Consider the following 69,348-nt stretch of genomic DNA (forward strand, 5'->3'; position numbering starts at 1 on the left):
GTGCGCTCCTCTCTGAATCTGCTCTGTTTGCTTCCCGTCTCTAAGCCGCCACATCGACAGCTTACAACAGAACAAAAGGCCCCTCGGTTCACCTGTTCACCTGTGCTGTTGTGTTGTGCTGTTGTGTTGTTGTGTTGTGCTGTGTTGTGCTGTTGTGTTGTGCTGTTGTGTGGTGTTCAACCTGAACCTCAGCTCAGACATTTTTGTGCACAAACCAATGTGGTGCTTTACGGAGCTCAGGGTCATGACCTTTAACTTTTCCTAAAACACCTCAATGCTTATTGTTTATTACTAAAATCAGTGGTGGATTCTAACCAGAACCAGAACCGGAACACACAATGATTGATGTGATGTGTGTGTGTGTGTGTGTGTGCGCGTGTAAGACGGACCGATGAGCTGTTTATCAGAATCAAAGTATTTCTGCGACCTGGGTGACGGACAGCTGTGTGGGAGAAGAAGCTGATTGGAGGACACAGAGCAGCGCTGCCTCTGCATTCCCAGCTGCCTCCACCCGAACTCACTGTCAACAGCACATCAGCAACCCCCCCCCCCCCCCCTCCAGAGGGGCGACACACATCCAGTGCAGGCCTAGGTGTAGCAGGTTAAAAATAGCAGATATTCATTGCAGACTATTTAAACTACGGTACAAGTTGGCGGCTCCTTTGGCTTCTTTGATGCAGAATTCTTTCTCCCTGCGGTCGGCGTTCAGGTGGAATTACGCACCGGGTTTTATCTGCAGATCAGGAAGTGAAGAACGTCTCATTCTCGGGAGGCGCAGACATCGGGGGGGGGGGGGGGGGGGGGACAACTGGACGTGTTGATGTGTGTTTATCAGCTGTTGCGTGTTATTTTGTTGCATTCGGGTTGATTAGAGGTTTAACTTTCAATAACTTTTCCCTCTTGCCATTAGCAGTTGTGTCCTTGCCGAACATAAAATAGACCCTTTTTTTAAATCAGAGTTACTGGATCTACTTTCTGGTGTCTCCACTCGCTGCCTAGCAACCTCAAGGCTCGTCCGGATCGCGCTTTCCAAAAGTACCATTTTCCTTTTTAGTTGTTCATCAATCATCAATAGTTTTCTTTTAAGGTGGAGAAACAAACTGGATCCAAAGTGACATGCAGAGTATTTTACACACTCCGTCCTGCTAATCTGACAACTTTATTGTCCATTACAGGGACGGCATGTGGTCCTCTGTCCCTGGCCTCACAACGTGGGCTGGATAAGAATAGAGTTAAAGGCAGCGACAGATTTACAGTACCGGACCTAAATAACATCAGAACCCTCCACCCCGACACACACGACCCGGCAGGTGTCCACTCCGTCCCTTTTTGTCTCCTGCTCACGTGTCCATCTTAAGGGGGCGTGCAGAGCTAAACAGAAATGTTGTTATTCATTCTCTACAAATACTGGATAAAATACCTCTGATGGTTTCAGTGCCCGTTACAACGCAATAAAGATCCACTTCACAGCTGAACCCTGAAAGGCATAAAAACAAACAATCCTGTTTGACGTGGCGTTTTGTCGGATCCTTTCATACGAGGAATCCTTATTAAACTCAGGAAGTCAGTGTTTGTGTTTCATCTCCATCTCTTTCTGACAACGTTGGGATCGTGGCGAGTCAACACCAGAACCACCGGCCGCATCGTAGAAGTGGACCACGTCGTCGCGGGCCTCACCCGACGCCATGTTGGCTTCCTGCAACCAGTGGACCGTGGAATGTGTTCACGCAGGTCTCACAGGCGAACTGCACACCCGGCAACAGCCCCTAGCAACCAGCGGTCCCGTGGCAGCGTCACGGTAACCGTCTCCGTTGCTTGTTAAGGGTCCAAAGATCATGAAACTCATTTGCATCAAACAAAAGTGTGATGTGCCCCCATGATGCAAAGGGAATGAAATGAAGTGATGAATGTGTGTTTCTCCTGACTGACCCCTGACGCGTCTCCTCCTGTGTCTGTCCATCAAGAAGCTGCAGCTTGGAACCCTTGGAGGAAAGAAAAAGTCTCTTCACGTTGGTTAAAAACCTGCAAACGCGTAAATGCAGGCCCGAGAAGGACAAACGTGCACATAACATCCGTGCACGCAAACGTCTGCACACACACACACACACACACACACACACACACTGTGCAGAGAGCTCCCCTCTGACGCCGGCTGAGAATAGCTGCATCTCGTGGCTGTGTGAAGTGTCCGCGCTCCCACAGCTGACTTGTTGGAGAGAAACGGCGTGAGTCTGTGGGATGTGACAAGAGCGCCGCCGTGGGTGGAAACTTCTCTTAAAGGAACATTCCGCCCACTAATCCTCTCCGATGTGATGCAGCGATGAAGCTCTCTGTCTCTGAGCTGTGGGCCGTACGTGGGCAAAGTGCATCATGTGACCTTCCCTCGGCTCGCTGCACATTTTGCTTTAATAGACACTGCATTGCGTCAAAGTGTTTTCTGCATAACTCTAGATATCTATTCTTTAACAATAATAATAATTACTATTATTTAATTTACATTTTCATTGCCGTAATTATAAGTAATTAGTTATTATTTTTAAAACTGTGTATTGTGTTTTTTTAAGTGGCAATGACAATAAACTATTGTCGGACTTCCATAGCTCCAGTTGTGTGTGTGTGTCTGTGTGTGTGTGTGTTTTGCATATCCATCACATGAACTACTACTACATCCCTGAAGAAGAAGCCAGCGTCACACAGCAGCATCATCACTTTAGCAGCTGCAGTTAGCGGCGCTATGATTAGCATTGTTGCCATAGCGTGAAGTATCCCACCGGTGTGTGTGTGTGTGTGTGTGTGTGTTTTATCTCCCTGTTCTCACGCCTGTCTGAACCTCCTGTCCACGCCCAGCTGGCCACGCCCCCTATGTGGCTGAGAGCCCGCCTCCTCGCTGTCCCTTTAATCGCAACGGCCCCTTCCATTGGTCTGTGTCTGTGACGTCTCACTCTTTCACTGTGAAAGGCGGAGCTGTTGAGTGTTAAACGTGTCACCGGACACTCATAACCAACTCTACCTGTTTTCCCATAATGCTTCAGTGCAAAGACCTCGGGCCGTCTCACCTTGTCTCCTCTGACGTCCTCCTGTGAGAATCGTGATGAGTCACGGCTGTGAGAAGATGAGCGAGCGATGACTCTGCGTTGCAGTTTGGGCGTCTTTCAATGCGGCCTCTGTCGCCCCTCTGTGTGACCCTGGTGGGTGGGGAGGGGAGCGGGGGGGGGGGGGGGGCTGTGACTCTGCAGCCAGCTGGTCCTCCACTCCCTCATTTGCAGCCAGCTGGTCCTCCACTCCCTCATTAGCTCCGGTCCACCTCGTCTCCAGTTTACCTGCTGTTAGCGACCTCCTCTTATCGCTAACACCACGTAAGCTGCCCCCCCCCCCCACCCCCACCGCTACCTTAATCTGTCTAATGTGTGTGTAAATAATGCTTGCGTGGTCCAGATAGCTTTTGTTTTACCACCAAACAAGCCCCAGCCATGGGAACCTGCTCATTAATTACCACGTGATTCATGGTTGCGGCTCCGTGTCTCGTCTCGCCACCGGTCTGTCATTAAGACTTTCCCAGACTTCCCATCCCGCCCTCTCCCAGTTAACGGCTCATCCAACTGGAGGCTGGAGGCCCCGCGGCTCCGATTTTAAGGATCCGGGGGCCCATGTTTCACAGAGCAAAGCACTTCACATGAACAAAACATTATTTTTATGAACAATCTGAGGATTTATAGATGGAACTGCAGGTATGAAGAGGTGGAGAAACGCACATGTCGGTGTGGTTGATTTAATTTAGATTGATTCAGAATACTAGAACATGAACAATTCACCCCGCGGTGAAATGGAAGGGAAAGTAAAGCTTGTGTTAAAGCATCATTCTGTGTAGTGACCAGCAGGGGGCGACTCCTCTGCTCCCATAGACGACTATGAGGAAATGACTCTACTTCTGTGTAGTGACCAGCAGGGGGCGACTCCTCTGCTCCCATAGACGTCTATGAGGAAATGACTCTACTTCTGTGTAGTGACCAGCAGGGGGCGACTCCTCTGCTCCCATAGACGTCTATGAGGAAATGACTACTTCTGTGTAGTGACCAGCAGGGGGCGACTCCTCTGCTCCCATAGACGTCTATGAGGAAATGACTCTACTTCTGTGTAGTGACCAGCAGGGGGCGACTCCTCTGCTCCCATAGACGTTTATGAGGAAATGACTCTACTTCTGTGTAGTGACCAGCAGGGGGCGACTCCTCTGCTCCCATAGACGTCTATGAGGAAATGACTCTACTTCTGTGTAGTGACCAGCAGGGGGCGACTCCTCTGCTCCCATAGACGTCTATGAGGAAATGACTCTACTTCTATGTAGTGACCAGCAGGGGGCGACTCCTCTGCTCCCATAGACGTCTATGAGGAAATGACTCTACTTCTCTCTTGATTTATTCCCTCAGTAAACATTGTAAACATGAGTTTATGGTCTCAGTCTCTAGTTTCAAGTCTCACTGACTTGTTGACTGTCAGAGCGCAGATCAACACACCTTAAAAAAGGGATTTATGTGATCACACGTTTTATTTCCTCTGTCCATAGTTGCTTTAACTTTTGACGTTCCCCTTTACGTTGATAAAAGTTTAAATGAGCCCTGTTTCCTCCTCCTTTCAGCGCGTTTAGACGTTTCTTCGTTGTGATCCACCGGAGTCCGTCTCCCGTTTGTTGTTGTTATTTCCTGCCCTCAGTCGGCTGTCCGTCGCTACGTTCAGTTTGAGGTTTAGTAACAGGCCGACGGGGGGTAATCTAACCCCCCCCCCCTCAGTGGATGTGTTTCTGCTGCGTGTGTTCTATGGAGGCTCAATGATGACACAGGCAGCTGGGGAGAGGGGTGAAGTGCACTCACTCAAGACCCAATCCCCATGTCACACTCATTTAGGGCGCTGGTCAACGTGAAGCAGGACGAGGACCGAGGTCCAGACCCGGACCAAACTGAGACGGGTTCACATAGATTTGTAGATATTAAAAATACGAGTCTAAAGAAGCTTTGTGTTCATTTGTTGGCACTGAAAGCTCTCTGTACTCTGTGTGTGTGTGTTTGTCTTTTCTTTCTGCGTGGGTGTTTCTCCAGCTGCCCCAGACTATAACTTACACACACACACACACACACACACACACACACACACACACACTACTTGACCGCCTCAGTCCAAACAGTTGCTCACGTCACTTCACTGGAGGGCCAAGCAGCACAATCACACCACATCGGCTAATAAGTGCACGTCTCACTTTGCACAGTTTGGGAGCTCCTGTGTGTGTGTGTGTGTGTGTGTGTGTGTGTGTGAGTGTGTGTGTGTGTGTGTGTGTGTGTGTGCGTGTGTGTGTCAGCATGCACTTTGAACCTTGGCATCCATTCACACAGAGACATTAGCACACAGATTTTTACCTGTTTTTGATTTGAAGAATGAAAGTTTAAATGTTGTAAACGTGGTTTGTGCAGTTTGAGCAGTTTTAATGTTCACATCCTGCAGGTAGATGTTAGAAAATAAAAAAACAAACCACAACTAACTATAAATACAAAACTATTTAAAAAGAAGTGAAAGAGGGAAACCTTAAGTGATGCACATTCAGGAGAGCACTGCAAGTATGTCAACACACACTGTGATACACACACACACTGTGATACACACACACACACACACACACTCAGCAGGCTCCCCTGATCCTTTATGGGCTTCCTCTATTTTTAGCCACTCATTAAACTGGTGCTGATGATTCTTAGGCGTGTAAATGGTGCGATAAGCTAATTATTGGAGGAGGAAAACCTATCCGCCCCCCCCCCCCCCCATGAAGGCCCCTCTGCATGGCTGCCCTCTCACTGTGATTAATAGCAGAGCCGTGTGTGCTTCTTATTACCACGGAAACACTGAGGATCAGTTTCCTCTGCTTCCTTCTTCTCTCGTTCAGACGACTCCATGTTGGAGAGTTTGGTGATGGCGCCGGGCCTCAGATTGAGGCTCCGCCCCCAACGTCCTCTCACGCTGGAGAACTCGGGAAGAATTTGGTCTCTTTGTTGGTTTTGAGTCATTTTGTATGTATGAGGGGGGGGGGGGGGGGCTCCCCCTGTAGACCAGTCGGTGGTCCATCCCGTCCCAATAAGTCACTTAAAGGTGCACTGGTAAGTTTGAGAGAACCTCGCTGTGATTATCATCATCGTCTCCGCTCCCCCCATGTAACTGGACATCAGGATGCCCCCCCCCCATGCGGACCCCCTCTTCCCGCCTGCACCTGCTGACGCCGTTTCCCTCCTCGCTAATCACAACCTCTGGTGAGCGAGCGTAAACAGACATTAAACCTGCCACTCCTCCAGCGTGCACTTAAGAGATTGAGCCAGGACGCCCCCCCCCCCTCCAGTTATTAGAGATCAGCTGACAGTGGTGTGAAGTTGCTGTCTGCAGCGCCCCCCGGATGGAAAAGCGCGTCATTTAAATCATGCAGAATCTCTGATTGAGAAGCAACTTTTAATCCCCTCTCTGATTTTACTCTGGAGAGAAGCTGGGACGGTGCCCCCCTCCCTCGGTCAGAACGCCGCCAGCACCTGGCCTCACGTGGGGGTCAGGGGTCAAGGGGTCGCCGGCATTTGACTGAGACGTCGTCGGGCGGCAGACAGCCAGCTTCACCTCTTGTTGCTCCAGGCTGACGTGTGAAGTGTGTCTGTGGGGAGGGTGAGGGGGGGTTGGGGGGGGGGGACAACTGCTAGAATACTCTGCTCAGTGCATTCTTCTTTTTAATGGATCCTCTGCGCATCACTTCCTTTATTTGTTCGTCTCCTTGCTGCCGCAGAGAAGATTCACAGCAGGTTCAGGGCTCAAAAACGCAGTGCATGCGACAAATGCATCGTGTCTCGCATGCATTTCACCATGCGGCAGAGACAGCATGAAAAGTCACAACGTGAAGTCAAGCAGTCGGCCTTCTTTCCCCTTGAGCTGATTGTTGTTTGTTCGCACCTGAAAGGGTGAAATCAGGTGAGTTCTGTGTGATGGAGGAAATGAGGCCGATCCGCTCGACAGGAAGTCTTCCTTTTTGTTTCCTGTTGGACGAGTTCTTCCTTTTGGTTTCCTGTTGGATGAGTTCTTCCTTTTGATTTCCTGTTGGAGGAAGTCTTCCTTTTGGTTTCCTGTTGGACAAGTTCTTCCTTTTGATTTCCTGTTGGCGGAAGTCTTCCTTTTGGTTTCCTGTTGGAGGAAGTCTTCCTTTTGATTTCCTGTTGGCGGAAGTCTTCCTTTTGGTTTCCTGTTGGAGGAAGTCTTCCTTTTGATTTCCTGTTGGCGGAAGTCTTCCTTTTGATTTCCTGTTGGAGGAAGTCTTCCTTTTGGTTTCCTGTCGGAAGAAGTCTTCCTTTTGGTTTCCTGTCGGAAGAAGTCTTCCTTTTGATTTCCTGTTGGAGGAAGTCTTCCTTTTGGTTTCCTGTTGGAGGAAGTCTTCCTTTTGGTTTCCTGTCGGAAGAAGTCTTCCTTTTGATTTCCTGTTGGCGGAAGTCTTCCTTTTGATTTCCTGTTGGAGGAAGTCTTCCTTTTGGTTTCCTGTCGGAAGAAGTCTTCCTTTTCCGATGTGAGGTTTTCGGACGAATCGATCTTAGTCCACGGAGACCCAGCAGGAGGAATCAGTCGCTTAAGTGACCCAGTGATGGAAGATGCGTCCGTCGTCTTTGAACTTCGCCCCGACAGGGAGGCGGGCCGCACGTTGGATCGGCTTCCATCAGAGTCCTGTGGCCCCCGAGTGGGCGACCTGAGGGCCCCCAGTGTGTTTAGCTGCCCTTTAAGTGCTCCTTAATGGAAATGTCTGGTGTGTGTGTGTGTCTGTGGGGGGGGGGGGGTGATGAATGGCTTGTCTCCCTGCCCTCCCCCCTTTCACCCATTTGCAGCTGATCACCTGTTCTTTGGTCACAGGGAGGGGGGTCTGTGGGTTTGGAGGTGTGTGTGTGTTGGGGCACAAGTGGTAGTTATTGATTGTCTGTTGAAGTGTTGCTGGTAGCTTGTTGCAGGCAGCTCTGTGTGTGTGTGTGTGTGTGTGTGTGTGTGTGTTTACGAGGATCAGACTTTGACAGCGAGGACTTTCCCAACTTCATCAAACTGCTTTCTGAAGCTTAATGTTGGGTTTAAGTGTAGCAGTAAATGTTGGTTTGTGGAATGCATGACGTCACTGAGGGTCCTCCCAAATGTACACAACCTCAAAAGTCTGTGTGTGTGTGTGTTACAGTGACTGTTGTCTTTAGTGAGGACTTCACATTCCTGCATGTGGTTTTTGTCTCGGGGAGAGGGGGGGGGGGTTAGCAGAATCGACAGTTGTGTTCACAGGAATCTATTAGAAGCAACAGCTTATTTTGTGAAGTGGATGTGAGTCTTTTCATTTTGCGTTGCCAGCTGCAGGAGGGTCTGTAGCAAAGCAAAGTAGTTTCTGGTTCCTCTGAAGGTTCCTGATCACAAGCTGGAGGATCATCATTACGCCTGCAGATCACAGGACTGATGTTGGTGACGCCTGCTACCAGTGCCCCCCCCCCTGTCTGATCCTCCTGAGGGAAACAGCTGTAGCTCTCTAATCCCTCTCTGATCCATGTTCACCATCTTTACTTCCAGTATGGCAGCTTCCCCGTAGCTCGGCGGGGGGGTGGGTTCACAAGTAAAATCCAACCTCGTGTCCAGACCTCGTATTGAAAGAACCTCCAGGAGACGACACGCGACACCACGTCGCCGTTGTTCCGCTGAGCGAAGCCCTTCTGCTTGTCGACAAAAAGCTGGCAGTTGCCTTCTGTGCGGCTGATGAGTGTCGTCATTCAACGCTCTAGAGACGGGAGTCCACGGACCCGTGTCCCCCCCCCCCCCCCTCGCCCCCCACCCTGTGAGACCAGGGGTCCGTTTCAAGAAGCAAGTTTAGTAAAAACTCAAGAAACCAAGAAACTAATAATAGTAACTAATACAGTAGCTTTATTACTATTCTCCATCATGTTGTAAAGTAAACTGACGTTTCTACAACACAAAGAATGTGCTGTGATGTGAGAGCGTGTCCACGATGGGGGACGTGAAGACAAAACGATACCTTTCAAACAAATATTTTTTCTGGAAAATCTGGCAATATATCCAATCAGGCCTCAATATTCTCTCCCGACCATGTGAAGTAAAACCGTAAAACAGGAACTTATTTTGTTCATATGTGGAAACTGATTCAGAGTATGAATGAATGAGGAAGTGAAAGAGCGCTGTGTCATTCGCTGGCTGCAGTCAGAGGGAGGAGCTTGTAAAATAAGAACACCTGGTCCCGACCAGGTGAGGTTCACATGCTCAGTTACTATAGCGACTGACCCTAAGCATTGATTACCTCCCTTTCTGAAACAGAAAACCTTTTCCTTCATCTCAGGGTGAACAAACTTTGAGTTTCCACTAAAAAGAAGGACAGGGCGGCCTTGAGGCTGAGGGGGCGTTACCTATGAACGATAAACAAACACCTGTCCTCATACAGTGCTGAGGGTGCGTTACCTATGAACGATAAACAAACACCTGTCCTCATACAGTGCTGAGGGTGCGTTACCTATGAACGATAAACAAACACCTGTCCTCATATAGTGCTGAGGGTGCGTTACCTATGAACGATAAACAAACACCTGTCCTCATATAGTGCTGAGGGGGCGTTACCTATGAATGATAAACAAACACCTGTCCTCATATAGTGCTGAGGGGGCGTTACCTATGAATGATAAACAAACACCTGTCCTCATATAGTGCTGAGGGGGCGTTACCTATGAACGATAAACAAACACCTGTCCTCATATAGTGCTGAGGGGGCGTTACCTATGAATGATAAACAAACACCTGTCCTCATATAGTGCTGAGGGGGCGTTACCTATGAATGATAAACAAACACCTGTCCTCATATAGTGCTGAGGGGGCGTTACCTATGCATGATAAACAAACACCTGTCCTCATATAGTGCTGAGGGGGCGTTACCTATGAATGATAAACAAACACCTGTCCTCATATGGTGCTGAGGGGGCGTTACCTATGAATGATAAACAAACACCTGTCCTCATATGGTGCTGAGGGGGCGTTACCTATGAATGATAAACAAACACCTGTCCTCATATAGTGCTGAGGGGGCGTTAACTATGAATGATAAACAAACACCTGTCCTCATATAGTCCTGAGGGGCGTTACCTATGAACGATAAACAAACACCTGTCCTCATATAGTGCTGAGGGGGCGTTACCTATGCATGATAAACAAACACCTGTCCTCATATAGTGCTGAGGGGGCGTTACCTATGATTGATAAACAAACACCTGTCCTCATATGGTGCTGAGGGGGCGTTACCTATGAATGATAAACAAACACCTGTCCTCATATGGTGCTGAGGGGGCGTTACCTATGAATGATAAACAAACACCTGTCCTCATATGGTGCTGAGGGGGCATTACCTATGAACGATAAACAAACACCTGTCCTCATATAGTGCTGAGGGGGCGTTAACTATGAATGATAAACAAACACCTGTCCTCATATAGTGCTGAGGGGGCGTTACCTATGAACGATAAACAAACACCTGTCCTCATATAGTGCTGAGGGGGCGTTACCTATGAATGATAAACAAACACCTGTCCTCATATAGTGCTGAGGGGGCGTTACCTATGAACGATAAACAAACACCTGTCCTCATATAGTGCTGAGGGGGCGTTACCTATGAACGATAAACAAACACCTGTCCTCATATAGTGCTGAGGGTGCGTTACCTATGAACGATAAACAAACACCTGTCCTCATATAGTGCTGAGGGTGCGTTACCTATGAACGATAAACAAACACCTGTCCTCATATAGTGCTGAGGGGGCGTTACCTATGAACGATAAACAAACACCTGTCCTCATATAGTGCTGAGGGGGCGTTACCTATGAATGATAAACAAACACCTGTCCTCATATAGTGCTGAGGGGGCGTTACCTATGAACGATAAACAAACACCTGTCCTCATATAGTGCTGAGGGGGCGTTACCTATGAACGATAAACAAACACCTGTCCTCATATAGTGCTGAGGGGGCGTTACCTATGAATGATTAACAAACACCTGTCCTTATTTAGTGCTGAGGGGGCGTTACCTATGAATGATAAACAAACACCTGTCCTCATATAGTGCTGAGGGGGCGTTACCTATGAATGATAAACAAACACCTGTCCTCATATAGTGCTGAGGGGGCGTTACCTATGAACGATAAACAAACACCTGTCCTCATATAGTGCTGAGGGGGCGTTACCTATGAACGATAAACAAACACCTGTCCTCATATAGTGCTGAGGGGGCGTTACCTATGAACGATAAACAAACACCTGTCCTCATATAGTGCTGAGGGTGCGTTACCTATGAACGATAAACAAACACCTGTCCTCATATAGTGCTGAGGGTGCGTTACCTATGAACGATAAACAAACACCTGTCCTCATATAGTGCTGAGGGGGCGTTACCTATGAACGATAAACAAACACCTGTCCTCATATAGTGCTGAGGGGGCGTTACCTATGAATGATAAACAAACACCTGTCCTCATATAGTGCTGAGGGGGCGTTACCTATGAACGATAAACAAACACCTGTCCTCATATAGTGCTGAGGGGGCGTTACCTATGAACGATAAACAAACACCTGTCCTCATATAGTGCTGAGGGGGCGTTACCTATGAATGATAAACAAACACCTGTCCTTATTTAGTGCTGAGGGGGCGTTACCTATGAATGATAAACAAACACCTGTCCTCATATAGTGCTGAGGGGGCGTTACCTATGAGAATGATAGTTCAGATTAAAACGTGGTATCCTTTGAAGTGTAGCGTAATAAAGATACTTTTCCTCTCAGTTTCTCCTCCTCTTTCTCGACCTTCTCCTCCTCCTCCTTTTCCTTTGTGTCTTTCGTTTCCTTTTCTTCTCCTCTTTCATTATTTTCTTCGTCCACAGCTCTCGTTTCTTTCTCTCCTTCTCTTCTCTGTTTGTCTGTCATCCACCTGTCCTCGTTTTCTTCCTCCCTCCCCACCCTTTTATCACGTTGATCGTATACTCGCATGTCACCTCCTTGTTTCTAACCTCCTCCCCCCCCCCCCGCTCTCCCTATCCCTTACAGTGTCTCAGAGAGAGAGAGAGAGAGAGAGAGAGAGTTTATTTTACATGTAATTTAGTAACAATAAAGTGCATTTCAACCATAATGATACAAACTCGGTTGAAAAATAAATCCCACAAATCAATACATGACGATTATTGATTGATTGCTTTTGTCATCACACGACTGATTTCAGCTCGATTTGATTATTTGTCGCCACATCACGACCGCACAACAAAAACGGCTTTTTTGTCCATCCACCGGTGTAACGGGGTCCTTGGACAATGTGTGTGTCTGTCTGAGAGGTGTGTGTGTGTGTGTGTGTGTGTGTGTGTGTGTGTGTGTGTGTGTGAAGACCAGTGGGTGGAAAGTTAGCGTGTCTGTGACTGAAGTGCAGTCAATGTAGTTGAGCTATATATATATGTGTGTGTGTGTGTGTGTGTGTGTTTAGTCTGACTGATGACATGACAGCCGTCTGACGTACAGCACAGACTCCCAGAGTGTGTGTGTGTGTGCGCTGGGGGGGGGGGGGGTCTAGAGGCCTCTGAAAGACGATCCCATTGTCTCCTCTTCATTCTCCTTGAATATATTGCACACACACGTCCTGCATATTCAGTTGTCCTATATGGGGGGGGGGGTTGTTCCACAGTTGTTCTTCTCCTGGTGACCTCGGCGTCAGCTTAGGGTCAAAGGTCAGGGCATCCCGATTGTGAGGTTTCAAGCTGTCATTCACATGGAGCATGTCAACGGAGAACTAGCTGTACTTTGAACGTGTCTTCAGACCCGATGATTCTAAAATGCAGCGCACCCCCCTGCCTTTAAATCACCTTTTCACAAATAAGCTCCCCCACATCTGGTGTCTTCGGGTGAGGGGGGACGTTAGCGTTCTGAAAGTAGAAACAGTGAGTTGTTTCTCTGCTTTGAATCCTGGCCGTTAACACGTTTGATTCCTCCACATAACTGCTGTTTAACAAGAAGCTGGTTCTTCATCCACCGCTTCGCTGATCGGGGAGGAACTTTGTAGCTTGTGTCGCCCCCTGTGGACTGAAGAGCTAATGTCTCCGACCACCAGACTCTCAGTCCTGGTTCTTCTGGGTCTGTCCTCGGTTGACTGGTCTCTGACGGGGTCTAAATGAAGGGGGCACTGGTGGACCTGCATGATGTCATCTGGTTTCCCCAGAACCTGATGACATCATTAAGTAGAACTCTGTAGAAACAGAGCATCTCCTCTCTGGTGGTCTCGTTTACTGACGGAGGTCTAGAGAGGCTTCATTATGAAATGGATTTCACAAACAGTGAAAAACTCTTTTTTTACTAAATAGGAATTCGTCATTTCTTTAGAAATGAAATTTCCCAACAAGTAGTTAAAGAGGCCTTTGTGAGGAAAGATCTACAGCAGATCCTCTGCAGCTCTTTGTCTTCATGCTCTCTGTGGGACACATCGGGTTGCTCCACGAAGGCTGTCGCCACGCAGCCCTCATGCAGCTTTTCACCCACACACACACACACACACACACACGCACACGCACGCACACACACACACACACACGCACACACACACACGCACACACACACACACGCACACACACACACACACACACACGCACACGCACGCACACACACACCAGCCAGCCCCTCACCTATCCCGTGTCTCCATTGGTCGGTGGTCAGCGCTCAGTGATGCTTCTAAACAACTGCTCCTGTCAGAGGAAGACGACAGCTCAATGTTCTCATGACACACACACACACACACACACACACACACACATTAATGTGAGCACACACACACACACACACACACAGGAACAACAGGTTGGTTTCCTCACAGCTTCTGATGCTCTGAGAGGCCGTGATGTTGTTGTTGTTGATGTTGTTTGTTCAGAGCCTCACGTTGGGGGCGGGGCCTAACAGTCTTTCAATGTCGTCCACGTGGTCGTACGGAGACCAGAGGTCTGTGAGTTCACGGGGGGGGGGGGGGGGGGGGGGTCCGACACCGCTCGCTCTGTTTGTGTGGTGGGTTGTGTCAACGCTGTCAGAGTGACACGGCACAGGGGAGAGTGTGTGTGTGTGTGCTCACATTAATGTGTGTGTGTGTGTGCGCTCTCATTAATGTGTGTGTGTGTGTGCGCTCTCATTAATGTGTGTGTGTGTGTGTGCGCTCTCATTAATGTGTGTGTGTGTGTGTGTGTGCGCTCACATTAATGTGTGTGTGGCTCTGTTCTAAAACACCAAAAAATAACATGACCACAGCCCCCCTCCCCCCTCTTTTGTCCCTAGTTGTCGCATGTCCCTCTGTGCAGTTAAAGTGGCTGTTAAGAGAGCTCTACTGAGAGTATATGTACCCCCCCCCCCTCCATGATGCCTGCCCCCGCCATGGCAACAAAACATGGAAATGTAAAAACAATGTGTGCGTGAGCAGCCACAATGAGCCGTGCAATTAGCCATATCCAGAAAGAGGAAGGGGGGCCGGGGGGCGGGGGGGGGGGGGGGGGTGCACTTATTGGATTTGAGAGGGCTGTTTTGTGGGTGGGGGGGGTCTACTCCAGGGACGCTGGGTGACAACTGCTGGTGCAGGAGCTGGTCCTGGATCTGGTGTTTGAGTGTCTCTACCTCCAGCTCCGAAGCCAATTAGCCTAATGGAGCTCTCAGCTGGGGGGGGTGGGGGGGGCGGGGGGCACTTCTCCACACAAACACCTCCCTGTGTGTCCCATCATGCTCTGCGGTGTGATGGGACACCGTCCACTGACCTAATCAGAACTCATATTTTAATCACATCTGGTCACATCTGTTTCCTCTTCCTCGGGTGTTTTCATTGAACTGGTCCTGTTGCCGTGGTAATTATGTCACTTTATTCAGTGTGACAGACAACACACATTAGTGAGAAAATAAAGACACAGAAGAGAAAAGCATTTTATTCTCAATCCCACACAAAGATACATATTCAAGTCCAGGTGCTCTATTGGAGCAGGATGTGGGAGGAGGAGGAGGAGGAGGAGGAGAAAGAGGAAGATGAGGGGGATGGAGTGGAAGAGGAGGACATGATGTCATAGATGTAGAACATGGTGAAAGTGAAATGTGTCACATCAGCATCCTGTCGTAAGAGTCTCTGTGCTGAAGGTCCTCCGGGGGGGGGTCGATGCTGTAAATGCCCCCCAGCTGGATGGACTTCGGTGTAGCAAGTGATCAGATTCGTAATGTGTAAGCGTAACAGGAGGACTTGTTATTAGGTCCTTGGAGACCCCCCCCCCCCCCACAGATGATCTCCACTGAGCTCCCTGTGTGGGGACTCACTGCCATCTAGTGGCCTTTGCTGATCACTGCATGTGGCTCAGTGTCCATCTGACGGAGAAGAATCTCTTTGTTCTGGGTTTAAATGGACCAGTTATATAGAACGCTGACTCCTCATTAAATATAATAACACACAAAGGACTGCAAATACACACAAAACAAAGAGTATTTACAGGATTTAACAATGAAGTTTATGTCATTTTAAATGTTGCCAAACAGTAAAAATCCCAAAATGGAGTCACTCTGTTATAATTTCTAGAAAATATCATCATTGCCATTAAAATGATACAAAGTACTGTTTTGGTCCAATGAAATGATGCCAACGCAGCACAATGCACATTCATACATCGAGGATTCAAGAGGAAGGTGACGGACCTGAACAGAGTTTTTCCTCCTGAACGAGCTGGCTGCTTCAATACGGTTTAATTCACCTGCCACTTTATTACATTTATAATGAAGTTCATAAAAAGACAAAGTTCAAATGAGAAATAGATTTGTGTTTGGTTTGATCTGATTGCTCAGAATGATTAAAAGCTCCTAACGAGGAGGGAGGGAAGGTCGCGTTGAGTTTGGCTTCTAATGATGAACCAAATCCTTAAACCAACAGAAGGAGGGGACTCTCTCCATGAAGGGGCCTCCTGGGGAGACGCTGCCGTGTCCCTGCAGGACAGACAGAGGAGACATCCCGCTACTCCTTCTGGCACCCTCCTCCAGGCTGTCAATCATCTCCCAGGAGGCTGAACGCAGCCGACTGCGTAACTGCCGACTGCAGAATAGAAAAAAAAACACTCTGAAGCTCTTTGTTTCATTCAAGAACATTTAAGATAAAAAACATGAATCTGTGTTTGTATCACAGGTCAAACAAAGAATAAAGCTGCTCATTTGAGGAATAGTTCATTCATGGAGTTTATAATTATTATTCATTTACAAACCAACTGCAGGAAGTGAACAAAGTCAAAGGTAAATGTTTTTAAAGGTCAGGTCGTGCTAAACCAAATATACTTAAATCCACTTCCTTCAATGAACACAATATGGCGCTCTGAGTCGGTTCTATTAGTCATTTATTTATTTAGTATTATGTGCTTTGGTTCAGTTTCTGTTTTTCAGGAAGATACAGTTTTAGTTCTTTAAAAGTTTACGTTTTGTTTTAGTCAGATTTAATTGGGAACTAAAAAAGTTCCCAATTAAATCCGAGTAGTATTTCTTTATATTATCAATTTTTTATATTATCAATTCATCAATTTTAAGTTTTGCTTCAAGAACAGTATTTGATTTAGGTTCAGTTTAATAACCTGAAAGGCATAGTTTTATCTTTATATAAATATCTATCTCGATATAGACACGTATCCACTCTCAATGTCCACTATTGATATCTCCACGTACAGTTTCCTCCACCAGGAGATGTTTTCAGCTTAAAATGAAGCAGGTAGATCATCACCTGTTGTCTTCTCCTCGTCTGCGGCACAAAGAAGGAGCGGGACTCGTCCTGATTGAATGTCCTCCTCCTTTGTTCTGCTCACTATTCCCTGATTTTACTCTGGATTCCAATTTCCATCACACCCTGAAAGGCGCTTTTTGTGCACAAAGAGGAGGCAGAAAGGACGGAGAGCGAGGCAAGAAGAGGAGCTCCAACCTCCTCCCCGTGTGCTTTTCCTCCCCCCAAACTTCCATTAACCTCCCCCGGGTCCATTGTGGGAGATAGTGGCGTGCCAGCAGGGGGGGGGGGGGGGAGGGAGGAGGGGGGAGGGGGGGGGGGGGGTCAGAGCTGAACAGCATCGTGGCTTCAGAGCGCAGAAGCTTCACATCCAAGACGCCCTTTAGGAGTGAGAAGGAGAAATGTCTAATAAAAGGGCCGATGGATGTGCAGAGGAAACTTTATCCTTCAGCAGCGGAGCCGCAGTCAAATGAGGGGAATTAGATCTGCCCCCCCCACCACCACCACCCCCCCCCCCCCCCATAAAGCCCTCAGGATCTTTAAGAGAGCGTTTATTAAAAGTGAGCAAACACTCCTCTCCGGTTCCCCAATAAACCGTGTTTACCAGATCAGCTCCGGGATTAATGCCACTAAACGGCAGGCTGGGTCTGATGGGGATGAAGCGGGATGAAGCGGGATGAAGCGGGATGAAGCAGGATGAAGCGCAGGATGAAGCTGGACGAAGCGGGACGAAGCGGGACGAAGCGGGACGAAGCGGGATGAAGCGGGATGAAGCGGGATGAAGCTGGATGAAGCTGGATGAAGCTGGATGAAGCGGGATGAAGCGGGATGAAGCTGGATGAAGCTGGATGAAGCTGGATGAAGCGGGATGAAGCTGGATGAAGCTGGATGAAGCTGGACGAAGCAGGATGAAGCTGGACGAAGCGGGACGAAGCGGGACGAAGCGGGACGAAGCGGGACGAAGCGGGACGAAGCGGGACGAAGCGGGACGAAGCGGGATGAAGCGGGATGAAGCGGGATGAAGCTGGATGAAGCTGGATGAAGCTGGATGAAGCGGGATGAAGCGGGATGAAGCAGGACGAAGCTGGACGAAGCGGGACGAAGCGGGACGAAGCGGGACGAAGCGGGACGAAGCGGGACGAAGCGGGATGAAGCGGGATGAAGCTGGATGAAGCTGGATGAAGCTGGATGAAGCGGGATGAAGCGGGATGAAGCAGAATGAAGCGGGATGAAGCTGGATGAAGCGGGATAAAGCAGGATGAAGCAGGATAAAGCGGGATGAAGCGGGATGAAGCTGGATGATGCGGGATGATGCGGGATGAAGCGGATAAGAATTTCAAAGTTCCTGCAGAAGAGTTAAAAAGACATAAAAGTTCAACGACCTCGTCAAAGGGGGGAGGAGACATCAAAAAGGGAAGGAAAAGGCTCTTTCGAGCCCCTGAAGGCAGTCAGGCCCCCGAAAAGCTCAAATAATTTTACGTGTAATGAGTTCTATTAATGATACTATTAATTAACCGGATCACACAGCTAACAAGGTTAGTGTGTCCATGTGTGTGTGTCCATGTGTGTGTGTGTGTGTGTGTCAGCACTAGAGGGGACCTTCAGACTAAGAGCCACAACCCCCCCAGCAGTGCACCTGAGATGAAAGAACTTGAGTTCCTCTTGAAGCTGAAGTGGCTCAGGGAGAAGAAGTGTGTACGTTGCTTACATTGAAGTGTCACTCTGAGGAGGTGATGGACAGGTGAAACATGGGGGGGGGGGGGGTGCTTCATGGGGGCATGCTCCTGGTAAGTGGCCATCAGCTCCAAGATGTTTTGTTTGTTTAGAACCACGACTTTGATGAAGAGAAAGGGAAGCTGCAGGCTGATTGATGAGACGTGATGAGATGATTCAGGTTAAGCTGCCTTCACTGACTTCATCACCACTTAATGAACCCGTCTGCATCCGCTGAGGTGGAAGAAATAAACGCTCCTCACAATGTGTACCGAGACGCAGCCTGGATTAAACCACAAACATGGATCCCTTTTTCATTTTGTACCTGGGAATCCAAAACACACACACACACACACACACACAGACAGACTCACACACACACGTGTGTGTGAGTCTGTCTGTGTGTGTGTGTGTGTGTGTGCGTATTAGATACATCTGCGCAATGACTGTAGAACTTTTCCACACTGAGTTTCAGAGTGAACATCTCCTCGAGTTGGATTTCTGTTTATTCTCATTCAGAAGTTGATGCTTTTAATTAAAGAGACGAAGGTCAAATAACTTCCTCCAATTCATTTACAAACCGTTTTTCATGTGGATATCGTTCAGCTTTTAATGGCTGGAGGGTTATTCTTTATATTCTAATACCGCACGAATGCAGAATCCTGCAGACGCGCGGCGGATTCATTTGGTGCTTTTAGGGGGAAGAGTTTGCTGTTTATCAAGAATATCCCCCCCCCCCCCCCCCCCCCCCTTTCCCTCTGGGCTGCATTTACTTAACGTTATTTCGCGCGTGAGCTTCACGGTCCTCTGGTGCTACGGATCACTTGGGGCGTCAGGGCCTCGGTGCCTCGTGGTCAAGGACCGATCGCAGCTCGTGTCCTGCCAGAGAATTCAAGAGACGAAAAAAAAAAGCCCTAAATTTCCCAGACAAGAGAAGGATTTCCAGCAGACTGAAGGTACAAGAGTTCAAGGTAACCTCTCCTCCTCACTCCCACACGGCTCCACATCACAATTAAAAGCTCAAAGACGCTTTGTTGGGAACCAGTTGTGAGGGAAGGAGGTGATGTCATCCGGATACTTGTACAGTGTGCTCCTCGTGGGGGGGGGGGGGGGGGGGGAGAAGATGATGGACAGCTCAGAGGCTGAAGCTGATTCTCTACATGTGTCTTCATGCATGTGTTCATGTAAGTTTTGTTTGACGGGGAACGCCGACCTGACGTCATCAAGGAACTCCAAATGTGCAGAATACACCACAGGCTGCAGACGGCCACGTCCCCACTAGATGTCCCCAGGGTGGACACAGCCAACCTTTGACCTGCTCTCCTTGAACCTGTGAGATCATTGAAATGATTACAGCTGTAGATCATGGCCTCCGTTTGTCAGTGGACCAGGTCAGCCACATTTATGACATCATTTAACAGCACTTAGCACCCGGTGGTTCATCTGGAGTCAAACAGACCATAAAGGCGGGGCTACGCGCTGATTGACAGGTCACTGACGCCAACCAGAGACGTGCGCGCCGTCTCTACGTCAGTCCTCCACCTTTAAAATATGGGAACTTTCCTCCATCCATTCTGGACAACAACAACAGCTGTAATCCAAGATGGCGGACCGGAGGCTTCATGGCGTTACCATGACAACGCCCCCCTCTTAAATAACCTGTAGTCCACAGTCCTTTCACTCATGTCAAAGTAGAAAGGCACAGAGGAGACCTGAGAATCTGGGTTCCACTTCAATGAAGTACCTTCATCTTACTTTAATCCCTTAAAACTATTTTATAAATGTAAAATACAGAATTTAATCAGGAACCAATTCACTTCAGACTGGAAACTCTGAGCTTCCGCCTCCTCCCCGACGAGATCAGACATTTGCTCTTTTTTCCTCGATACCTGCGCTCCTGCCCCCCCCCCCCCCCTCTCCCCCCCCTCTCTGTCTCTGTCTCTCTCCTCTCAGAAGATACTGAGCCCTTTGTTGATGCTAATAACCCACCCGACTTAACCTGGGATTCACCTCGGAGGGCGCAGCAAACTATTCGCTCTATTACGGAGCCCCCCCCCCCCCCCCCCAGCACCGGGGGCCACAGGGCCAATTCACCCATGATGATTCAGGGAGGAGAAGAGGATGCTAAGAATTCGGACTCCATGGCAGCAGATACCCACCATGCACACACACACACTGAGATTAACAGACCTCCCACACACACATTTCCCAGTCTGAGGGAGGGGGGGGGGGGGGGCATTTCTCCCCCCCTCTGGTCTACTGGAGCAAAGGCTAAAGGAGTGGGGAGGACACCAGAGGGAACACACAGTTCCTCCCTTCACTCAGGGCTGTTTTTTCAGAGAGGAAATGGTTCTCTGCTGCTTCCTGTTACACGTCATCGTGCTGCAGTGTGTGCGTGGCGTGTGCAGTGTGTGTGTGTGTGTGTGTGTATGTGCAGTGTGTGTATGTTCACTGTGTGGTGTGCAGAGCAGAATTACTTCTTTCTCAGAGTATTTTGTTCAACGCGTCACGTTTGAAGTATTCAAACACTCCTCACAACAAGCTTGCAGCTGCCCAAAGGTTCTGTGTTTATTTAACAAAGATCTCCGCCCGGCAACCAGAGCAGCAGCAGGGTGTTGAGCAACTGAAGCACCTGGTGGAAGGTGCTGGGACCAGGAGCATGTCCCCGTGGCTAAAGGCTCGAAGAGAGTCTCTTTGCAGTGTTTATTTTATCAGTGTACTTTGGGTAAGGGTTAGCTCCTTGTAGCTGTAGTGTGTCTCTTTGTGGTCGTTTAGTGTCTCTTTGTGGTGGTTTAGTGTGTCCTTGTAGTTGTTTAGTGTGTCTTTGTGGTTGTTTAGTGTCTCTTTGTGGTGGTTTAGTGTGTCTTTGTGGTCGTTTAGTGTCTCTTTGTGGTTGTTTAGTGTGTCTTTGTGGTTGTTTAGTGTGTCCTTGTAGTTGTTTAGTGTGTCTTTGTGGTTGTTTAGTGTCTCTTTGTGGTGGTTTAGTGTGTCTTTGTGGTCGTTTAGTGTCTCTTTGTGGTTGTTTAGTGTGTCTTTGTGGTGGTTTAGTGTGTCCTTGTAGTTGTTTAGTGTGTCTTTGTGGTTGTTTAGTGTCTCTTTGTGGTGGTTTATTGTGTCTTTGTGGTCGTTTAGTGTCTCTTTGTGGTTGTTTAGTGTCTCTTTGTGGTGGTTTAGTGTGTCTTTGTGGTGGTTTAGTGTGTCTTTGTATTCTAGTGTAGTTACCGTGTGTCTCATTACTTTCTAGTCTCTTTGTGGTCATGTTCTTTTTCTCGGTGGTCATTGTGTGTCTCTTTTGGCTGCTTTGTATCTTCTCGAGTGAATCTCTTTGTTGTCCCTTTTTGTTTTCAAATGTGTTTGTGTCTCGTTGAGGGACATTTTGTAGGTGAAGCCCCGGGGGGGGAGGGGGGGGGCCCTGGTCGTCCCGTTCGCAGGTCCTTCCAGAAACGTGCGGCAGAGAGGCCGATGGGAGCGCAGGGAGGACACACTGCGCTAATCTTCTGAATGTGGAACACGGCTCCTCACACATCAGTCCGTATAATAAGGAGAAATCCATTTGCTTAGTGTGGGGGAGCGTAATTACCCAGATTCCAGCACCACCTGTTTTGAAAGCAAATACTTTTCTGTGATCCATCATCCGACTGAAAGGTGAGCGCAGAATGAATTCATTAAATAATCTGCACCTGTTACATACACGGTCGACTTTAAACAAAAGGGAAGATATCCGTCCGCCCGAGCCTTTTGTCACTTACAAACTATTTTAAAAATGTCAAACAGGCTTTGCGATTCACCTCCGTTAAGTGACCCCATTTCATCCGTGAAATGTGCGAACGTACAACCCTGAGCAGCATGTGGATTACGGCTGAAATAAAACAGGATGACCTCAAAGCGCCAGGAGGAGTTTAGAAAATATACATCAACGGTGGAATCGTGACCAATGGGGCATGTGGGCTGTTTTCTTTGTCATCGCCAAAAGGTCTAAGCAGAGAACTCTGAGAAGGACGCAGCCTCTGGAGGTCGGTCGGTTCGCCGGTAAAACAAAGTTATGATGTTTTTATTCTTAATAGTTAAATCAATGGATAAAGAAACTCCTCACAAACTTTCTCAGGAGTCAATTCAGGGGAATGTGCGCTGACATTGTGTCTCTGCAGCAACTCACAATGCAACATACTGGGCCCCTGTTTGTTGTATCTCACGCAGTGCGGATCAGATCCTGTGCATGGTCCCAATGCACCAGAGGCCCACGTGGCCAACTAACCAAACAATAGAAAACAGATAGTAGTCGTTATGTAATAGATAATAGTTTTGATTTTTTTTATTGTGACTGCTCAATGTTAATTTAAGTCATCCAGATGAACTACAGTGACTCAGATGTTCTAATAAACCGTAAGTGAAGAAAAGTCTTTGAAAGGAGTCCGAACCGAAGAGGCAGCAGCTGGACACACTTTGATGTTTTTTATTTCACTTTCATCCAGATTGGCTCTTTTCTCTTCGTTGTAAATCTACTGCAGTTTAATGAGTACATAAATATCCAAGTCTGATTCAGATCGTGCTCTGAGGCACTTTTGGACCCGAGTTGTTTTGGTCTGGTTCCACCTCTTTTAATCATTAACTCCGTGCGGATGAAGGAGTCCGATCGGTCTTTTCTGAATTGTGATTTTTAAAATATAACAATTTGTTATAATATAACTACTGTGGGGTTGTAATAAATACACACCATGTTTATTCTCAGGGTGTTAACAACATATTTCAGTAAAAGTTTCTAACCCTCCTTTCGTGCGCACCACAGCTGGGCACCTCTCCAAAAAGGGCGGTGCCAGTGACGTCTCCAAAAAAATCAGCCCAAATGTTAGACCTGGCACTCTGATAGACGGAGAGAGCCCGAGGGGACCTACTAATGACGAGCCGGGAATGGAGACGCTCCCGGAGGAATAACGCGCAGGAACACGATGCCCGGTCCTAGTTCCGCTTTTACGCGTCACGGCTTCTGCTCCTCCGCTCCGTCGGTGACCGGGTTCCGCGGCGGAGAGAAAGTCCACCGACAGCCGATCTTTTCCTGCGGTGGCCGCCGGCAGCTGAGACCCAGGTTTGTGCCACGATGGAACACTTTTTTTCATTTGTCACGTGTGCGTTCGGAGGCGCGCGGCAGAAGTGTGACCCGCGGCGCGTGTCGGAGGCTCCGACAGGTGCTCGGTCCACGAGGGCTTCAAGTCTGCAGAATCAGCGTCCACCTCTTCATCTGGCTGTTGCTGTTGGTGAGATGCAACACGCAGAAGGTCGCGTGGATGTTTTATACAACAGCCGCGTGTCGAACCTTCCCAAAAAACTCAATGAACAACTTAAAGCTTTTCTTATTTTGTAGAGTATTCCTCCACTAATAGGAAACTACTTGTGCATGATAGTCTGGGGAAAGACCAAAATAAATGTGATAGGTGTGGATCCTTTAGTTGTTCCACACAATAAGATGATGAGAAGTGTCCATATTCACAAAATATTTATTTATCTTACAGTGAAAACCAGTTCTCAAAGGGACGGATGTCAGACTGGAGCCCAGAAAAATAGAAGTTTTTATTTCAGTTTTTGTTGCACATTCAAATGTATTGAAAAAATAATAATTTCTGACAAAATCATACTTGTGAAAAAAAATGTAATTGACATTTAATGTGGATCTTTTTTAAAGAACGCAGTTGTAGTTCATCTAGATATTTGTGTGCAGCCACTTTGTCACTAAATCGCCTCTCTCTGCCGCTCACCAGCATCCGAGAGATCAAAAAGTGACCAAAAACCACCAAACAGCAGCTTAAATCCATCCGACCATCACTGGTCAACCAGTTATTGAGATTATTAAGATTAAAGGCCCGTTTCGTTCTGTCTGCAGAACAAAACGTGCCTTTAATCTTTGCATTTTTAAACTGTCACAAACTGCCTTTTTTAAAGGGAGCGGGTGTTGTAATCATTGCACCTCGTCAACAAAAGGTGCCCCTCGCCGCCGGGCTGCTGCTCCTGGGGGGGGGGGCGGGGGGGCGTCAGCCTTGACACCACTCTGCGAGCTGCAATCACAATCTGCCTGTTGGTGTAAATACCAGATTCCTTATTCCACGGCGCTGAGGGGGAGTCGATGTGTGGGGGGGGACGGGGAGGGGGGGGGCAGAGGACGGAGGGAAGTCCTGCCGTTACCACAAATAAGAAGCCGGAGTCCAAGCACATCCCCTTCCGTGCTGCGGGTCTCGCCCACGCCGAGGAGCATTCCGACCGCCCGGCGCCGGCAAAGAGGAGACGGGGAAAGGAAAAGACCTCGTGAAGGTCACGGCGCCTCCTCCTCCGCTCCAACCTCAGGTCGCCCGGAGGGTGCAACCTCCACGCGGACCGCCCCCCTCCTCGGCAGGGGGGGGAGGTGGTGGGGCAGCGGGTGGGGTGTCCATTCAGCGGAGGCCTCGTGAGGCTCCTTGGGGGACCGATGGGGACCCGTGGGGACTGATGGGGACTGATGGGGACCGGTGGGGACCCGTGGGGACGCGTGGGGACTGATGGGGACTGATGGGGACTGATGGGGACCGATGGGGACTGATGGGGACCGGTGGGGACGCGTGAGGACTGATGGGGACCGATGGGGACCCGTGGGGACGCGTGAGGACTGATGGGGACTGATGGGGACCGGTGGGGACTGATGGGGACCGATGGGGACCGGTGGGGACCCGTGGGGACGCGTGAGGACTGATGGGGACTGATGGGGACCGGTGGGGACTGATGGGGACCGGTGGGGACTGATGGGGACCGGTGGGGACCCGTGGGGACTGATGGGGACTGATGGGGACCGGTGGGGACCCTGTAGTAGCATTTCCCTCACCGCAAACCTTCTCTGCTGCCTCACAGAAGAACGACACATTCATTTCAGCTCTTTATTTGTAACGTGTTTTGTTTTGTTGGATGAACTGAAAATGACAAGCTGAAACTGTCACTGTTCTTCATAACAAAAACGACTTTGTTTTGTGTGAGAAACAAATGAATTAAATCATCTTCTGTTCCTGGTGTTTTTAGATCTTCAAACTTTCAAAGTGAGCCTCTATATTCTGTATTTAGACCCAACCTGTTGCTGCAGCCTCTCTGCTGGAGTTGGGCCGGGCTGATGGATATGCAGTGTGTGTGTGTGGGAGGAGGGGTTGGGGGGGAGGGGGGGGTTCTTTGTTTCGGTATGTGCCGCTGGCTCGAAGCCGGACCATTCCTCTCGTTTTTTGTACACAAGGAATAAACAGGCTTTGAATATAGGTGCTTTATCCGCTGAGGCGTATTGATGCTTTGTCCTGTTCTCTCGTGGTATTCCGTGTTGCTGGATTCGTTGGCTTTGTTGGAGCCTGAAGGCATCACGTGCCCTCTGGAGCGGTTCCCGATGTGTTGGAACCGATGTGTTCAGCAGCTCCCCCCAAAAAATTTTGTGTTTATCTTCTATCATCCGAAGGTTGGCGACCTGAGCCACACTTTGGGTCGGAAACGGCATCAGCAGAGAGTTTTTTTCTTTATAGATTTCCCATTATGAGAAGATGAAAAAGCCGGATATCTTGTCAGGGTCAACAGGGTCTCAGATGGACTCGCTGTTCGTTGTTGTTCATTTTTGAATCTAACAGTGCTGTTTTTTTACAACATATTTGGACTCAACTATGAAATAAATGTACTACAATATACAAAAAACAGATTTAGATTTTAAATGGAGTAGAAAACCTTCTTATTTTAGTATTAACATAAGCAGCATTATTTTTATCTTCACATGAGATACTTTTTTTAGGAAGGGTTACATGATTGGTGACCAGTCGGGTTTCACTGTTGCCATTTATTGATTTGGAGTTTTGTACCTTGTTTTCAGTAGAAACCTCAATATAGAAAATAAAGCGTCAAAAAATGGTTTGCGAAGATGCTTTAACTGGTCCTTTTTAGTATCTAAACTCTGTTTATCTCATGAGAGCTTTGAATAAAAGAAATGCCCGTTTTAAGGTGATTGGCGGTAGTTTAATAGACATCGCGGCACTAAGGAGGATCGTGTCGCTTGCTGCTGCTACGACGATTGACACGATCATCGAAAACGAGCCAAAGGAGCCGCGTACATCCGCGTTCAAAGCCTTTTGAAGTCTGGGTTTTGTTCGATGCGACACGTGAATGAATGCGAGTTGCATTAAAAGGCCGTGCCCTTTGACCCCGGCCCGGCCGCTGGTTTGTCATGGACGGCTGCCATGAGCGCCGCGCTGTCCAAAGCTCAAACTTCGCTGAAACCTTCTGACAAAACAGTTTTTTTTAGTGAAGCAGTGAAAGCGTCGCGCAGCAGAAGCAGGTGAGGCGTTTAAATCTCTTTGACTTTGACGTGTTGTGCGATGTTGTGCGACGTGTGTTAGCGTTGGGATCTGAATGTTTGTCTAAATGTCTGTTAGTCACAGACTGTAGAGCAACTGACACCAATCCACACGGCTTTTTATTTATTTATATATGGTTTTACCATAATCACCTCTGTCACTGTCATCTGGTTAATCTCGGTTTAATTAAAAAACATTAAAAGCCAGTTGCCCCCCCCCCCGTGCCCCCCCGTCCCCAGTTAAGTTGCACCATTTATGAACCTTGATTTTGTTGGTTTAAAAAAAGTTCAACTCTCATGGTCACATTAAAATGTCCATTTGTCGAACCTTAAACTTCAACCACACGACCTTAAAAGGATCAAAACCAACAGTGAGCTCAAAGCTGCTCTGAAATGTGCCAACAGTGAAATGTTGCACCATGTTTACAGTACAAGATGTGATGTTTAATATCAACACGTCGCGATGATGGACGTCTAAATGTATGCTGCTGCAGCGCACACCAGGACATGTGGCCTTTGTGCTACAAAAGGAGGTCAAAGATGCCTCCAGGTGGGTTGGTGGGAGACTTTGGTTTTTTTTAAATGGGACTAAAAATGGCATTTTCAGATGTACCTTGAAGAAAGCCGACGTTCAGGTTGAACCAGGAGGTGAGTGCATTGTCTTGTGTGAGGCCGCTCTGACCTGACATGTGTGATGCACATGTTGACTGTTGATGCCATCGACCACTGTTTGGCAGGCGGCCTCCTCCACAGGTATCGGCGGTACTGAAGCTTTGTTTCTGTGGGATGGATCTGCTCCTCCGTGGATTCACTTTAATTTAAGTGTTGTTGTCAACCTGGGCTTCGTAGAGAGGGAGCTTTATACTTTTCTCGGGATTTTGGTAAAAGTGGACCGCGACTTTTGTTGCTGATGGCCGTGGGGGGGGCGACTATGAGTCAATGAGAAAGTGACTCTACTTGATTTATTCCCTCAGTAAACATTGTAAACATGAGTTTATGGTCTCAGTCTCTAGTTTCAAGTCTTTTTCAATACAGCGTGATGTTCATTTAGTGGATGATGGTCCATTTAGAGTTAAACACAAGGTATTTTTTAGGGTGGGGCTTACTGTGATTGACAGGTCTCATACAGAGTGGTAAACTGGGTCTCTACCTCATCTCACTTTTACTCACTGGATGCATTAAAACAACATGGCAGCGGCCCAAAACTGGTAAAACCGGCAAGAAAAGGCAAGATTTTTTTCAAAGATATCACAAAGTCAATGGTCCTTGTGCAAGAACACCTTTTGTATTCCTCGCCTAAATCGCTCTCTCTTTTTGTACAAGAGGTTCAAGTTGGTTTCATCATACCTTTTATAAATGCACTAATGTCATAAATTTCTCATTTAAGCTTTAAAAAAAAAAAAAACCTCATCCATGATAAAGTGTCCGTTCATGATATCGGGGAGGTGGTCAAGGCCAACTGGTAGTCATGGAGACCACCTGCGAATTTTAGTTTAGGCTCAAAGAGCAAATTGTAAATATGAGAACAATTGTGATTTTTAATTTTTAATAAACCACTGAAAAGATCAGTGCTTCTTCCTTTGTTGTGTGCTTTAATGTGTAACTGCATTGAATCCTCTAATGACGTAGGGTTTCAGGTTGAATCGTAGATGGTGTCACGGTGAAGCGCCTCAAACACCACCCGAAGCACCGGCTCCAGCCTTCTGTGGGGCACAAGCAGCAAACCACCGAGATTACATTTGCCCCCCCGCCCGCCCCCCCGGTTCTTTCCGTTTAAACTCAGGTGAAGTTCCTGAGTTCCCAGAAAAATCCCTGAAATAGCTCCTTCGGGGGAAATTGGGCTCATAAATGTGTTCTGCTGAAGGTCCGGTGCCTCGGCTGACCCACTGACCCCGAGGCACTCGGCACAGAGAGCATCCCATAATATGTGTCACCTCCCGATGAACCGAGCCTCACCGAGGCAGCGGCGTCCGATCTGTGATTCATTAGAAGCCTTCCGTGACGTTGTGTTTTGTTGACAAAGTCAGCGTCCACTCCAACAGGAAGTCACGTGATCCGTGTTTATGCCTCACGTTTCCAAATGAGTGTTTCATCACGAACGAATCCAACCGGCTGCAACAACACTGCAGAAGAGTTAAATTATACAGAAACTGTTTTCATGGCTTTGAAACCTTTTCCCCTTGTTTCAAACAGCAAGGGTTTTATTTTAAAATGGGTTTAATATGTGTGGTCCCCCCCCCCCCCTCTACCACAGGTCTTGCCTTCACTACAACATGCACTAGAGGAACCAGTTCCCCCCTGCCCCCCCCCACATCCAGCGTCCCTCTGAAGAGCAGATCCCCCCCCCCCCCCGACATGGCCTCCTCCCCGAGGCTGGACGCTAACCCGTTACCGCTGCTTCAGCTCCAGGAGGTGGACTCCAGCAGACCCTCAGAGGGGCCCGGCCCCCGCGGACCCCCGCCCGACGTGTACAGCCCCCCCCGGGGCATGGACGGCCAGGCCGTCTGCATCCCCTCCCCGTACACGGACAGCGGCCACGAGTACAACCACGGCCCGCTGACCTACTACAGCCCGTCCGTGCTGAGCTACGCACGGCCGCCCGTCACCGACAGCCCGTCGTCCCTGTGCCCCCCCCTCAGCCCGTCGGCCTTCTGGCCCTCCAGCGGCCACCCCGGCATGCCCTCGGTGACTCTGCGCTGCCCCCAGCCCCTCCTCTACAGCGAGCCCGGCCCCCACGCGCCGTGGCTGGAGGCCAAACCCCACGGCCTGGCCGGCAGGTAGGAGACACGTGGACTAAGTACTGTAAGCGCCGTGAATGGAGATGAATGGTTGGGTGAGTGCCAGGTGGGCAGTCCGGGGGGGGGGGGGGGGAAACCTGCTATTACCTTTGTCTAAATGGAACTGCAGGAGCCGAGGAGCTTCGTCATAGGGCACATCATAGGGACTGCGGATGATTCATTGCACGACACCCGCAGTGTCTTTAAAGAACCTGTTTAACCTTCTGAGCAGCAATACAGCACCAAACAATCCTTCGCTGTCTCTAAACAACGTCTCCATGAGCAGAGAATGAAGTATTTCTCCCTGTGTGTGTCGTTGCCAGACCTCCTCCTCCTCCCCCCCCCCCCCCCCCCCTTTTGCTTTGTTGACATAGCCGGGCCGACAGCGCATGCTTTTAGTGCACGTGAGCGCGTCCCATGGGCTCTGCACCGCAGCCTCCGGTTCCCCCCTCAGGTAACGGACTCTTGTCGGACCTCTGGATGTAGTTAGCGCTGTTTGAGCCGTTAGCGCTGGTAGCTGGTGGCTGGTGGCTGGTAGCTGGTGGCTGGTGGCTGTCGGCATGTTGAGAGGCGACGCCTCCCATCTCACAGCTGAGTCTCCGTAGACGTAACAACAAGTGGACGATGGTTAATTAACGTCAAAGGCAAGGTCACAAATACCTAAATCAAGAGCCTGTACACAGCACCAGTCAAAGGTTTGGACAAACTTTCTCACTGAATTGAATGAGAAAACCGTGTAAATCTGGAACAGAACATCAGTCAAAACGAAGTTCATGGCGTGCTTTCCTTCTCGCGTACAACAGTTGGTTGGCTGGGTTTTTTGAAAGAGCTGAATGAGTGAAATATTTCTGTCTCGTTGTCCGGGTATTTTTGGTAGTGTGAGGGACCCAGAGAGAAGTACTCTACAGCTAAGGTGACCGTTGAATGAAAGCCGGCACACGGACAGAAGTTTGAAAATGGTTGGGCTGTATGTAAGAGGACGTACCCATCTCCATGGCACCCATTGGTCCGTGGAGGCCTCGAGTTTGTCCATCCCGCCGCCGCCATCTTGAAATACGTTTGTTTGCAGGTGCACAGAAGTTTCTGTGTTTAGTAGCAGCTGATTTAGGATTTGCACTTTCATATTCAGCCAGTGTCAGTTCCACCACATTAAGATGACAATCATAATCCTAGTTGCCACGGATGATGGATATTTAAGGACCCATCATTTTCAGTGATGAAAACTGAGCAGTTTCCCGATGCAATTTTTTCGTCGAAGTTGAATTTCTGCCGGAGTCTAATGACGGGCGGATGATATAAATTTCAAAATGTCAAGTTGTCCTTTTATTTCACACATTGTCTGTGTCCTCCTGCAGCTCTATCATCAGCTGTAACAAGGCGCTGGGAAAGAGATCCGGGGAAGGAGCGGAAGGCGTGAACTCCTCCTTGTGTTCGTCCGCGGTGGGAAAAGCCGACATGCACTTCTGCGCCGTGTGCCACGACTACGCCTCGGGCTACCACTACGGCGTGTGGTCCTGCGAGGGCTGCAAGGCTTTCTTCAAGAGGAGCATCCAAGGTATCAGGTCCTCTCCCCCCGTACGTGATGGTTCCTCATCAGACCTCGCTCCTCGTGGAGTAACTCCACCATGCGCCTCTGCCTCCCCTCTTAGGACACAACGACTACATCTGCCCCGCCACCAACCAATGCACCATCGACAAGAACCGACGCAAAAGCTGCCAGGCCTGCCGCCTGCGGAAATGCTACGAAGTGGGCATGATGAAGTGCGGTAGGTGCCACCATGTTACGGTTATTTGATTGATTGTCATCTTGCGGCTCTAAAAGCCCTGAAAGTAAAAATGTATCATTCACTAAATGAACATCATGCTGTGTTGAAAAAGACTTGGAACCAGAGATTGAGACCATAAACTCATGTTTTATAATGTTTACTGAGGGAATAAATCCAGAGAGAAGTAGAGTCATTTCCTCATAGACGTCTATGGGAGCAGAGGAGTCGCCCCCTGCTGGTCACTGCACAGAAGTAGAGTCATTTCCTCATAGACGTCTATGGGAGCAGAGGAGTCGCCCCCTGCTGGTCACTACACAGAAGTAGAGTCATTTCCTCATAGACGTCTATGGGAGCAGAGGAGTTGCCCCCTGCTGGTCACTACACAGAAGTAGTGTCATTTCCTCATAGACGTCTATGGGAGCAGAGGAGTCGCCCCCTGCTGGTCACTACACAGAAGTAGAGTCATTTCCTCATAGACGTCTATGGGAGCAGAGGAGTCGCCCCCTGCTGGTCACTACACAGAAGTAGAGTCATTTCCTCATGGACGTCTATGGGAGCAGAAGAGTCGCCCCCTGCTGGTCACTGCACAGAACTAGAATCATTTCATCATAGACGTCTATGGGAGCAGAGGAGTCGCCCCCTGCTGGTCACTGCACAGAACTAGAGTCATTTCCTCATAGACGTCTATGGGAGCAGAGGAGTCGCCCCCTGCTGGTCACTGCACAGAATGACGCTTTAACTCAAGAAGCTTCTGTGTAGATCAGAGGTGGAAACCGCGTCCTCTTATTTCTCCTCTGTTTTAACGCACCAGGTGTACGACGCGAGCGCTGCAGCTACCGAGGATCCCGACACCGCCGCGGTGGGCTCCCGCCCCGGGATCCCTCCGACAGGGGTTTGGTCCGGGCGGGACCGGGTGCCCGAGCCCAGAGGCACCTCCACCTGGAGGCTCCGCTCGGCACGCTCACCCCGCTGCCCCAGGCGCACCACGCCCACCACTCGGCCATGAGCCCCGAGGAGTTCATCTCCCGCATCATGGAGGCGGAGCCTCCGGAGATCTTTCTCATGGAGGACCTGAAGAAGCCCTTCACCCAGGCCAGCATGATGATGTCCCTCACCAACCTGGCCGACAAAGAGCTGGTGCTCATGATCAGCTGGGCCAAGAAGATCCCGGGTAAGCTCCGAATGGCGGCTTGATGTGAGTGCTCGTTGCAGGACGAAGCCTGAGTCCTTAAGACTGGAGGCTTTCTGTGGGGCCTTATAGGGTGAAACGGCCAGGGCATTCGGAGGGTTCGTTAGCGTTGACCCTTGACCCTCGGTCAGTGGAGGCAGCTTCTGTCCCCATCATGTGAGACTCTGAGGGTGAAACACACACCGAGCCGCGCCTTAGTGGGTAAACGGATATGTTCATAATGGACCTTTTGCATCTACAATTGGAATTTCCTCCTGTCTTGTGTCTCCGCCTCGACTTTTCTTTTTTTATTCTCCTCCTCCTCCTCTCCTTTCCTCTTTTCCTCCTCTCAGCTAGTGTTCAGCCCAGCAGGTAACTCCCCGGGTAAGGTGTTAATGTGAAGGGATCACAAAGCCTCTCAGTTGTGGGATGTCTTTTCTACAATAAGGACCATACTCTTTTCCCTTCATGTAGACAGAAGTGCGGAGGACGGGGCTTTGTTACCTCTCAGTTATCCACAGAGCTAAATACAACCACCTCACCACTGTTTGAGTTCTGTCCCCATGTGGCTCTCTGCATCCTCTGCAGCCTGTAACAGGGCTTTTTCCTTCTAGGGTGAACATGAAGGTCATGTTTTGCTGCTGTGTGGTTTGTCCTCAGGCTTCGTGGAGCTGAGCCTTGCGGACCAGATCCACCTGCTCAAGTGCTGCTGGCTGGAGATCCTGATGCTGGGGCTCATCTGGAGGTCGGTGGATCATCCCGGGAAGCTCATCTTCTCTCCGGACTTCAAACTGAACCGGTGAGCGGCTCGGCTGCTCCTCTTTCGTGGCAGATTCAGCAGTTTTCTGCAGAGATGCGCTCCTCACACACTCCTCACACACTCCTCACACACTCCACAGCCGTGTCTTCAGATCAGATGTGCGACATCAACGCGATGCGTCGATTTGTGGCTTTTATCTTAATCTTAATAGTGTTGTTGAAGCAAATCAAGATGTTACCAAGTGAAGTGACTCCTCTGTGTAGGGAGCTGCCCCGCTGCGATGGATCAGGGATCTGACATATTGCCTTGCACAGTACTAAAAATACTTTGTTTTGGCCTTCAATCCATTGCAATCTGAGGCAGTGAAACTAGAAAATAAGACAAATAAGTTTCCACTCCAAGCAGAGTCTGCTGCGTGATTCCTTTTATGACCTTTGTTTCTCTTTAAAAGTAACGATGAGAGATGGGAGGAGCCTGAGATTCATTATATCTTTTCTATAATGTTGAATCACACTTCTCATTTAAAGGATGTGAGTATGTCTGCAGCTTGGATCATCACAACAGCGACGGCGGTCACGCTGTAACCTTTAACCCACATTGTCGCACAGAGGTGACGAAGCTTCACGGGGACCTTGAAACTGAAAATATATCAGTAACACTTGCTGCAGAAATATCTCCTCTCTTCTGGTCTGTTGACTCCTTTTCTCTGCCAAAAGCCTTTTATCTCTCCGGGTTCCCTTTCTCTCTGACCTTCAACTTGAGCCACACTCTGCGCTTCACCCTTTTGTTCTTCCTGGTAAACACGGCGTAATTACGCCGCCGCTCTGCCGGCCTCCTCGTGGACACCGGTGCTCTCCATCCGCCGGTTTGTGTCAGGCAGGAGTTAATGAAACATTAAAGCCAAGTGTTCTTTGCAGAGTCCAAAGTGCAGCCGAGTGACGGAGCACATTATCGGCTGGATAATGCAACCACACAAACTGTGTGTGTGTGTGTGTGTGTGTGTGTGTGTGTGTGGCTGCATTCACTCTGAAGGGAACATCTTTTAACCCTTACAAAAACACATTTTATTCATTTATTTTTGGCCTGTAGTTTTATCTAACATGCGTCAAACAGGATGAAAAAAAAGTAGGATGTGTACAGCTCTCTCTCTCTCTCTCTCACACACACTGTACAATGTAATTAAGGGTTAGGGTTAATTTAAGTATTTTTGTTGGAGGTGGAGGCACAAAGTAGAGTAAGAGAGAGATTCTTTGAGTCTTTGTTGAGTTTTTAATGTTTGACCTTTCTCTCCTAGTTGCCATGGAGACCATCACTATAGGCTTAGCTTGACCTTGATGTGTTTTCACAACACGGAGGATCCTCTCGCTGTAACAGACAGGCAGACAGACTTGAAACTAGAGACTGAGACCATAAACTCATGTTTACAATGTTTACTGAGGCAATAAACCAAGAGAAAAGTAGAGTCATTTCCTCATAGACGTCTATGGGAGCAGAGGAGTCGCCCCCTGCTGGTCACTACACAGAAGTAGAGTCATTTCCTCATAGACGTCTATGGGAGCAGAGGAGTCGCCCCCTGCTGGTCACTACACAGAAGTAGAGTCATTTCCTCATAGACGTCTATGGGAGCAGAGGAGTCGCCCCCTGCTGGTCACTACACAGAAGTAGAGTCATTTCCTCATAGACGTCTATGGGAGCAGAGGAGTCGCCCCCTGCTGGTCACTACACAGAAGTAGAGTCATTTCCTCATAGACGTCTATGGGAGCAGAGGAGTCGCCCCCTGCTGGTCACTACACAGAAGTAGAGTCATTTCCTCATAGACGTCTATGGGAGCAGAGGAGTCGCCCCCTGCTGGTCACTACACAGCTTTAGGACACTTACACATTAACTTTATTCTTCAAATACAGAAAAAGTGGTTTGTGGGTGTAGACTTCAAATTTTTTTCCCGTCTCCTCTCACCTTCTCTCCGTGTCTCTGCAGGGAGGAGGGACAGTGTGTGGAGGGCATCATGGAGATCTTCGACATGCTGCTGGCCGCCACCTCGCGCTTCCGTGAGCTGAAGCTCCAGAGGGAGGAGTACGTGTGTCTGAAGGCCATGATCCTCCTCAACTCCAGTGAGTTCCTCTCCTCTGACGGAGGAGCGTCCACGTCCTCGTCTGCTTGCGCCTTACACATGTGTACTTCCACATGTGAGTCACTAGCTGTCCTCACTACTCCTGAACACTCGGGCAAAAGTGTCCACATGTCCATTGTAAAGTGATCAGTGACCCACACGGGGACATCGCCTGTCACATTTCGGTGGTCTCCTTTAGGAGGCGGAGATGTTTACGAGTGAAGTCTCCTGGTGCAGCACAGGTTGAACGGACACATTGAACCACGTTGCTGTTCCAGCACCAAGAGCTCGATGCTCGACCGGTTTGATATTTTATAAATCAAATATTAATTATTTTTTTGACTTGATACAAAGCAACAATCGGAGTTAAAGAGATGTGTTTTTACCAAGATGGAACTCTACCTTTTATTAACTTCGATTAGCAATGAATGTGCGACACATTCCTCATCATTATAAGCGTTCATGTTGTCAGTATAAAAGAACTATGAGTAACATCAGAAGGACCATTTTAGGTACATGTATACTGGCAGAGAAGCTCTCTGAGGGCCCTCAGAGTTTAAGCCGCGTGATCCGAAGTTCCATCGCTGAACCACATTTGGGAGGAAATGACCTCTGAAACGACCTCTTTCTGACCTTTGGCTCTCTGACTTTGGTTTTTATTTAACTATTCGTGTGTCCTCAGTGGTCACGGCGTCCTCACATGGTCCCCCCCCCCAACCCCCCCCCCCATTCCAGTGCAGCTTCACGGAGGTGACCGACCTCTCCGCCTGGCACCGTGGAACAACGTTCCTCCCGAGCGGCGTCTCTGCCAGACTCGGCTCGGCTGCAGCTGGCCTCCGAGCAGGAAAAAAAGAACAAAGTTGCGAAAGAAGTGAAATGGAGTCTGAAAACGTCGGAGGGAACCGGGGGGGGGAGATTTATGTATTTGGACAGATGGGACTCCGGCGTGTCCTCCATCCCGGTGGGTGGACAGCGTGATCTACGGCTTCCCCGTCCTTGTCATCTGGAATGTCCATCGCAGTGTCACCAGATGTTTGGAGCGGGGGGGGCTGTCACTGTTTAATCAAAGGCAGTCAGCTGAGAGCTCGTGGTTGTTTTTCGTTCTCGTCGCGCCGCCATTGTTGCAACAATAATATCAATAAACAACCACATTTATTTAACCGATGATATTATACAAATGACGGAGTCCGTAATCAGTGACGTTGTCGTGTGTGAGAGAGAAGAGGGGGGGTCACTGACTGGGTGAGGCTCGTCAGCTGACCATTAACTCCCCTGAAAGGAAAGGAAAGAGCCATCAGATGGGACCCTGCCCCCTAGTGGACGGGAGGGGTCGTAACAGCGTCCTCACAGGAATCGCCTCTTCGCCTTTATTCGGTTCTTTGTCCCCGTGAACGAAGGTCAGCGAGCGCCTTTCGGGGTTTATTTTTAGTGTCCACTGTGTCCAGAGGTTGAATGAACCTGAGCTCACCTTCAGGCCAAAATCAGAACGTTATGCCTTCGTTTAAGACGTCCTGCTTTCAGTGAACTCTGATACAGTTTTAAAGAATAGGTTCATCTCGAATATGTGGTTCAGTATGTAATATGTTCAGGAGAGCACCTCCCTTTTCGCGTGGCCCACCCGTAACCGATGAAACACTGAGACCGATGTGCCGTGTCCTTCAGATCTGTGTACGAGCTCCCCTCAGACGGCCGAGGAGCTGGAGAGCCGCAGCAAGCTGCTGCGTCTGCTGGACTCTGTGATCGACGCGCTGGTCTGGGCCATTTCCAAACTGGGCCTGTCCACCCAGCAGCAGACGCTCCGCCTGGGACACCTCACCATGCTGCTCTCCCACATCCGCCACGTCAGGTACAGCCGTTATAGAACGTTGTGAACTCTCTCCCCTCCCCCCAAAAAATAATGAACATGCTCACTTACGACAATACGTCACGTTTAAAGTTCAGTCGTAAACAAGCAGAGCCGTGAATGAGTTTGATGAACATCTCCCCGTTGGACCGTCTCTCCTCTCAATGGCCCTGAATCATGTGTATCTTCTGTAACATGTGGCCACGTGGTTCCCTCCCTGCAGTAACAAAGGCATGGACCACCTGTCCACCATGAAGAGGAAGAACGTGGTGCTGGTGTACGACCTCCTCCTGGAGATGCTGGATGCCAACACCACCACAACCACCAGCAGCAGCAGCGGCGGCAGCCAACGGTCGTCCTCGCCGAGCTCCGACACCTTCTATGACAACAACCAGTATGCCGCCCCCCCGCCGCCGCCGGCCCACCAGCAGCCCGCCGGCCAGGGCCCACGTGGACCCCCCGAGGACCCCATGCTGGACGGACACCAGGAGGCCTCGCCGCCGTTTCAGAGCAACGAGTAAGTGAGCGGAGGAGGAGGCTGTTCGCCGTGGTTACCGGCGGCCTGTCACCGACTCAGAGGTCCGGTCTGGTCTGGTCCGGTCTGGCTTTAACTGGCGTCCTGTGAGTCCGACCACATGTCGGGGCTCTCGCATTTCCTCTAGACTGATGAAATGAGATACACAACGTTTGGTGGCTACAACTAGTTTGTGGTGAAAGGCAGCTATTTAATTCCTATTTATAATGTCGCTGGTAATCGTGTTATAAAAGCAATAAGGTACTTGAGGCACTACTTTATCTTCAATAATGTAACAGTTCGAGGGTTTTGTCGCGCCGTACTACACCCTCGAACATTATTGAAGATAAAGTAGTGCCTCAAGTACCTTTCTGCTTTAGTTTAACACTGGCTTGTTGAAGCAGTATTTATAACTGACCACCATCCAATCAGTCAGTTTGCAATGAATTGTGAGTTTCATGCGTTAAAGCTGCATTCTGTGTAGTGACCAGCAGGGGGCGACTCCTCTGCTCCCATAGACAGCTATGAGGAAATTATTCTACTTCTGTGTGGTGACCAGCAGGGGGCGACTCCTCTGCTCCCATAGACGTCTATGAGGAAATGACTCTACTTCTGTGTAATGACCAGCAGGGGGCGACTCCTCTGCTCCCATAGACGTCTATGAGGAAATGACTCTACTTCTGTGTAGTGACCAGCAGGGGGCGACTCCTCTGCTCCCATAGACGTCTATGAGGAAATGACTCTACTTCTGTGTAGTGACCAGCAGGGGGCGACTCCTCTGCTCCCATAGACGTCTATGAGGAAATGACTCTACTTCTGTGTAGTGACCAGCAGGGGGCGACTCCTCTGCTCCATAGACGTCTATGAGGAAATGACTCTACTTCTGTGTAGTGGCCAGCAGGGGGCGACTCCTCTGCTCCCATAAACGTCTATGAGGAAATGACTCTACTTCTCTCTTGATTTATTCCCTCAGTGAACATTTTAAACATGAGTTTATGGTCTCAGTCTCTTCAAACAGGATAATGGCGAAAGGAAATTTAATAAGGGCAGGAGGAAATAAGTAAATAAAAATGTTCTTTTGAAAGAAAAAAATCCTTGGATGTTTCATTTGTTGGCAAAAACGTAGAGTTCCTAATGAATCATAACTGTTGACATCTTTCCCCGCAGCTACGTCCCCCCCGAGCTGTGGTCACTGCATCCGGGACACGGCTGTCCGTCCACGGATTACATCTTGGCCAATCGAGTCGCCGTGGAAACGGCCTTGGAGGGCTGAGAGGACTGAAAGAGACTCACTGAGACTGAGCCTTCAATGGCTTTCCTCCACCCAAAGATGCACACGAGGATAAAAAAAAGAAGAGAGCAGGAAGCGCTGTTCTGAGGTAGTTTTTTGTTTTTCCTCCGCTGAGATGTTTTTAATCTTTGAAAGAAAAAAAAACAAACGTTTTTTGGATTGAATGTATATTTTGTGTTGGTAACTATTTCTTGTGAATGTGCAGTTCGCCGGTCCGTCAGAGCTCTTTTTTAAATTACGCAGTATTCGTACCTCTTCTTCTTCTTCTTCTTCTTCTTCTTCTTCTTCTTCAGCCGTGACTCACAGAAAGGTGCATGTTGTGCACGTGGTGCACGTGGCGCATGCACATTCTACATGAAACACAAGAGCAGAGCTTTCTGTCCCACATCTTTCTCCTTCCCTGCTCGCGTGTCCTTTGGTAATCGCTGCCTGTTCAGCCGGGTTTCTTTTCTACTTTCTTTGTACAAAACTACGAGTTTCACTTTTGGAGTCGACGAGCAGCAGTTTGTGGCCTTTTTAACAAGAAGCTGCTCACGTCGTCCTCTCGGCCCGTCTGGTCCATCTAAGGCTGGATTTATGTGCAGCATACGAAACGTTCTCATTGGATAGAAAGTCCCTTCTTGCACTTTGGGAAATGAAAACGGACGAGAACAGAAGTCATTCATCCTTTGTTTGTCTAAGAGGTTTAACTCTGAACACATTTAAAGATCATTGAACTTTAATTTTTGTCTTTAGAAAGAGATCAAGCCCAGAAAAACTATTGAAGTACCGAAATTTGTTTTTGCCTTCACTCCAAGGCTAGCATCCAACATATTAGCTAAATGTAGCTATTCAAAGATACCAACATGCTTAACAATAGTGTGTTAGCCTGCTTATTACATGCTAATGCCATAATATGCTAACGTTTAACAGTTGAGCCTCATTTGCAGACTTTTCAGACTTAAAGACTGAACTCTTGTTAGCTCTAATGCTACATGCTAACTGTCCATACATTTTCCACCCTGCTTTCTTTGCAATTGACGATAAGGGTAATACGTACACTTTGTGTTTGTTAGGAACAAAAGACAAATAGTTGGATAATTTATCTTAATATCGTCTTTTTAACAAGACATTTATAAAAAGCCTAATTTTGCATACTTGATTCAAGTATAACAGACCAGCTCAGGCTCAACGTTGGTATTTATTTAGAGACAAACCTCTTATTCAGACGAGATGTCTGCTCATTAAAATCATTCCGTCCAGCTCATCTTAAGGCAGCGTGGTCTTAAGGAGCCTTTACTTTTGTGAGAAGAGGCCCAAACACACAGTAACTGTAATATTAGCTCAGTTAGCTGGGTTTGTGAAACAAAGAAACCAAAACGCGCAGCGCTTCTTCGCTGTGATTTATGCGCCGTCTCGACGGGGGAAAACACACACAAGAAGAATGCGAGCGGCGGCCCAGAACTTCAGAACTTGGCTCTCCGGACCGAGCCCGCTGGCTTCGGGTCCCTGTTCTTGACTCGCTGCACGTTTTGACGCACCGCTGTTCCCTTTGTAGCCGAGTCCAGGCGATTCTTCGGCACGTCGGACCCGTCAGACCCAACGCACCATTTAGGTCCTGTTTGGACGCCCAGAGGCCACTTGGCTGCCAACGTAAACTCAGCCTCAGCTCCAGATTGTCCTTCCACTGCGAGACGGAGACACGTCCACTATGCTCGTCTGTCCTGATGTCTGTAGCTTGCACATGCATGCACACACACACACACACACACTGCCTGCCAGCTCTTAGCGCTTAGCGGGGGGGGGCGACACACAACCGGTTGTCACAACAAAATCGAAGGTGAAACGTCCCAATCATAAGAGTTCACAAAATAAATCCAACTTTAAACACGTTTTGTTGTTTCCTTTCTGTCTGGCTGAGTTTTCTGATCAAAAGTTAACGATCTGCAGCTCTTTCTGCCTCCTAGTCAGCAAACATCAAAAGCTGCTTTGATTTCAAGTAAAAGTCTTAGTCAGAAAGTCTTAATAAAAGCAGCATGAGGAATCATTAAAGTTTTGGAGGCTTAAAGTTCAAAAGAAAGAAATAAAAGGACAAGTGAACAGATTTTCTCTGAACCAATATGAGTCCGATAGGAACGTATCCGATGCACAAATAATAATAATAATATTCGATGGATGCGTCACACTGTCGTTCATTCATCCAACAGGTGTTTTTTTGTTATGACATTTATTTATTCATCATCCTGTGAGCAGCAATGATTACGTCACACTAATTGCACAACTTATTTTAATTATCTTATGTTATTTAACAGCCAGGACATTTTATGCTATGACTTTTTTCAAACTTACTGTGAATTTTCTTTTTTCTTTTAATGCTATTACCTTTTTCAAATTTAATGCTATGACCTTGTTGTTTTAATGCTTTAACTTTTATAAATTTCTATGATTTTTCTCGACATTCAATGCTTTGCTTTTTTTTGTTTATGATTTTTTTTTTTACAAAATGTAATGCTGTGACTTTTTTTGTTTTGACGTAATTTTTTCCAAATTCAATGAGGCCTAAAATATTTTAATGCTGACTTTTTTTCAAAATTCGAAGATTTTAATTTTTTCAAAATTCGAAGATTTTAATTTTTTCAAAATTCCCAAATATCAATTTAAAAAACTCAATGCTACAATTTTGTATTAACGCTTTTACTTTTTTTCCTAGATGAATTTGGATGATTTATTTTCTCCAAATTCTAAAGGGACATTTCTTTTCACAAACTCAATAGTTTTGTTTTCCAGATAAACAAACAGCTGCAAATCATGACAGTTTATTGTCAATCAAAAACAACAATCTATTCACCTCATAAATAGCTCACAAAATAAATCAAACTTTTCCTACTCTTTAGACTGTGAGGCTGAGATTATGTATAAATTAGGATTAAACACTGCATTTCAAATCAAATATTACACTCTATAACATTTAGGATACTCAAACTGTCAATGCGCTTGTACACGGCTACATTCAATCCCCGAAGGATGATTTACATTCACGGCCTGCTGTGTTTTACTGTTCATGTCTTCACACCGGAACCCGACGGAGATGATGTTCTGGTGTTTGGATTTTAACGTAAATGCTAATTCGTTATCTGAAAGCAGGTGGTCAGCGATTGGTTCATCGGGGGTTCGCCTGGACTCCTTCTGCCCCCTAGTGGTACAAAAAAAACGTAATGCCGCTTTAATTCAGTGATCTGCTAAAATAGTGGAAACTAGTAAAGTAAAGTAAAGTTAACACACTGATAGGAAAATATTATAGTTAAATATAGACTTCAATGCCACACTCAAACTCATCTCAAGTATTTACACAAATCATCAATAAAGTTCCTTATTTGATAAAGTTATGCTAGTTCTGATGACTTCATGTCTTACAGCTCAAACTGTAATATCTGTACAAAATGTGCATCAAAGGTGGCTTCTGTCCTTTTTCCATCAGGGACGTCGGTTGGCAAAACTTCACAAATGAGAACATTAAGAGAACCAGTCACGTGGTTTTCTTTCCACAAACAACAAATAGATCTTCTAACAGAGCCCGCGGGTTTAAAATTGAAAGCCTTGTTGTGTGCCTCGCGGGGCCCTGGTCACGTGGGCGGGGGCCCGTTGGTGTAGCGCAGCATGGGGGAGAAGGAGCGGGCGAAGTTGTTGGACAGCGCGCAGCTGAAGCTCTCGTCGGAGAGCGGCAGCAGGCAGGAGACCACCAGCAGCAGGAGGAGCAGCAGGTGGAGCGGGAAGGCGGCTCGGAGCACCCGCAGGAAGAAGGGTCGCCGGGGGGGGGAGTCCCTCCGCGCCTGCCTGGGGGGGGCACACACACACACACAGTTGAGTGGTGAAGTTTAACAAAGAATTACTCAAAGTCCACTGGAGGTTTTCACATGAAGATGAAACAAACAGTGACCTGAGACTGACCAGCAGGAGACTTGATGCCAAAGAACGAAGGTCCTGAGCGTGACTCACCTTCTGCCCGGTGCTTCTCCGCCTGTAGCTGCTCCAAGACCCGCTGCCTCCACCTAAAGCATCCGACAGGTCACACGGGTCACTGACATGACTCAAACTGCACGTTTCATTCAACACCTGCATCACCTCCAAAAATACAATTTCACAAAAATGTGAAATTTTTCATAATCCCATTTTGTTATGGTGTGTGATATACTATGACTTAACTAATACTATAATAATACTCAGCTGTAATATGTCTATAAAAAGCCTTTATTGAACTTTATTGAATAAGCTGAATTCTTTTTTTAGGCAATTTAACTCACAATACTATTAACTTTCCATAATCATTTTAAGTGTGATAAGCAGACGTTTGACTGGTGACGTTCAGCGGCATCGGAGGAGGAGACGAGTGTTGTCACGGCGACGCTGTCCACCTCTGAGCTGGTTTCCTGACACCCTCAGAGGTCACAAATAGCTTTACTCTCGATAGCATCGCACTTATTTCACTGTATACTTTACTACTGTAAGATAGTTTAATACTGTACTATATTATTATACTTATTATCAGGGTTCTGTTCTGGATTTACGTTTGTGTGTCATTTCTAAACGGTTTCCTGATCATTTCCAAAACGTTGCTAAAAACGTCATTTTTTACTTTAGATTTTTTTTATTTATTATTTCATTCATTTTGGATCGTAAGTTGTATATTGTTGTGTAATGCTAACCTGATGTTGACTAATAATAAAGTCATTTATCTTTTAAGCGATGAAGATTTCCGGCTGAATTCTTTTCAAACACACGAGTATTTGGAGATGATATCATTGGATGTGCAGCAAGTGAACACCTTTTCTAGTTTGCTTCAATTGGAACCTCATTACAAACCAGGGGAAAGCATTTGGGAGCATGAAATATAAATTATAGTTCTGCATATTTGATGCAATGTTTCATTATACAGTTAAACACTGGAAAGTGATGCATTAGAAGCAGAACTCCAGCAGAGAGCTCCTGCAGGCAAGAACCAGGCGAAGGGTGAAGAGGTGGAGTGGACCTACCGGCCTCCCCTGCAGCGCGTTCAGCTCGGCCTCCACCCGCCGCAGCAAGAGGTGCAGTTTGTTGCCGATGACGTGAACCTTCTCCTTGGCCTCCAGGCTGTCGTCTCCCGTGGCCTCCAGGAGGAGCTGAGAGGAGATGTCCTGCAGCGAGGAGACCTCCCGCTGGCGGCCGCGCAGCTCGTGCTGCAGGGCCTGCAGGCAGGGGGCGACAGAGAGCAGCAGTCAGCTTCTCCTCCGGGAACGATGAAACGCAACATGACTCAAGTTTAACTCTAAATGCCACAAAATCAATGTTACTACTTTATAGTTACTATAAAATCTAGTATTATGTTAGCATGTGGTTCCGCTAACTACAGTCCCGCGCTAACATTAGCTTTAACCGCTAACTGGTCCCATCATCACCAGTAAGATGAGCTCAAACAAACACTACATTTCCCATAAAGCCCGGGACCGGTTGATGGAAACCAGATGAGCTCTCATGAGCTCTTCCGTCTCCTCACCGTCAGCGCGTCTCTCTGCTGGTCGGACACGCCCACCGCGCCCAGCGAGTCGTCCACCCGGGACAACCACAGCAGCAGGGAGTGCAGCGCCTCGTGGAACTCCTGCAGGAGGAACACCAGGTCACTGAACCACAGTGGGGGGGGGGGGGTGCAGGGGGGACAGGTGGATAGGGGACGGGTGCAGGGGGGACGTCCTACCTGACACTCCATGAGTGCAGAGTGCAGCCTCCTCTCCCAGCCCTCCAGGCAGCTGCAGGCGCGCGTCCAGCCCTGATTGGCCGAGGCGAGGGCGCCCCGTAGCTCCTGCTGCTCGGCGCCGTCGCCCTGCAGGAAGTGGCGGCTGCTCAGGTTGGCGGCGATCATCAGACACTTGTAGCTGTTGAAGGTCTTCTGCATCTCCTGGATCAATAGGAGATGTGGTGAGATGAAGCGTTTCAAACCCTCCCCCCCCCCCCCCCCGGCTGTTCGTTGGGGCGCCCCTGCTGGCTTACCTTTAGCGTCCTGACGTTGTCCTCCATGTCTCGGATGTTGGTGGACGGCTCGATGCGCTGCAGCCTCTCGAGCTCCGGCAGCGCCCGGCCCAACCAGGAAGTGACATCGCAGAGGTCAGAGTTCAGCTTCTGCCACTGGACGTGGTCCCGCTGGACGAGGTCGCGCTGGACGAGGTCGCGCTGGACGAGGTCGCCGTGCAGCGGCTGAGCTCGAAGCAGCTCCCAGCGCTCGATGACCCCTGCAGAGTCCATCAGGTCACCGGATCTATTAATAACAATCACTCTCCCATCAGGACCAGTGATCCAAACCCCCCCCGCTCTGTCTGCGCACCTGTGCTGGTCTGCTTGTCGGCCATGCTGCTGGTCAGACCCGGACCCTCCGGCTCCTCCTCGTGGTCCAGGATCAGCTTCACTCTCTTCACGCTGTTGATGGTGCCGCTGCACTCCGACATCAGCTTGACCTGAACGCACACACACACACACACACACACACACACACTTCAGTGGAAAGACACACTCCTAACGGTCTCAGCAGGATGGAGGCCTGGGGGGGGTGGGGGGGTCCTTACGTAGCCCTGCTGGGGGAAGGGGGCCCTGCTGGGAGTGGGAGACACGTTCAGGCCTCGGGGGGGTTCTCGGGGAACCCGTTTCCTCTGCGGGGGGGCGGGCTGGTGCCAGCTGGGCGGGTCGGTCACGGACTTCACTGAAGAGGGAGAGACGGTGAGACGTTGTTTGGCTTTGATGTTTTACACGTCTTCACTTCACTGCGATTTGAGCAGAATGACTGCAGAGGAATGTGTGGAGGAGGGGGTGTCAGCCGGGTGGGTTTGGGGTTGCTAGGAGACGAGTAGCCTGCTACCCGAGAGACCCAGAGCTCTCTGTGACCTTCACATCTGGGGGGTGGAGGTCAACGGGTCTGTGACTCTCAGCCCAAAGTGGTTCTCGTACTGCGTGCATGTAATCTGGGGGGAGAAGTGATCACCTGACAGGGCGCTGAAGTAGGCGGCTTCCTCGTCGTCCTCGTGGGACGAGGACCCCCCCACGTCCACGGTGTGGTCCCACTCCAGCGGGATGGAGTCCACGCTGACGGGGGTCTCTCGTCCCGACCGCTCCGGGGGGGGAACCAGGAGGTGGCACGCGGCCCGCTGGCCGGCGGAGGCCCCGCCCACTGCTGGAGACTCCTCCTCCTTCCTCGCCCCCTCCCAGGAGGGAGTCCCGGGGGTCGGATCCGCCGCGTCGTCCAGGTCCGACAGTTCCCTCTCCTCCTCCACAAGCTTAAACACCACAGAAGAAGAAAGCTCAGATTGACTCACATTTAAACAAGTAATAAAGTCACACACAAAAAACTCCCAAAAAACTCAAACTTAACAGAATAACAGGTATTTCTATTATTGGAATAATGATGGCGGCGTGCGGCGCTCACCGGGCGGCTGACCAGCCGCTGGTGGAAGCGAGACACTCGGCCGAACACCTCCTGGCAGTACGAGTGCAGCTCCTCCAGCTCGTCCTCCATCAGCACGGCGTCCAGCGGGGCGCTCTTCTGGATCAGGTTCTCCCCAAATACGATCAGGGCGTCGATCTTGTTGGTGTTGAGGGTGATCTCCTGCTGGAAGGCCTGCAGGGGGGGGGGAGGGGGGGGGGGGGTTAGAGAAGCTGGTCTCCTGGATGAAACGTTGGAGGAGCGCGTTGGACTCACGTTGAGCTGCCTCATCTTGTCTCCGGCGTCGCTCTGTGAGAAGTGCTCCACGTTGGTGAGCTGGAGGTCCATCTCCGTCAGCCACACCAGGATGGCCTCCCTGCGGCCCTCGAAGTCCTCCCTCTGAGAGGTGAAGTGCTGCGGGGGGGGGGGGGGGGGGGGGGCACAGAGGGTTCGTCCTCAGTCCAAAGCTCCTCAGCCACATGGCTTCTGTCTTACTGATTCATATCTGCTTATTTTATCACGAGGGAGTCTTCCTTTTTAAAATCGCCGATTTCTGATGTCGAGCTTCACAAATAGAAGGAAATTGAGTTGAAATTGAGGAACAAATTTGCAAAAGTTACTGTGTCGCTGTGTAAAGATGGCGAGACTCATGAGTAAAGAAAAGAAAGAATGAAATGTCTCCTCTCCTTCACCTGAAGCCTGAGAATTAACCGCCGCATACGAGGACTCTCACTGCGCTCCACATCTCCCCCCCTCGCCTCCCCCCGCCTCACTGAGCACCCATCCTCCCCCCCCCCCAACGGTCTCACCTTGAGCCGGCGGAGCACAGACGCCACCCTCTTCTGCAGGCTGTCCCACCTCCGGTTCCCCTCGTGGACCAGCGCTCTGAGCTTGCTGGCGGCGTCGGTCCGGTTCTCGCGGGCCAGGCGGCGGTACTGCTTGTTGACCAGCTCCAGCTGGGTGAGGCGCTCGTGGACCTGCCGCTGGAACGCCTGGCGGGACAAAGGGGAGTGGCGCTGAGACTGAGAAGCTCCATCGATGGATCAGAGGACAGAACGCGTCGATGGAGCCACGTCGCTGTCCGTGGTGCTGAAGTGGCCCACGGGTTTGGAGTGAAGACCTTCTGTCAGTCAGGAGTCATAATATCACCTAGAACTCATGGTGAGCTCCATGAGCTTTTACTGGTTGATCCCTTTGGACTATGTCACCATATTAAAAAGGTACTGATGGGAACGTTAAAGATAAATTGATTTATCGATTATAAAAATCCACGTTATGAACTGTCAACAAAAGGATAAGACCAAAGCCTGGATTTTTGGGAAGGAAGGAAGGAAGAAATGGTGGGAAGATAAATTGATATCAAACCCTTTTAAAGAAATAAGATGAACAGTTTGGACAGTTGACGTTACTCAGGAGGATTAAAAACCTTAAACCTCTAACCATCACGTCCCAAAGCATCCCTTAGATATCACTATGAATGTCACTGCCCCCCCCACCCCCGCCTCCATGGGATAAAGAGTAATAGTAAGAAGCACCATCTACACTGGATCCCTGTTGCCATGGAGATAAGGGCACAAACTCGAGATAACCAGAATGACCAAATGATTAATCTGCCAGACTGACACATCAAAGGTTTCCTCAGAGCAACAAGAGACGTGAAGCTGCAACTGAGAGAAAACACTCCGAAGCTTCAGGCATTTTACAATGTGGTCGGGTCGCTCTAGGACGTCACCGTGTATGGATTTGGCGGTAGAGAGACTCTCCACACGTCTCAGGCAGAGAGCTGTCAATCAGCGTTAGGCCCCGCCCTAAAGCCTCCCCTCTTCATCAGCGGTATTCTGCCGGTCTGAAGCAAACTAGAAAGAAACCACTGGTTTGGCTGACCTCGAACTTCTTGAGCTCCTCCTTGGCGCTGGTGTAGAGCACGTTGGCGGAGTCCGGGTTGGCCGCGGTGAGCTCGGCCGTCTTCAGCCAGTCTTCGAAGCGAGAGAAGTCGTCCATGAACTTGCACCAGAGGCGCCAGGTCTCCTCGATCCTAAAGGCCAACGGGGGCGAAACGTCTCTGTTGGTGTTGGTGGGGTCCTCCAGTCAGGGATGAACTCCTGTGCACCGCGATGCTCACCTCATCCTCCTCTCCATGGACATGGCGCAGATGTTCCTCCAGCGGCGGTCCAGGCTGCGCGTGGTCTGCTGGATGGAGTCGTTCTCCGGGTCGCAGGCGTCGGCGTCGTGCAGCAGGACGTCGCACAGCGTCAGCACCGACGCCGCGCTCTCCGAGTGCTGCTCGATGTCCCGCTGCAGGTCCTGCAAAAGGAAACAAAGGTCTCACACGCTGCATGAGGGCAACAGGCGGTGAGCACGAGAGCTTCTGAAAAGTCACGTGACACTAACTCCTGTTCAAAGTCGCTCGAAGCTTTCATCCTTTCATGACATTTCCATTTATTGAGATTAAATCTTAACCGCTCAAAAGATAAGCCGGATGAAAATGGCAACCACATGTTACCAGCCAGGTAACCACTCTTAAAAGTTATTTCACAGTGTGTGTGTGTTGCTCCCTATGAAGCTCGAAGGCACTTTTGTGGGCTGTTCAGGGTTGCCATGGTGACAGATGAAAGCTTAAAGAGCCCCTCCACACGGGAGTCATTTCAGCCGTCCGTCATCCACTAATGGAGCGCTGCAGCCTGGTCTCCTCTCGCCTCGCTGCCGTATTCCTTCCTCACTTTTACCAATTTCACATATCTTTCCGTCTGTCAGTCTTCCTCCTTTTCACCTTCTTCATCATCACTTTCCTCAGATATGTTACAAACTCAGACAGGCAGGTTTTTCTCACGGCATATTTTCAGTATTTTCAGCATTGAAATGATGAGCGAGAGATAATTCAGTGCCTCGACTAACGAGCCGACTCGTCCTTCTGTGGCCTTCAGTTCGTCTTGAAAGTGGAACAAGAAACAAGCCCAAAGTCCTGGAAGCTGCAGGTGGTGACAGCAGTGACAGCTTCTGGACTAAATGGACCACTTCATAACTGTCAGCAGCTTCTTATGGACTTAAGTGTGCACTCAGTCTGTCATGTTTTGGGCACTTTGAGGCTTTACAAAAAAGTTCAGCTCTTCTGACAAACGTCACATCTCATCCTCCCTCCGAATACCTCTCTCACCAAATCCCCCCCCTGCACCCCCCCCCCCCCCCGGTCCTCTCGGCCCGGCAGCTCTCAGCTGATCGGCGGGACACAAAATGGTTAAAGTCCATTTGGCTCTTCATCGTCCGTCATCCCAGCGTGACAGCTTCCGTCCTCCTGCTTCACTCAGTGCCGCCATTACGCCTCTCTTCTGTTGTTATGCTTGGGGGTGGGGGCCGGGGGGCACAACAGGACGGCCCCCACACAAAGGCTCTAAGAGCAGCGAGTTCCCCCCCCCCGATAAGTGGAGTCTCCATTCGGCCCCTTGAAGCCTCTGAGGCTTTTGGCCGAACAGGGACACGTTGAGGGACATTACATCGCCAAAGGAAACGGCCACATCAGACCCGTATACTTGTCTAATGTAAAGGGTCAAAGGTCAGAGGCTGTCGCATAAGTACAGATTGAGAAGCCCTCTGAGGGGTCACACGCCCCCCCCCCCCCCCCCCCTGTAGGAACGTCTCGGCCCACCTGCTGCTCAGCCAGTTTCCTCTGGATCTCGTCGCCGTGGCAAACGCTGTAGAGCAGCGGCTGGGAAAGCTCCGCCTCCACGCGGGCCAGCCAGGGCCGCAGGGCGCTCATGTTCTGATCCAGCTGCTGCACCGTCACCAGCGTGTCCTTCAGCTTCCTCACCCTGCGGGAGAGGGGGGGGCGTTAGAGGGAGATGTTTAGCTCTTCACATCCATCACAAGTGCTGTGACAAACACACATGACAATGGGGGGCGAAGGAAGAGGGGGGGGGGGGGAACCTCACTTCACGGGGAGGATCTCTTTACCCTTACCCGGCGGCGCTCGGGGTCTGGGAAGCTGTCATGTGACTCACAGCGACCTACATTGCTCACCGAACCCGGCACAATGCAGCTAGAGGGAGCGTCCCCCCCAGAACCCCCCCTTTGAGCACCAGTCAGGGTCTGTGTGTATGTGTGTGTGTGTGTGTGAGTATGTGTCTGTGTGTGTGTGTGTATCTGAGCATGTGGCTCTAAACGGAGCAGCGGAAGAAAACATTGGCGTCATCTAAAACATGCTGCTGCCGTACACAGACACACACAGACACACACACACACACACACACACACACACACGTGTGCAGGCGGGGTCATCCTCCTCTGTGCCTGTGAGATGTGATCTGAGTCCCGAAACAACGTTTGAATGCTGCTAAACAGGTTGCCGTGGAAACAGTGTGGTTAGAAGTCCTGATGTCACTTCATCATTTATACATTTAAGATTTCAGGTTATTTCTAAGCAGGTCGGAGAAATCATAGAGAAGCTGAAGCTTTGGAATCTGAAGGTGCACTGTTCATGTACTACACACACACACACACACACACACACACACACACACACACGCTGTCCGAGCTGCCTCCTAAATTCCGACACACACAGCAGACGTCTGGATGGACTTTCCTCTGAATGACTGCGTCCTCATCGCCTCATCGACAAAAAGCTCAGCCCATTCCCCTTCGCTCCTCCTCCTCCTCCTCCCCCTCCTCCTCCTCCTCCTCCTCCTCCTCCTCCCCCTCCTCCTCCTCCTCCTCCTCCTCCCCCTCCTCCTTCTCCACATCGAAGCCCCCGGTCTGCTCCCCAGCTGTGAGCCGGTTGCGATGAGGTTATTAAAGCTACTTACGGGCCGCTGAGAGGAAGCTCCATCGCGACGCCTCGTCCGCTAGCTCAGCCCCCCCCCCAAAACCCCCACCTCTGCCCCTCCTCCCTGCTCTGCAATCCGCCTGTCTCCTCCTCCTCCTCCTCCTCCTCCTCCTCCTCCTCTCCAAACATCTGGACTCAGAGACACGTTCACATGAGGACACACAGCAACAGGAGCTCAATGTTTACACTGATTCATGTTTTGATCGATTAGATTAATGTAATAATTATTAAGTCTAAAATGTCAGTACGTCATTTTTCCTCTTCTTTGAAATTATTTTTTTGTTGTTGTCATTTTCAGAATAAAAGTAGCAAACTTAAAGAAGGTAAATAAATAAAAATATCAACATGGTGTGAGCTTCTTCTTTACTTTTCTACTAGTTTCCACTGTGAGCTTCTCTATGTTTTACTAGGAAACGTCTGTCAGCTGATGAGTGAGCGTCTGTCCACCTGACAGGAAACAAACCGCCGCGTTTTAAATCGTCACCATGACAACCAGACCCGTCCCCGCTTGGAGAGGAACGAGGTCTCAACCAATCAGCATCCAACGCCAAAGAACACGGCGACTCGCAAACTGCAGCCACAAAAGTGATGTTTGAAGTTAAAAAAAACATCTGCCTCGTGCACGTCTCATTTAGACAATGCGCAGAGAACCCCCCCCCCCCCCTCCATTCTCCCCCCCCCCCTCCTCCCGGGGGCCCATCGGCACAAAGGCTGGTGTCAGACAGCAGCTGCCCAGCCGGTGACGGAGCCTCCGGTTTGTTTGGGCGGGACAAAGGCGAGCGGCGGTCCAGTGTCAACGCGTCTAATCCCCCACGAGTCAGAGGACCTCAGTCTGTCCGGAGGGGGCCGGGGGGGGGGAGCTACCCCGGTCCCCCTAATGTTTAACAACCTCTCTGCCCCCGGGTGCTTCCATCAGGCTGAATCTCTGCACCTTTGTGACCGTTTGTATCAGAGACTCCTCAAAGACACGTTGACCAAAGCCTGGGGGGCAGGAGGGGGGATGGGGGGGGAGGGGGGGGGGGGGCATATGGGCCACTACTAAGCCCACAACGTGCAGCCCCATGTGGAGCAGCAGCCCTTGTGGATTAATATTCATTTGGGCTGCGAGCTTTTAATCTGCAGCGGAACAGAACAGATGAGCTGCGTCCTCGGGGGGGGGGGGGGGGGGGGGGGGAGGGGGGTGTCTCACCTGTCCTCGATGTGGTGGAACAGGTGGTGCCAGCGGTCGTTGGCGTCTTGCAGCTTGCCGCTGACCTGCGTCTCGTTGGTCCGGTTGCCGGCGGTGACGAGCTGCTCCCCGAGCTGCTGCAGCTGGGTTTTACTCTCAGTGAACACGTTGATCTCCTCCATGCAGTCCTGGAGAAAGAGGACGAGGGACACGTGTCGTCACGTCTCCGCAGGGCGCAGATGAATGAGGTCCAACAAGGACAAAAACACAGCGCAATCAAAGTCTTCACATCCCATAATCACTTCACTATGAAGATATTATGAAAACCTCTGACTTCGTCTGAACATCTGGAGCAGGGAAGCTTTTTCCTCAGGCGACCTTGAACTACAAGAAGGTAGGTCCCTGCTCACCTTCTTGAGCTTCTCCACCACCTCCTCAATGTTGAGGTCGGAGTCCTGCGCCACCTTGTTCTCCATCTGAGTCAGCCACTCGCACAGCTCCTGGTTCTTGTCGTTGAAGAGGATCCAGGCGCTGAGGCGATCCGCGATCTCCTGCTTACGCAGAGACACCTGCCACAGAGGGACAGGAGACGTGAGTTTCTCCTGAATCAGAGCAGTGACCTCACTGCAGCTTAAACAGAATGAGGAGAAGGACATGGAAGAACATCTGGTGCCTCCTGCTCTGCTCCATCGATCTCAGGTCGCTTCATGGTTTGTAGTTTAGAAAGTTAAAAAGTACCTTAAAGGTATTTTCCTGTATTTTCTTAGCTGCACATACAGTGAATTATGGGTTTACACACGTTCAAAGACACACAAACACACACACACACACACACACACACACAGTAAGAAGTAAAAGTCAGTTTGATGACTATTAACCCCTCCCCTCCGGACCCATTTCAAAACAAAAGCTCCTCCTCCTGCAGGCTCTCCCATCACCATCTGCTCCTCACAAAGACCCCCCCTGCCCCCCCCCCCCACCTGTTGGTATCTCCACATTCACTCACTCATCTCCTCTTCAAAGGCTCACACAGCTCTAATGACCAGTAAGCAGACCGAATGCGTCGCACACGTCACGAAGGGATAAGACACAAAAACAAGGTAAAAGGTTTGATGACCAGCGTGTTTTAGTTTAGGAGGTTCGGAGTGTTTATCAGGTCTCTGACCCCGTGACCCCTGTGACCCCTGTGACCCAGAAGCAAAAGGGAAGGAGCCTCTCACCTTGAGGCAGAGCTCCTCCCACTGACGGTGCAGGTGCTCCACCTGCTCCTGCAGCAGCAGGACGTCGTCGGCCATGATGTACTGGGACAGATCCGTCTTCATGGTGCTCAGCTCCGTCAGGCTCTCAGCCCAGTCCTCCAGCGCCTCCTCGTTCTCCTGCATACCACAACACGCCCAGCGACAAACCGTCAGCGACCCCCTCCACAGCTCGCCCCCCCCCCTCTCTACTCCCTAATGTCTCCCGCCCTCTCTCTCTCTCAACCCCCTAATGTCTCTCTCTGTGTGTCCAGCCCCTTTTCTCTCTCTCTCTCTCTCTCTCTCTCTCTCTCTCTCTCTCTCCACCCAGAGAGCAGAGAGAGGATTAAGGGCCACGGGTCTGCAGGCCGGGGGAGGGGTGTTTAAGGGGGGGGGGGGGGGGGGCAGGAGGCTCTGGGTCACACGTGATAATGAGCTGCTGGAGGTCTCACCGTGTTGTCTGCACTCAGCAGCTCATCGGCGCTCTCTGGCCTCGGCTGCTTCAGGCTGCTCTTCAGCTCCTGCAGCTGCAGCGCCACCTCGGCTAGTCGGGCCTCGCAGTGAACCCAGTTCTGAGACCAACACACACCTTACATTACATTACATTACACACACACACACACACACGGGTTTTAGGGACTCGTTGATCATGCAGATTAACAGCTGATTGGCTTAGAGGACGACCGGAGGGACATTTCACTCCTTTGTTCAACATGTCCATTGTCACCAATGACAGCAGATTGGATTAACTGGGCTGCAGAAGCCTTCAGGGATGGGTTACTAAAAGTGTCTACAGGGGGGGGGCTTCATCTTCCTCGTCATCCAAATCAGGACCATTGTAGAAAAAGAGCAAAAGAGGACGGGACACAGAAAGACAACACGGAGACAATAATCCACGCCGTCACATTCAAACAGACACAAAACACTTGTATGTACTAGTATGAAGATGCAAATTAAGTAAAAGAAGCAAAGCCACGAGGACAAAAAATAATAATAAGCAATTCCATTAATTCATTTATTCATAATTAATCATTCATTTTCCCTTATTTTATTTTGAGAATTCTCCCTGAGAAATGATTTGTCAATAAATTGTCAGAAATCCTTTTATTTCGGTTGATTGTGGTTACCTTGACGACCTCCTCGGTGAGCTCCGTCCTCCGGCCCAGAAGGCCGTGCAGGTCGTCCCAGTCCTCCTGCAGGGTCCCCAGGTCGGTCTGCAGCCGCGTCTGCGTCTCCTCGTCCGCCATGGAGAAGAGCTGCCGGCCCACCTCCAGCGTGTGGATGAAGCTGCTCTGGTGCCTCTGGAACATCTGCTCCGTGTGCTGAGAGCAGGAGGGACAGAGCAGAGCCAATGGGAAACAAGGACCTCTGATACTTCACTAGCAATCAATGCAAAGCTTTCCTTTTCACGGTGATCAAATCAGCAGAAAAGAAGCTCTTCCTCCTCCTCTTCAGGTGTAAATGTAATCAAGGAGACTTTCTTCTTAAATCTCTTGTTTCTGGCTGATCTTAAACTGTCCATCAGGTGTGGAAACCTAAAACTACTTAAAGAGGCAGAAAGCCGCCGTGCTACTTGTTAATCTTAAAGAGACCAACGTGACACTCAAAAACACAAATAAAGGTGTCTCCATCATCTTCTTCTATCAGTTTTATCAATATAAACATTTAATTTAAAAAGCTTTTGTATTGTGTGAATTGTATGAAAGCTGAAACCATAACAACATGATGGTCAGTCGGAGTGATGAGGTCACTCACCCGGAGGCCCCGCAGGGAGCTCCTCAGCTGCCGCAAGCTGCAGTGGGGCGGCCCGGCGGGGGGGAGGAGCCCCCGCGCCTCCGACAGGAACCTCTGCAGCTTCCTCAGGCCGCGACGGAACAGGTGCCAGAGCTCCACCAGCTCCTCCACCAGCGAGCGGCGCCGCTCGGCCCGCCGCGCCGCGCCCTGCCAGAGCTCCCTGAGCTGGGACAGCTTCAGGAGGAAGTCGCTCCTGCAACACACGTGCGGCGGGTGAGGAGCCGCTTTGGCCCCGCCCACCCCCCCCCCCCTTTATTTGGGACTAGAAGCAAGGGCCTCTTCCTACCTGTCCTCCATCTCTCCTCTCTGCAGCAGGTGCAGGGCCTCGGTGAAGACCGAGTGGAGGATCTGGTGACCGGTGGTCAGCTCTGCCTGGAACCGCTGGAACGGAGGCCGCAGGGTCAGGCCTGTGTGTGTGTGTGTGTGTGTGTGTGTGTGTGTGAGGTTCGTGAGTTAACACCTTGTGCGTGCGGAGCTGCTGCCGGAGGCCGACGTACGAGCCGGAGACGTCCACCGCCACAGTGTCCTCCATCCTCTGCAGGAAGGACATCCAGCTCTCACACTTGTCCTGGAAGCTCTGCTGCCTCAAGGCCTCCGCCTGCAGCTCGCTGTGTGTGTGGAGGAGAGAAGGTTTTAAACCCCCGTCATGTGACCTGTCACACACTCCCCCTGGCTCACGCGTCCGTGCACTGATCTCAGATCTGACCTGCAGGCCTCCTCGGCTCTGGCGCCGGCGGCGGCCCAGCGGCGGTTGAGGCTTCGCAGGCGGCGAGCCGCGGCGTCGCCCAGCGACGCGCTGCAGCTCCGCCCGTTCAGCACGTCCAGGTCGGCGGAGGCGGCGCTCAGCTCCAGGAGGCCGGACTGGAGACACATGGTGGTCACATGGTGGTCACAAGAGTGTGTAGACATCCTATTTTCTGAAAATATTTCTTAAACATGTGACGCAATCAAAATAAAATGACATTTGATTCCCAGTCTTTAAATACAACATGAGAAGTCCTTTTATATTATTTATTATTCATTGTTCATCTCAATTTTCTTTTCACAAACTGCTCTAAAAGCTCCAGCCCAAAGATATGGATCCTGTTTACAGTTTAACGGCGAGAGGAGACGTCTCACCTGCTGCTCCAGCTTTTCCTCCAGAGACTCCAGGACGCCCTCGAACTCCTGCAGCCGCTCCAGCTCCTCCTGCACGCAGGGCAGTGTTGGCACGTGGCACATGTCACGTTTGACAGATTGAAACATGACACTGTTATTTTTCACTTTACTTTTGTGTGCTCAGATTTATTTTGTTTTATTTCAGTTGCCACTCTGTTTGTATTTAGTGATGCAGTAAATAAAACAACTTTAGTTACAAATCAGAAAGTCTTATTATGACGCCTCCATGAATGGAAGGATGTGGTTTCACCTGCAGCTCCGTCAGGACCCCCGTCAGCGCCTGGCTGAGCTGCTCAACTCCACCTGACAACAACCAGCTCTCTGATTGGACCAGACTGGCGGCCGAGGGTTCCAGGCGGGCGGTTAGGTCCTTGGAGGCCTCCAGCAAGCCCCCCAGGTCGGACTGCAGAGCGTCTGTCCTCTCCAGGAGGCTCTGTGGGACGGAGGGACAAAAGATGAGGAATCTTTAGAATTCTTTCATCGGTTTAATATTTGTCAGCTCAGGAAGTAGAACTAGTAAGGAATGGATAAATATATCCGACCCCCTCCCCACCTGAACCAGCTGCACCCTTCCAGCGACCTGCTCCACGGTGTCGTCGCCCGCGGCCCCCCCGCCCAGCAGCGACCTGCCGTCGCTCTGCAGCGCCTGCAGTCGGAGGGAGAAAGACGCCGCCAGCGCGCCGTACGCCTCCCAAAGCTGCAGCACCACCCGACTCCACCGGAGCCGCCCGTCCAACGCCGCCGCCGCCGCCCCCCAGCTGGAGGAGGGAGGTGTGTGTGGAGGAACGGTTAAACATCCTCACACGAAACCCAACAAACCAGCATCCACCTGCTGAGCCTTCCGTCTCACCTGTCCCTTTGTCCGTCCAGCTGCTCCGCGAGGAGGACGGCGGCGGCGGGGCTGACGAGGCCTCTGAGGGCGGAGACGCTGCGGCTCAGTCCGTCCCACTCTGTCCCCGAGGCCTCCGTCTCCTCCTGGAGAAGCTGGTCCCGACACAACAGACGGTCATCAGGAGCACAGCATTAGAAGCACGCATTTAACAGCTCCCCATCGGCTCCTGTACCTGCAGGTGGAGGTGGAGGTCTCTGTGTGTCTGCAGGCGGAGCGCAGCGCCGGCGTGCAGCTCCAGAGTCTGAGACACTCGGGCTGCTGTCAGCGCCGTCTGATCCAGTCGCTTCTGCACGCCCTCCCACAGCTGCTGGGCCCGAAGCAGCCTCTGGTGGACCGAGTCCCGCTGCAAAGGGGACAATCAAAGTAGGAATAAATACGCTTTGATGTAAGAACACGGGGGGGTCCGCGTTGTCCTCGGGCTCATTTACCTGCTGTGTGAGGGCCTCACAGGCCCGGATGCATTTCTCGGTGTGAGAGGTTAAGTCCTTGCTGCTGCCGGTTCCTCCTCCAGCGAGTCGGAGCCTGGACTCCTGCAGAGCGGCAGCTTTGTGCTTGATCTTCTCCTGCAGGTCCTGACAAAGAGGGGACGCGTTTGGATCGCTCCCAAAGGCCTCGGGGGGCTAAACGCGAAGCAGCAGATCGGCCCGGGGGGGTCGGGATGGTTCCGACTAACCTGGGAGGCGCCGATGCTCCTCTGCAGCTCCGTCTGGCTGCTGGGCGTCCGGGCCAAGTCCATCCAGCGGTTCTGCTCTGCGATCCAGCTGTCGATCTGCTGCAGCCGGGCCTCCTGCTCCGCTCTGCTCCTCAGCTCCTGCTGCACCTCCTGGAGCTGAACACCACGAACAAACAGCCTCAGCGGGGTCAGACGAGTGTCCTCAGAGCGGCGAGGACTTGAGGAGGTTAAGAAATGGGCCGTTGTGGCAAACAAAGCTGGTGAGTGGTTGGTTCTGGGCTCTGACCTGACGGTCCACGGCTCCCAGGAGGCGGAGCCACCGACGGTTGAGCTGACCCTGCTCCTCTGCAAACTGGTTGAGCTCCTGGCGCCCCCTCTGGCCGTCCTCGGTGCTGCACGTGTGCAGCGGGCGGCTGGAGTAGTCCAGCGTGGCGCGGTGCGCCGACATCTCGGCCCGACACTCCTAAACAAAACGGAGTAAAGTTACAGAACAAACGGGTCGCCGGGTCGGGACCTCCGTCCATCACGCAGCTCCTCTCCGACCTCGCAGCGTCTCAGGAGCCGACCCAGGTCGGCGTTGGAGGCGGAGCCTCCGTTGATGCTGCTGCCGTGTTCCTCCAGACGGGACTCGGCCCCCTCCAGCCAGGCCTGCAGGTCCAGGAGCGCCTCCTGCTGGGACAGCGTCTTCATCCATTGCTGAGGAAGAGGAGGAGGCAAAGAGTGAGATCCGTGAGCTCTGTTCTTCAAGAAGGGCTCGTTCCGCTCCTCAAACAACCCAAAAGATTTATGCTGCCTTCGTTGGAACATGATGGAGGAAGATTTAATAAATCACATGAATCAATATTTTATCCATTTAGAGCAAAATTGTGCCTTTAATTGTTCATTTGCGGTGAATCTTTGAGATGAATCTGAAAATAACTTGAAAAGGAGCTGAGTGAGAAGGCGAGAAAAGACGAGAAGAAACGGAAAATAACGAGAACAGTGGGAAGAGAAGATGAGTCGTAAAGGAGGGGGAAGGGATTTAGAAAAAAAAGAGCAATAGAGAGAAGTAGACCGAAAGGAGGACAGAGAGACAGACAGAGACAGACAGAGACAGACAGAGACAGGCAGGAATGGTTTCACACCAATTAGGTGCGAGGAGTCCTCCTGGCGTCATTGTGCTGCTCGGCGGGATGTTTGAAGCTAATTGGACGTCTGCAGCTAGTTTTTGAAATGCTGCACAAGGACAAAAACCTCCATCACAGCAAAGAATACAGTAAAAAAAGACCATGTTCAGAAAAAGGAGCAGAAGCCCAGAGAAGAGTCATAAGTCCCACCTCTGGATCACTATATTCACATTAAACTCATGGAAGTCACGTGGTACGGAGGCCAAGGAGGGTCAAAAAAATGCAAAGCGTGGAACCGTGAAACCGATGACGGTTTGTTTGATCCAGATGTGCTCACCTGGTGCAGAGCGCGTTGGAGCACGGGGGCGTCGGCCTGCAGACCGGACCAGTGCAGCTCCACCCGTCTGAGCAGATCCGGGACCTCCGGACCTCCATCGGGGGCCCCGTCCTCTTCCCCCAGCACGACCAGCTGGGTTCCAACACAGACAACAGCCGCCTTCAGCTCAGATTTGGCCTCCAGCTCTTTGGTCAACGTCTAAAAATAGAAATATTTCATTATATTCTGTTGCCTGCGGGGGAAAAACGACCAGGACGCAGCTGCGTCCCCGCTGACTCTCGGCTTAAGCAATGCAATGTTGGATATTCAGTTATTTGCAATTACAGTAGGGATGTCAAGAAGAACATGCAGAGACTCATCACGAGTTCAGAGGTCAATTGGCATCAGAACATCGGGATGAAATCCATTCATTCAAGTCTTTGTCTTCACAAAATAAAAGGTTGCCTCAAACAGATGTTACTTAAAAACCTCTTTTCCTGGTGAAGTTGGGCCTGAACTCACCACGGACCGCAGGTAGTGGTCCCGCCTCTGTTCAACGGCCACCGCCCCCTCAGCGGAGAGCCGACGCCATTGGTCGATGAGCTCTCTGGCCCCGCCCATCCACTCAGTCAGCGCAGCAGAGTCACGGGAAAACCTGTTTATTGGTGGGAAATAGCACCTTGTGACTTTGTGTCATTTCATGTCATTTATTTAATATGTTTTAATGACCCCGACACAACAGATTTAAGCGAAATACGGTCAAACGTATTTATTTTGCAGTGAAAGGACGTTTCTCGTCTCTCACCTGCTCCTCAGCTTCCTCCTCCTTTCAACGCGGGTGTGTTTGTGCTCCACCTTCCTGTGCAGGGCTCTCCATCGTGCCTCCAGGCTGCCGGTGGACGCACCGACCCCCCCGCAGCCGCCCGCCACCTTGAGCCAGAGCCCCGCCTCCAGCATCCGCCAGAACCGCGCCTCGCCCGCCTCCAGGACGCCGCGCCGCCCCTGTCAGAAAACCACAAGCTCAGAAACGCGACACGGCTCACACACACACACACACACACACACACACAAACATGGTTGACCCCTGCGTGAGCTGCAGCCATTTCAGAGGAATACGACAGCAGAGTCCAGATGGTCTCGCTGGAGGTCTCGGCTCGGCTAATAACCGGCATCAAAGCCCAGGAACATCGTGTGCCCTTCAGACAACAACCCACTCGCTTGTACTTAATTGAGCCAATTGGGTTTTGAGTGCAATGCACAAAGGAGAAGCATGAGGAGCTCCGAGAGGAGCCGAGTGGAACATTGCTAACTGCGCCGCGTCCTCCAGCCGGCGGCTTGTTGGTAAATCGCAATCATCCCCTGGAGAGAAAGAACATGTGCATTAATGATTAAAATAAATGACCTGGTAGGCACTGGGCTCAGAATCATCCTCCTCGTGCATCCTGGGAAATGAAGTCTCAATGTCTCTCAGCAGGGAGTCGGTCCAGGCGCTGTCCTCCTCCCACAGGGACCACACCTGGGACACGCAGACAGACGCTGCTTTAGCATCGCCCCACTCGCCGCTAGCGGGCCGATGCTAAAGCAGCGTCCTGCACTACCTGGAAGGTTCGCTGCATCCTGGTCCCGTCCTCCAGGGCGAGCTGCTGCAGTCGGCCCACCTCGGCCTGCAGGCCCGTCACCGCCGCCTCCCACCTCCGCAGGGCGCTCTCCGGGACCCTCTGGGTCAGCTGCTGCAGGATCTGAAGCCGATGGCCCAGGAACCGGAAGAACCTCTGGCGAGAGAGAAGGGCGAGCGGCGTTAAAGATCCCCTTCCCACCGGGCGCCGCGTCCTTCCTGCCGCGCGTCCGGCCGTACCGTGTGGCCGGCGAGCCGCTGCTGGAGCCCAGCACGGGTCTGCAGCTCGCCGCCGGCCCGCCGGGCCAGGCGCTCCGAGCCCAGCGCCAGCAGCTCCTGCAGGGCGCCGACCAGCCGCTCGCACTGCTGCTGCAGCTCCTCACCGGCCTCCAGCTCCTCCCGCAGGGAGCGGACGCCACCCAGAGACCCCACCAGCTCGGCCTGCACGCAAGAACCCGCCTGTTTGGTGTTGATGCTCCCAGGAGTCCAGCTGCTGATTCTAGATGTTGCAAATACCTCCAGATGTGAGGCCTGCTGGAGGAGAGCAGCAGGCAGGTGGGGTCGGTCAGCCTCCTCCAGCAGGGAGCTCACCTGCTCCACCTGCTGCTGCAGAGACTCCTGCATCTCAACCAAGGCCTGTAATGAATGATATTAAACCAACAGTTTGTAAGGAACCACTTGAGTACGTGTCTCACAGTGAGAAGAACTCTCCCACAACCTTTGAGAAGTTAGAACTAGTAAGTAATCATTAGTTCTTTTTTTGTCAATCACTTAATCAACAAACTGCTGAAGCTCGGTAATAAAGCACGAGCCGCTCTGTGAAGTTATCTCCATGGCAACGGTACCTGTAGCTGGGGCGGCCCGGCGGACTCTTTAGTTATGTGGAGAACCGTGGCCCGGTTAGAGGTGAAGGCTGCATGCAGCTCACGGAGACGTTTCTGTGGGTTAAACACACGACACGGCTCATGCAAACAGGACGTTAGCAGACGGGTTCCAAGGCGAGAAGAAGCCTCCGTGTGGGACCTGCTGCCGTGCGGCGTCCTCCTGCAGCTCCGTGAGGCGCCGCCCTCGGCTGCTGAGCGCCGAGCGCAGCGCAGGGAGCACTCGGCACACGTGGGCCACGCACTGCTCGGCGCGCCGTGAGCCCAGGACGCGGCTGATCTCTGACCCCCGAGAGGCCAGCTCGCTGCCGAGGGTCCACAGCTCCGCAGACAGAGTCTGAAAAGGGGCACAAGGGGAGTCCTTCTCAGAGTCTCATAGAGCCCCCCCCCCCCTCCAAAGTAACTGAGTCTCACCTGCAGCAGCCCCCGCTCTGTGTCCCCCTCAGGTGTCCCCCCAGCAGGCAGCAGGCCGCTGATGGACGTCAGGGTCAGGGACGCCCCGTGCAGGATATGAAACAAACCCTCGTCCAGCGTCTGGTGGGAGGGGTCAGCGTGGGGGGGGTCGGCGTGGGAGGGGTCAGGGTGGGAGGAGTCGGTGTGGGAGGGGTCCGCGTGGGAGGGGTCAGGGTGGGAAGAGTCAATGTGGGAGGAGTCAGCATGGGAGGAGTCGGTGTGGGAGGGGTCCGCGTGGGAGGGGTCGGCGTGGGAGGGGTCAGGGTGGGAGGAGTCGGTGTGGGAGGGGTCCGCGTGGGAGGGGTCAGGGTGGGAAGAGTCAATGTGGGAGGAGTCAGCATGGGAGGAGTCGGTGTGGGAGGGGTCCGCGTGGGAGGGGTCAGCGTGGGAGGAGTCAGGGTGGGAAGAGTCAGTGTGGGAGGAGTCAGCATGGGAGTAGTCGGTGTGGGAGGAGTCGGTGTGGGAGGGGTCAGCCTGGGAGGGGTCAGCGTGGAAGGAGTCCATGTGGGAGGGGTCAGCGTGGAAGGAGTCCATGTGGGAGGGGTCCACGACAGAGGGGTCCGCGAAGGAGGCCTGAAGAGGAGGAGGTGAGTGAAACTGTTAACAAAGATGAGGATGAATTCATGTCACACAAGTATTTAGTCGGTCACATGGGGTGAGAGGAGGAGGAGGAGGAGGAGGAGGAAGAGGAGGAGGTGATCATATCTCATTCGAATCACAGAACAATCTGCAGAATTATTCGCCTTTAAACGAGCAGCGTCTCCCTCCAACACCTTTTGCTTTGTGCTCCATCAGGTCGGCTTCCTTTTCCCTCTCTATTATCCACCAGCGTTGGTCTGTGCCTCCAGAGGAGCGACACCAATTCCCCCGGAGGTTAACCCGCTGACCTCGGAGCCGCGGTGATTGGGATCCACATTAGAATATAAAAATCAGTTCAATTCCTCATCTTCCAGAATGAGGTCCCAATCTCTCAGGGATGTATCAGATGCAGAGAGGGATGCAATGTTTAATGGACAATGAAGAGCATCCAAATAAGGACTTTGAATGTTTCAGTTATGGTCAGTGCATACCGTGAAAGTGTGGTCAAGGTAGTCAGCCACTCATTTCCTAAAACAACTAAAATGTTACCATATATATATATATATATATATAGTATATTATTTTTAGGCATTAATAATAATCAGAAAATGTATTGATATTTGGTTCTTATAAATATATCTATAGATATATACTGTATGTCTCTGTTAGAGACCTGTCAATCAACGTGTAGCCCCTTTTTACGGTCTGTTTGACTCTAAATGGACCATCATTCACTAAATGAACATCATGCTGCATTAAAGAAGACTTGAAACTAGAGACTGAGACCATGAACTCATGTTTACAATGTTTACTGAGGGAATAAATCAAGTAGAGAAGTAGAGTCATAGAGACTTTTTGGGAGAAGAGGAGTCGCCCCCTGCTGGTCACTCAGCGCCCCCTCACATTTATTTCCCGGCGTTGCATGTTGCCATGGTGACGATGTGGCGTCTGCGTCTCTGTGAGTCCGAGCTCTCTCAGGTGGCTGATGTGGGTTTGGAGCTCTTTTACCGTCTGTGCAGCAATCAGACGTCCCGCTGCTCCATCACCGCGCCTCCTAGATGAGTCTGCCACCTTCAGGGAGGATGGGGGGGGGACACACATCAAGCCCTGCGGGACTCCCCATCACACCAGAGACACAACAAAGTGCCTCCTCCTCGGAGAAGGTGATAATCAAGCTCGGCGAGAGCACAGATTTTTCTCTCTTTTCTCTTTTGTGTTTCGTTAAAAAAAAGAAGTGATAATCGAGGCCTTCAGCTGCCACGGCAACGGGGCCTTTACCTGGTAGGGAGGGAGCAGCCAGCTCTCCTCCAGGGCCAGCAGGCGGCTGTGGAGCCCCTCCCACTTCTCCTCAGCCGAGGGCTGCTCCGCATCGGGAGGCCCCCTGGGGGGGGGGGGGGGGGGTGGGGGGGTGAACACTTATCATCTCTATCACGTCAAGTCAAATCATCTTAAACTTCCCGCATTGATTGTAAGAAGTTAGAAGACACTAAACATGACTTTAGAAACATCACTGCCATGTGATGGTGCAGTGCGTTACCGTGGAGACGGCCCGCTGCGGTCCTCCGGCTCCGGGCCGTGGAGGCGAGTCCTGCTGCCCTGCCGGGCGATGGAGCGAGTCAGTCCCCTCTGCTCCGTCAGCTGCTGCTCCAACTCCTAAAAGCAACACCAACGAGGATGAGGAGGATTTACCTCTTCAACATCTGTACTACCACCACGCTGTAATAGTATAACAAGTAATAGTCAAGTAAAAGTCACTGAACGCATTGAGGCAGCAGACTCAGTACAACTGTGACTGTGTTAAATATACCTTCAGATTATTCATTTGGTTGAAGGTCATTTTTAAATATTAAATATGCACTATGTTCAGTATGGATTCATCTGCTTGTTAATTTCTCCCCAATTCAATTTTGTTGGTTTTTAAATGAAAGAAATGACTCGGCGACCTCCTCACAATGTTTGTGACATTGAAAATTGAACTAAAGTATAGCCCAGAGGTCCCACCAGTGGAAGCCCTGGACTTGCAGTCTGGTACCTTCTGCTGCTGCAGGCTGCTCTGTCTCAGCAGCTTGTTCCTCGGGGAGGAGAAGATCTCCTGAACCGGAGGGGGAGGAGCCGAGGCCAGAAGAAGGGGAGGAGCCGAGGCCGGGAGAAGGGGAGGGGCCGATGCATGAGGGGGAGGGGGCGATTCCTGAGGGGGAGGGGCCAATGCCTGAAGGGGAGGGGCGAGAGGAGAGGGTGGGGAGATGAATATGTTACGCTCACTTTAGGAATAAGTGATCATATTTGTCACCACGGCATTGAAGAGCAAAAAGAAGTGTGACTTGTTGGAACAATGAAAGCTCACTAAGACAGCTGTGAAAACATGAATAAAGACGGAGCTCTGGATACTTTTACTTCTTCCATGTGTGACTGCAAAACTCTGTAAACTGTCCCATGAGAGAAATTCATCACTTCAAACAGGATCCTCCAAACGGAGGATCCTCCTGAATGTGAAACTGTTGTGTGGAGCCGTGGCTGCACCTACCTGCCCCCCCGGCTCTCGCCTCCCCTGCAGCAGCTGCTGGAAGGAGACCAGGTTGGCCTTCAGGACCTCCAGCTTGGAGGAGAGCAGCTCCGCCGCCTCCTCCTGCCGACCGTCGGCCGGGCGGCCCACAGGCGGCAGGCCAGAGACACGCCGCTCGATGTCCTGGAACATTTCCTGTTGGATCGACGCACACACACACACACACACACGCACACACACACAGCACTTTGAATAAAAGGCGAGAGAACAAAGCTTCATTCAAATGAAACGTAAAGAATGGAGACACAACAAAGACTTTCTGCTGAGGAGTATTCTGTCCCAGGGTGGAACAATGTCCACATTAAGTACACGACTAAGGACAATTACTTATGAGAGTTACTTCTTAAACACGGAGGACTTCTGACAAAAAAGCTCAACTTTGAAAAGGAATGTTAACACTTTGTCTTTCTCTGATTTGATCGAACAATATTAAAGGGATTGTTTGATATTGAGGTTTTCAAACATCATCAAGCTCCAATAAAAAAAAAACTTTCTCTCCACATTTGAATTTGGACTTTTTCAAGCTGAAGAATTGAAAGTTTGTTTTATTCATTGACTCAATTTTACCAACCAGACATCTGAAAAGACTCAAATAAACATGTATATATATAATCAATAGATATCACAATTAAACCACTTTGTCTCTCTGTATTAAGTAAGTTTCCATAAATTAATGGTGCTTCAGCAGAAAAAGACATAAACACCTAAATGCTTTTCGGATCTTTTCTTTGAAGTCCTTTGAAAGGAGACGACACGTGACATAAGCAAAAAAGTCTCTAAGCGGATAATTGAATTGATTTTTTTCCCGTAGAGCTGAGTAAACTTTTGATCCTTTTTGGATTATCAGAAAAGCAGCAGCATGTAACCCGACGGATATTCCACAGCGTTAATGAAACACGTTGCATGAGTGTATACTCGGGCCGCGTGTCTTTATGTTTATTTCTTTGTCATGGCGACGCTCGGTTGAGTTTAAAACACCAACAACACCTCTTTGGATACTTTTTCGAAACATTTATTTTTAAACTTTTTGAACAAATCATTTTTAAAATCATTTTTGACCTAAAAAAACAGACTGTTTTGACTTTTTAAAGAAAGCTTTTTTCAAACTAATATTTCTTTTTTTGAAATCTTTTCTTGAATTTTTTTCTTTTAAAAAAATAGATCTAAATTTTTTAACTTTGTTTACAAAATATTTTACAACCTAATATTTTTCAACTTATTTTTTGACATAATATATTTGACTTTCAAAACAATTTTTTAAAACTTATATTTTATGACTTTTTTACATTTATTATATTTTTGACCTAAAATATTCAGACATTTAAAAAAAAACTTTTTTCAAACTAATATTTCTTTTTTATTAAATCTTTTCTTGATTTTTTTTTCTCAACAAAATAGATCTAGACTTTTTAACTTTGTTTACAAAATATTATACAACCTAATATTTTTCAACTTATTTTTTGACATAATATATTTGACTTTCACAACAATTTTTTAAAACTTATATTTTATGAATTTTTACATTTATTATATTTTTTGACCTAAAATATTCAGACATTTAAAAAAAAACTTTTTTCAAACTTATTTTTTTCATGAAAACTTTTCTTGATTTTTTTTTCTCAACAAAATAGATCTAGACTTTTTAACTTTGTTTACAAAATATTTTACAACCTAATATTTTTCAACTTATTTTTTGACATAATATATTTGACTTTCAAAACAATTTTTTAAAACTTATATTTTATGACTTTTTTACATTTATTATATTTTTGACCTAAAATATTCAGACATTTAAAAAAAAACTTTTTTCAAACTAATATTTCTTTTTTATTAAATCTTTTCTTGATTTTTTTTTCTCAACAAAATAGATCTAGACTTTTTAACTTTGTTTACAAAATATTATACAACCTAATATTTTTCAACTTATTTTTTGACATAATGTATTTGACTTTCACAACAATTTTTTAAAACTTATATTTTATGAATTTTTACATTTATTATATTTTTTGACCTAAAATATTCAGACATTTAAAAAAAAACTTTTTTCAAACTTATTTTTTTCATGAAAACTTTTCTTGATTTTTTTTCTCAACAAAATATATCTAGACTTTTTAACTTTGTTTACAAAATATTTTACAACTTAATATTTTTCAACTTATTTTTTGACATAATATATTTGACTTTCAAAACAATTTTTTAAAACTTATATTTTATGACTTTTTTACATTTATATTTTTTTACCTAAAATATTCAGACATTTAAAAAAAAAAATTCAAACTAATATTTCTTTTTTTATGAAATCTTTTCTTCTCAACAAAATAGATCTAGACTTTTTAACTTTGTTTACAAAATATTTTACAACCAAATATTTTTACATTTAATTTTTTTGACCTAATGTTTTTATCTTATTTTTTCCAAAACTTTTTTCAACATAATATATTAAGAATTTATTTATTTTATCCACATTATTTGACCTAAAATTTTCCAACTTTTCTTTCTTGACAATTTTGAACAAATGTTTTTTGACTTCTTTTTTTTTGAGCATTGATCGATTTTTTCACTTTTTTACAATTGTATTTTGATTTATTTTCTTGACATTTCTTAACATTTAAAAAAAAAAAAATCTTTCAAAAGATTTTTTTTACTTCTAATGATGACTTCAGCAGAAATCTAAAGACATGAAGAGGCAAAGTAGTCTAAAGGTATTTTGGATCTTTTCTTTGAATTCCTTTGCAAGGAAACAACACACAAGCAAAATAAACCCAAATCTCTAAATGAATCATTGCATACACAAAGAATTCCCTGTAGAGCTTGAATAAACTTTTAAACCTTTTTGGATCATCAGAAAATAAGAAAAACAGAAGCAGCAACATGTAAACACGGATATTCCACATAAATTACACTTCATTAGTGTAAAACTAACATGGGCCAAGTGTTTTCATGTGTTTATTTAGTCGTCAAAGCGACGCATGGCTGACTTTAAAGCCACCACATTTGATTGGTCCACCTCTATGCAACAAAAACCTCTGCGCCCTAAATGCAAATATTATGATTGTTGATCTGTGGACTCAACAGGTCCTTTATGAATCCACAGTGAAGTCTTTCTCTGTGATACATCAACAGGTCCTTTATGAATCCACAGTGAAGTATTACTCTGTGATACATCAACAGGTCCTTTATGAATCCACAGTGAAGTATTTCTCTGTGATACATCAACAGGTCCTTTATGAATCCACAGTGACGTATTACTCCCGGTTCCCCTGGTGGGCGGAGCCTTACCTGGCAGGTGAGCAGCTGCTGCTCCACGCTGGCCTGCATGGCCGCCGGGCTCCTCCGGGCCTCCTGCAGCCACAGCTCCAGCTGGCCGACCCTCTGCAGGCACACGTGGAGGGCACCTCCTCGGGGGGGGCGGGACCCCGGCTGGGGCTCCTCCTCAGGGGCCTGGGACACAAACACAACACACTGAACCTCGCGGGGACCCAGGAAGTGTTTCCTCTGATATCGATCCACGCCGGGTCAACTTCCTCCTTCTATCTCCCCCTCTCAGATCCTCCTCTCTTTGCCGCTCTGCTCCACCCACCTGGGGGA

At 49.6% G+C, this 69,348-nt stretch overlaps 2 protein-coding genes across 6 annotated transcripts in view; one reads left to right on the top strand and one right to left on the bottom strand.

Annotated features, from left to right (window-relative positions):
* The first annotated feature begins 23,374 nt into the window (after window positions 1–23,374).
* On the top strand, window positions 23,375–39,155 carry esr2b (estrogen receptor 2b). Of its 5 annotated transcripts, XM_037486141.2 has the most exons (11): window positions 26,795–26,844; window positions 27,292–27,412; window positions 29,117–29,639; window positions 30,995–31,194; window positions 31,289–31,405; window positions 32,217–32,576; window positions 33,234–33,372; window positions 35,311–35,444; window positions 37,106–37,289; window positions 37,510–37,803; window positions 38,968–39,155. In XM_037486141.2, the coding sequence occupies exons 2-11, from the start codon at window positions 27,370–27,372 to the stop codon at window positions 39,071–39,073; spliced, it is 2,100 nt and encodes a 699-aa protein (XP_037342038.2). In that variant the 5' UTR covers window positions 26,795–26,844; window positions 27,292–27,369; the 3' UTR covers window positions 39,074–39,155. The 5 variants fall into 5 exon arrangements, with proteins under 5 accessions (XP_037342037.2, XP_062413445.1, XP_037342040.2 ...); XM_037486140.2 differs by lacking the exons at window positions 26,795–26,844; window positions 27,292–27,412 and adding an exon at window positions 23,375–23,610; XM_037486143.2 differs by lacking the exon at window positions 27,292–27,412 and having other exon boundaries at window positions 26,779–26,844.
* A 2,715-nt stretch (window positions 39,156–41,870) lies between these two features.
* syne2b (spectrin repeat containing, nuclear envelope 2b) overlaps window positions 41,871–69,348 on the bottom strand; it is a 78,462-nt gene continuing 50,984 nt past the window's right edge. Inside the window, exons 78-126 of the mRNA XM_062557460.1 lie at window positions 69,040–69,201; window positions 65,722–65,895; window positions 65,230–65,406; window positions 64,735–64,850; window positions 64,476–64,578; window positions 64,101–64,268; window positions 62,580–63,191; window positions 62,308–62,502; window positions 62,130–62,222; window positions 61,801–61,920; window positions 61,525–61,725; window positions 61,268–61,441; window positions 61,072–61,185; window positions 60,475–60,671; window positions 60,192–60,324; window positions 59,691–59,888; window positions 58,791–58,943; window positions 58,534–58,710; window positions 58,248–58,403; window positions 58,003–58,146; window positions 57,747–57,917; window positions 57,533–57,666; window positions 57,236–57,440; window positions 56,933–57,115; window positions 56,644–56,712; window positions 56,231–56,385; window positions 55,985–56,132; window positions 55,811–55,905; window positions 55,486–55,717; window positions 54,858–55,052; window positions 54,183–54,302; window positions 53,716–53,871; window positions 52,906–53,064; window positions 52,517–52,683; window positions 50,155–50,317; window positions 48,634–48,815; window positions 48,396–48,546; window positions 47,321–47,503; window positions 46,788–46,925; window positions 46,515–46,706; window positions 46,074–46,365; window positions 45,661–45,794; window positions 45,423–45,552; window positions 45,092–45,330; window positions 44,799–44,999; window positions 44,601–44,702; window positions 44,101–44,292; window positions 43,067–43,119; window positions 41,871–42,904 (exon numbers count right to left, since the gene is read on the bottom strand). Coding sequence (XP_062413444.1) covers window positions 42,694–42,904; window positions 43,067–43,119; window positions 44,101–44,292; window positions 44,601–44,702; window positions 44,799–44,999; window positions 45,092–45,330; window positions 45,423–45,552; window positions 45,661–45,794; window positions 46,074–46,365; window positions 46,515–46,706; window positions 46,788–46,925; window positions 47,321–47,503; window positions 48,396–48,546; window positions 48,634–48,815; window positions 50,155–50,317; window positions 52,517–52,683; window positions 52,906–53,064; window positions 53,716–53,871; window positions 54,183–54,302; window positions 54,858–55,052; window positions 55,486–55,717; window positions 55,811–55,905; window positions 55,985–56,132; window positions 56,231–56,385; window positions 56,644–56,712; window positions 56,933–57,115; window positions 57,236–57,440; window positions 57,533–57,666; window positions 57,747–57,917; window positions 58,003–58,146; window positions 58,248–58,403; window positions 58,534–58,710; window positions 58,791–58,943; window positions 59,691–59,888; window positions 60,192–60,324; window positions 60,475–60,671; window positions 61,072–61,185; window positions 61,268–61,441; window positions 61,525–61,725; window positions 61,801–61,920; window positions 62,130–62,222; window positions 62,308–62,502; window positions 62,580–63,191; window positions 64,101–64,268; window positions 64,476–64,578; window positions 64,735–64,850; window positions 65,230–65,406; window positions 65,722–65,895; window positions 69,040–69,201 — 8,319 coding nt within the window. The 3' untranslated portion in view covers window positions 41,871–42,693. The remainder of the gene's footprint in view (window positions 42,905–43,066; window positions 43,120–44,100; window positions 44,293–44,600; window positions 44,703–44,798; window positions 45,000–45,091; window positions 45,331–45,422; window positions 45,553–45,660; window positions 45,795–46,073; window positions 46,366–46,514; window positions 46,707–46,787; window positions 46,926–47,320; window positions 47,504–48,395; window positions 48,547–48,633; window positions 48,816–50,154; window positions 50,318–52,516; window positions 52,684–52,905; window positions 53,065–53,715; window positions 53,872–54,182; window positions 54,303–54,857; window positions 55,053–55,485; window positions 55,718–55,810; window positions 55,906–55,984; window positions 56,133–56,230; window positions 56,386–56,643; window positions 56,713–56,932; window positions 57,116–57,235; window positions 57,441–57,532; window positions 57,667–57,746; window positions 57,918–58,002; window positions 58,147–58,247; window positions 58,404–58,533; window positions 58,711–58,790; window positions 58,944–59,690; window positions 59,889–60,191; window positions 60,325–60,474; window positions 60,672–61,071; window positions 61,186–61,267; window positions 61,442–61,524; window positions 61,726–61,800; window positions 61,921–62,129; window positions 62,223–62,307; window positions 62,503–62,579; window positions 63,192–64,100; window positions 64,269–64,475; window positions 64,579–64,734; window positions 64,851–65,229; window positions 65,407–65,721; window positions 65,896–69,039; window positions 69,202–69,348) is intronic.

Source organism: Pungitius pungitius, chromosome 14 (genome assembly GCF_949316345.1).
Source record: "Pungitius pungitius chromosome 14, fPunPun2.1, whole genome shotgun sequence".
Classification (NCBI taxonomy): Eukaryota; Metazoa; Chordata; class Actinopteri; order Perciformes; family Gasterosteidae; genus Pungitius; species Pungitius pungitius.

Coding starts and splice junctions, on each gene's coding strand:
- esr2b (XM_037486141.2), top strand. CDS start 27,370: ATGTGGCCTTTGTGCTACAAAAGGAGGTCAAAGATGCCTCCAG. Junction 27,413..29,116: donor GAGGTCAAAGATGCCTCCAG/GTGGGTTGGTGG, acceptor CCTCTACCACAG/GTCTTGCCTTCACTACAACA. Junction 37,804..38,967: donor CCGCCGTTTCAGAGCAACGA/GTAAGTGAGCGG, acceptor CTTTCCCCGCAG/CTACGTCCCCCCCGAGCTGT.